The sequence below is a fragment of the Alexandromys fortis genome, unplaced genomic scaffold (genome assembly GCF_014885135.2).
Source record: "Alexandromys fortis isolate MF-2015 unplaced genomic scaffold, M_Fortis_MF-2015_v1.1 scaffold_93, whole genome shotgun sequence".
Taxonomy (NCBI): domain Eukaryota; kingdom Metazoa; phylum Chordata; class Mammalia; order Rodentia; family Cricetidae; genus Alexandromys; species Alexandromys fortis.
This window is the reverse complement of record NW_026067970.1, coordinates 1915757-1987439: the sequence shown is the minus strand read 5'-3', so window position 1 is coordinate 1987439 and position 71683 is coordinate 1915757. Positions and strand designations below refer to the sequence as shown.

The 71683-nt window shown below is 46.0% G+C and overlaps 2 long non-coding RNA genes across 4 annotated transcripts; one reads left to right on the top strand and one right to left on the bottom strand.

The window, feature by feature from the left end:
• Nucleotides 1-10062: 10062 nt before the first annotated feature.
• On the bottom strand, nucleotides 10063-20661 carry LOC126509543 (uncharacterized). Of its 3 annotated transcripts, XR_007594181.1 has the most exons (4): nucleotides 20373-20661; nucleotides 19287-20217; nucleotides 18389-18504; nucleotides 10063-10566 (listed from the first exon to the last, which is right to left on the bottom strand). It is a non-coding gene; the product is annotated as an uncharacterized lncRNA (long non-coding RNA). The 3 variants fall into 3 exon arrangements; XR_007594180.1 differs by having other exon boundaries at nucleotides 18389-20217; XR_007594182.1 differs by lacking the exon at nucleotides 18389-18504.
• An 18935-nt stretch (nucleotides 20662-39596) lies between these two features.
• On the top strand, nucleotides 39597-54143 carry LOC126509545 (uncharacterized). The gene is made up of 3 exons (XR_007594184.1): nucleotides 39597-39679; nucleotides 53406-53465; nucleotides 53613-54143. It is a non-coding gene; the product is annotated as an uncharacterized lncRNA (long non-coding RNA).
• The last annotated feature ends 17540 nt before the right edge of the window (nucleotides 54144-71683 follow it).

Sequence of the window (71683 nt, the reverse complement as noted above, 5' to 3'; positions counted from 1 at the left end):
CTCTGGCCAGAGGCCACAAGTTTATTTTAAAAGTTTTCTTCTTTGTATTTCTTCCTAACATTTGGACACTTCCTTCTGTTTTCTAAAAGATTTTCCTGTCTTCATAACTGCATACTCTCTGGGTGGGATCTGTGTTTGTGGTCTTAGTGGTCAGGAGGCCTTTCCTGCTCCTCCGTTCTCTTTTCATTAAATTCTATTCTTTCACATTTCACTGAATATATTAATTATCACATTAAAACGCATTCTTTGGTTTTTGTTTGTTTATTTTGTGTGTGTGTATCCTCTGGGTCCCTTTGTTAGCCCAGTCTTTAGGGCCCCAGGGCTTGGGCTTCTCCTAGTGTTTGCTCATCCTCTCCTCTGCAAGGGTGAGAGGGTAGGAACCTGACTTGACATTCTGGAAACAGAACAATGTAGAATAACGAGGAGATAACCACCCTTGTTTTGGGACCCTGGATATCAGTACAACAGACTCTTCCCCCCCAGGACTGTTTAGCTCGGTAGCGTAGCACTTCCCTCCACCTGGCTTGGTAGTCTTATTCCTTGTTGCTGGTGTTCTGAGTCCAATCCAGAGTTCTGTGAGCTCTCATTTCATGATCCCGACTCACATGTGTCTGGCCTCACCCCTCCCCAGCTCTCTTAGAGCTCTGGTGTCCTCTGCCTTGAGTGTTCTCTATTCAACCTACCTCAGAATAAGGTTCTAATTTTTCTAGAAGTCTACACAGGGAAAGTCTATCATCTGGAAGTACAGGGTAGCCTGTACTTCCTGGGCTTCCTTGCCAGCCCGTTAACTCTCTCTTAACCCAATTGTGTGCATGTGTTTGTTTTTTTTAAAGATTTATTTATTATGTATACACACACATAAGAAGAGGAGACCAGATCTCATTACAGATGGTTGTGAACCACCATGTGGGTGCTGGGAGTTGAACCCAGGACCTCTTAAAGAGCAGCCAGTGCTCTTAACCTCTGAGCCATCTCTCCAGCCCCATGTGTTTGTGTTTGTATGGGGGCAGGTATGGATGTTGAGAACAACCTTGGGTGCTATTCCTCATACACAGTCCACCTTGCCCTTGACACAGGGTCTCTCATTGGCCTTGATTTCACTGAGTGGGCTAAGCTAGCTGGCCAACGAGCCCCAGGAAGCTCCCTGACTCTAGCTCCTCCGTACTGGGATTACAAGTGTGTGCTACTGCACCTGGCTTTTTCGCGTGGACTCTGGAGATCCAAACTCAGGTCCTCCGGTTTGTGTGACAAATGCTTAGCCAGTGTGCCATCTCCCGAGCCTTATGTCATTAGTTTTACGGAAGTTTAGGGGAACAGAGAATGAGTGTCCTCAGTTTCCATGCATCGTTCCTCCCGTTTCCCTGAAAACCATTTATGTTGTGTGCACAGGTGTGTGCCCGAGTGCATCAGGGATGGGAAGGAAACTGGAGGTCAGAGGTCTCGGATTCCCTAGAACTGGAGTTACAGATAGTCGTGAGCCTCCATGGAGATGCTTGCCACTGCACCTAGGTCCTCTGCAAAAGCAGCCAGTACCCTTACAGGCTGGGCCATCTCTTCAGTCCCCCTCCCCATACTTCCCTTTCCCTCTTATGAACTGAATTGTATCCCCTCAAACTCCATACACTAACATCATAACCTGCAGTACCTCAAAGTGACCTTCTTTGAATATGCAATGTTGATCTTAATGATGAGATTATACTGGAGTCAGGTGAGCGCCAACCAACATGGCTACCATCCTCCTTCAGGGAAAATTTGGACACAGGATTGCGCAGGAGGAATGTACACCAAGGTGGGTGTTAAAGAGTCACAGATCACACAAGAGGCAGGAAAAGAACCCTCCCCAGATCCCTCAAAAAACTTGGACCCTGACCAAATCTGTGTCTTGGCTCCCTGCCTCCAGAGCCATGACAACAATCATGTCTGCAGGGCACCCATATCTGTCATGGCAGCTCCAGCACACTGCGCTGTTTATGAACTGTATTTTATAAAAGTCACTTCAGTTCTTAAGAAAAAAAGTAGAGAGTAGATATAGATGAATGAAAATGCCACAGCTAACCAAGGTCTCCTAAGTGTGGCTTGTGAATTGCCCCTGGGTGCACCAGAGAAGCAAAGCTAAACCTTGTAACTTGAAGTCTCTAGAACTTACTTCCAACTGGACATGTTTTTAGTAGCACTTGCTGAAACTGTTGCCATTGTTGCTTTAGCTAAGTATAAGCTGCACTTGAAGATACTTCAGTATCTGAGTCAGAGAACCGCCACAGTTTTCTAATGGGATCATTTCATTCGACAGACTCTGAATGTGTGCATCCGGCAGCCCTGAGCTAGATTCTTGCCAATAGGAAAGGAAACTTGAGATAACTGTGAGTGAGGTGCTCCCCCTCCCCCTCCCTTCTCCCCTCTCTTCCCCTCTCCTCCCTCTTCCTCCTTCCTCCTCCCCTCCCTCCTTCTCTCCTCCCTTCTCCTCCTCTCTATCATCCTCCCTTTCTCCTCTCCCTTTTTCTCCTCCTCCCTCTTCCTTCCCTCTATTCTCCTCCCTCCCTCCTCCTCTCTTTCCTCATTCTCCTCTTCCTTTTCCCTCATCCTCTCCTCCCTCCTTCTTCCCTCTACCCTCCTTCCCTCCCTCCTCCCCCCTACTCCTTCTCCTGTCCCTTCCTCCTCCTCCCTCCACCATCCTTCCTCCTCCTCTTCTCAGAATGCTAATAAGCAGCTTTGTCTTCTTGCTGGCCTTTTAAAGGACTCATCTTTGTCTTGGCCCGGGTTAGAGGTTTGAAGACGCTAACACTGTAGGTGGTTGTTTTCCCTGCTAACACAACCCCATGAAGGAGGGTTTGTGTGCTTAAAGGCTGAGGGTCCTGCAAAATATTTCCTGAATTAATGATGTCGTGCTCACATCTTTTTTTCATTGGTGTGAAAAAAAAATACCCAGCAGTGGCAACTGAAGGGCGGTTTGCAGTTGGCCTTTGGCTCATAGGCTAAGGGAGGATACAGTCCATTATGATGGGGAGGGAAGGCAGGGGGGTACCTGCAAGGCCGGTGGTGGTGGTTACATTATGTTTGCAGGCAGGTAATAGAGGGATGAATGCTGGCGTTCAGCTGGCTGTCCTGATTTTCCCTTTCTATTTGCAGACCCCGGGCCCATCGGGAAGTGCCACCCACATTCAGGGTGGGTCTTCCCTCCTCAGCTAAGCCTTGCCAGACACACCTTCACAAACACGTGTGAGTGAACCTTGTAGGTGACTTCAAATTCAGTTAAACTGGCGGTGAAGATTAAGTATCACAGATGTCCCACACGACCTGATAATTTTACCCAGGGGTCGTTTCTGAATGAACTCATCCCATAAGTTAGGACACTGCCACTAGGCAAGTGACATTTGAAGCATAGAGCTTCCTTACACAGAACCTGGCCAGATGAAAAGCCAACCTGTGCAGTGGCTCTCCTGACTGGGGAAGCCTGGCTGGTTGCCAGGCCGGTGATCGCCCCGGCAAGAGAAGAGCCGAGCGGGCCGGAAAGCGTTCTGAGCAGAGTCCACATTCCAGCCCTTTGCAGACCTATGCAGCTGCGGTAATTTGCATAGATTGAAGCTATTTATGACTCTGCACATTTGCCCTGAAAGAAGCATCTCATTTTGGGGTGGCAGCTGCCCACACTGTTCTGGCTGCTGCTGGGGTTTTCCAGAGGGCCACCACGCTGCCACATCACCTCGGAGTATCTTCCCTTGGTTGTCCCTCCAGTGTGCTGAGGTTTCACTTCGGCTGGTCCAGTCATTTAGCAACCATGCGTGAAGCAACTCTGTGGGCCAGACCTTGTTGAAGGTTCTCGCAGTGTGAGGACATGTGTGTTATAAGTTCTGAGGGTTTACAGACCCTGGCCGAAGGGCACCGTGCTTCAGATTCTCGGCCTCTGCTGTGTCTCCTGTCTCATTGCTCGGTTTTCAAATCAGGCTTTTGCCGCCTTGCGGGCTTGGGTTTTGTCTTCCCGTTCGCTGGTGAGTTTCACAGCATTACATCACGCAGTCAGGAAACACCCTGTGGTCTGACTTCTGACCCAGAGGAGAGCCCTCCAAGGTCACCAGTCACTTACCACCTGTTCCGCTCCCCCACACAAGGGGTGTCCTTACCTCAGGCTTCCTTTATGTTTTAATTGTGATGATGATGGTGGTTGTGGTGGTGGTGGTGGTGGCGGTAGGTGTCTCTCAAATACCTTCATGTGTCTGAAGGTGGTACCTGGTCTGGCTTTCCCAAGGTCTTCAGTATGCCCTGTTCTGCTTTCTTCTAAGATGTTTCTAATATGGCTTCTCTCTCCAGCTCTCCCTTCTTCCTTTAGGTTCAGGAAACCCCAATTAATCCTTACTCTCCCTCTTCCTAGTTCCCAACCCAACAGATTCCAGGCCAGTGCGCTCTCTCCCACCTCCGGACCCGTGGCTTGGCAGTGGGTGATTTACTTTGTGCTGTTGACCAGGAGTGAGGTTTTGTAAGGTCGCTTGGTTTTTCATGGAAACCTCAGTGGTTAGGCCCTGTGCTCAGAGGCAGTAGGCAGCCCCTTTCTGTTGTGGCCGGGAACTTGGCCCTCTATTTCTTGTCCTCTCTAGCCCTCCACTGTATTGAGGAAGCTGAGTCCCGAGGATGGAGCTCCCTATGAGCCTGGGTCAGTTGGTCTGGGGACAGGTCTGGCTAGTGGAGAAGCTAAATGGGGGCTGTAGAGAGAAGAGAGAGCCTTGACCTTCTTGTCTTCCCAGCACCTATGGCAGCCCCCACAGCTCTAGAGCCCAGGGCAAAGGCCTCTCTTGTCCAGTTTTCACAGCCTCTGGCTGCACCCTCAAGTCCCCCGCCCTTCACATCTGGATAGAACCTTCCCACTCCCACTAATTTCTGGGTGACCATCGACACCCTGTAGTAGCAGCTATCTTTGTTGAGTCCTGAAAATTGAAACAGTGTCTTTGTTTCTTGATGGGACCAAGGCTGCTAGGACCCAGGACTGAACCATATAGCTGCCTTTACAGCCTGCCCTTGGATGAAGCAGTATCCGGCCACATCTCAGGTATTCTGTAGGTTAGAAGTGAGATAATTGTATGTCCAGTTCATGCTCAAAAAGAAAAATGGCCCAGGATGTGAACATCAGCAGGTGCTGATCATGGGAGGCCACCTCAGAAATCACCATCTTCCTTTCCTTTCCCTCCCTCCCTTCTTCCTTCCCTTTTTGCCTTCTTTCCTTTGTTCCATTTTTCTGGATTGATTGATAGGAAATTGTTTTGATTTTAGATAGATTTCCTAGGGTGAATTACTTCTCTATGGGCCTTACGTCCGTTGTCTCTCTTGGTACCATCAACAAGCTACGCATCTGGGTATCTGAGTTTGTCTGGGAACTAAGCGCGGGCAACTCTATATATATGGATGGCAAACTTGATATTCTATATTCTATACATGCAAGTGAATGTTGAACCTAATCCGTTAGTAAAGGCTTACTGAAGTAGCCACAGTCACAGTCATGACATGGACTATTAAAATCAGCAAGGCTCATGTTCCTCCCTGTGGCTTTCATTGGGAGGTTGATACTAAAGAACGTGTTTTGCTCATATTTCTGTCCCAGGTTCTTTAGCGTGTCAATCTAGCGGGGATAAACTGGATCATGAAGGCAGAGACAGTAGAAGGCAGTATGATTTCCCCAAAGATCACCACCCCTTTTGGAAATAACTCACATGTCCTCCTCGTCCACTCCCACCTCACCCCCCGTTTTTCAATGTCACTTGAATAGCTTGATGTCAGCAGGAGATGCAACTGTGAGCCACTCCCCACCATGGTGGCAATCTTCCTCCAAAATGCCACACTAAGCTGTGGGGCACTGTGTCCCTTTACCTAAAGAGAAGAGACAGAACGAAGCAGAGATTGCTTAGAACATCTTTCTCCCAGGATGTGAGAGCTGCTGTTTTTTTTTTCTTCTGAGGAATGAATATTTTCTATTTCATAGCAATTTCTACACCATTTTTGGGGGGGGGAGAACAAGAGAGCAAGAGGAAATGAGACGTCACGATTGCTTATTTCTTTATAGGTAGGTACAGGGGCCAAAGCACACTCTATCTGCCAGAAATATACACACTACGGCTACCTGTCCATTACAAGAGTCACCCATGTATCTGCCAAAATAAACACAGTTTAGCCCTGTGTTGTATCTTTAGACAACATGAAAAGATGCCAGTTTTTAAAACTGAATTTTAAATGTTCTAATCACACTCTGACCAGTCCTTCCTGTCTCCTCAGCGAGGACTTCTTCACAGGTAGCCATCCTTGAGCAGGACGGGATTGGATGTGCCTTCACTGTCTTCTGAGGTAGATCAAGGGAGGGAGAGGGGTTCTGGAAGGGACTGTGGAGCTTAGCAAGTGAGCCCGGCACCCCAGAGCGATTCACAGTGATCAGAGCGGGAATTTCCATGGTAATTTTGCATATATGGCTTTCATGCCTAATTTTCAGTGCGTCTGCACATGTGCTCCATATGTTCACCCAGAGCGTGTTAAGCTTCCAGCTGCACCACGCTCAGAAACGACCTGTGACATTTTCACATTTGCAAACGGCAAGTACCAGCGTCTATGCCGGTGTGTCCGCAGAAGCCGCGCCTCTACTTCGCTGTCACTTTCTGCCCTGTTGCCATTTCACAGGGTAGGTTGAAAGGGGCCCTAAGGTGATCCCGATGGGTCCCAGTGAGTGAAGAGAGCCAATGTAAAGACAGAGGCCAATTGTTGTAAAAGGTCAAGGCTGCTCCCATCAGCTGACATAGGGACCGGTGCAAAGGTGTCAGAGCAGCGAAAACAAAATGGCACAAAGAAGCCAGAGCAGGCACACTGCCTCCCCCGCTCCACATCCTGGGCAGGTTTGCAGCCAATCTTGACACTGGAGAGGTAGGACTGGGGGCTGGAGGGTGTGTTTGCTTTGGCTGAGGGAGATATTTTAAAAACAGGCTAAAAATAGGGAGCGCAGGAAGGCACCCATACTTTATCGAAGGAAAGTATGCCAGTTGCTAACAGTGAGGGCCGCGTTCTCACGGGCTAACGCAGGTTAATGGAAACATTGCTCCTACAGGGTTGGTGAGATCACAGGCAGCTGCAGTGCCTGGTACCTGGAGTGGGGAACTGTCTAGAAGAATGGCTTAGAAATGGATGAGCTTTGCCGAGAATGTTCTGGACTCACCGTGGCTAGGTGACCTCCTACTTCCGAGGCAGAACTAGCTCAGCCCCTAAGGGTGTAGCTGAGACAGTTCTGAGAGGTCCCCTCTGGTCACAGAGGTGTGGCCCTCCTGTGAGCAACAGACACAGCCCATCATTTTTGGAAGAACCAGCTGTGCAGGTCTTGCGTCTTCCATCAGAGAAGTTAGGGAAGAGACATTTACACTGAGCCAGCATATTGGAGCCAAATTACAGGCATGATTGAAAACATTTGCAAAAGAAACAGACTTTCTCTACATATATTTATATAGACAGATCTCTTGACATGTCAGTTTGAAACCCAAAATGAGATGTACACAAGGATTGGGGGAAAGAGATCCTATTTAGTTTTACTTTGGGGTGACTCATTTTCCACCAATAAGAACTTGTATATTTCAATAATTAATGGTGTATACCTTTCAAAGTATCGGGACATTGCTTTCCAAGAAGACAGCTTGTTATTTATAATTAATATTAATAATTATTTTTGTCATTATTTATTAGACAATCTGGCTTCGTGTGCTCTATACTGGCTCAACACCTAGGCAGTAGCTGTGTGACCTTGTCCAGGTCACTAAAACCTTTCCTAACCTCAATTTCCTGGTCTGAACCCTAAGACAATTGTCATGGATGAGTGAGTATCGTACGGCCATCCTGGACTCATTAGAAAACACAAAAACAACTCTGGATTTCAGCCAACATCAAATAGAATAGGATAAAAAATGTTGGGGTGCATATCACGTCGTGTGAGCCGTTACTTCCGCAAGCTTTCATTCCAGATGTGCGAGTAGCCCTGTATACTGTCTACTGTAGACTGCCATGTGAAAATTTGCCTCAGCTCTGGAGTGAAGTTTTAAAGTTTGAAAACACCGCCAGAGATTACATCTGGGTCCCTTCAGGTTCAAAGTCTGGTTCCCTGAGGCCACACTCCTAGCCACACACATTAGTACCTATGAACAGAGTGCTCAGAGCAGCGAGGAAAAGGACATGAAGGAGTCTGTATACTATCAGGAGGAAGAGCTCAGCCACAGAAGGGGCTCCCTCCAGGGAGGGAGCACGAGCTCCATCGCCGATTCAGCCAAGGCCAGGGACGAAGGCCTCCGATCCCTCCAGACTGCATTTTCAGAGGACCGCTGAGACACCTGTAGCAAGCATCTCTCTTTCCTTTCTTCCTCTGTCCCCTCCACAGCAGGGACAGGTGGCAGGTGCTCTTCTCGGTGGCCTCACACACAAGGAGAGGGAAAGCATCAGGGCACTTTATTCTTGTTTCCCCTGAGAGTCAAAGATGAAGCATCGTCATCACCGTCAATCAACCAACCGACTTTAAAACGGAAGCGATCAATGAATAGCTGGCAACCTGTAGATCACGGACTTGGAGGACAAAGACCTGTTTCTCACACAGATTGTTGACCTGGCTCCTCTGCTTGGAAGAGATTTTGTCCTGAAGGAAAACATTTGCCACTGTTAACAAGATAGATCTTGCAACCAGACTAAGCCACAGGTTTTGTGAGCACCAAATTCACCTCTTGTCTTATGTTATAGGTATGGGCCTGCCAGGAGGGGAGATGAGGGTCCTTCTGGCCCTAATTTTCTTTCTAAATTGAATAAAAAGATGTCCTTAGCGTTATCTCATCTTTCCTGACTCACCCATATGAAATGGTATCTTTCTCTGATTGACACATGGGCCATATGAGCTAACAGTGGCCTTAGGGATAAATTATTGTCGGCAAAACCCTGTGGCTGCGCTGAAGGAAGACTTGTCTTCCTGAGGAAGGACAGCAGTGGGAAAGTCGGGATTCCAGGCAGGAGGACCAAAGCCTGAGTGTCAGGAATGTGCAGAGCTCTGCATCAGTTTGTCAGGGTTTTCATTTCATTCGGGAGTGAGGTGGAGTGTGGGGGGCGGGCGTGATGTCTCTGAACCTCACAATTAAATCCCATCCAGGAGCAGAAATAAGCCGAGGGGTCAGGATCGCCTCCACTAACGTTCCTCATATTTAACAGTTGAAACTGACCCCCGAAGGGGTTACCCCTGCTGACCAGGCTGAGCCCTGGCCCCCTGCTCTAAAGAGGGCGACAGCAGGCAAGTCAGCCACTCCTCTCTGAGCTTCACAGAGTGTAAGGAGATGCCACTAGGAAATGCGAAGTGTCGGGGCAGAGTAAATGGAGGTCAAGTTATGGTCCATTCCCTGGCCCCGTCCTTGTCCTGTTTGAGAAAAGCCAACTTTCATCTTATTTAGCTCCTCGGAAGTGCCATCAGATTCAGATACTCCATACTGAAAAGGTTACTGCCTCACAGAGGGAACACGTGCTTTGTGAAGGTGAGCCTTGTCCACAGGGTGATCAGGCTAAGAGGGAGCATCAAGTCACTGGTGTTTGAGACACGCCATCCAGAGAAACGAGAACCTGGAGTTTGATGGCCTAACTTAGCCTTAAATAAGACGGTTCTATATATAGAAATCTCCACAAAGAATGTCAGGCGGCAGTGTGTATTTAAAGACAAAAGTAGCTTTATTTTCTCCCCTCTTACTACACTGGTGGGCAGGATCAGTGTGTCTTCAACAGCTTTAAAGCTTCTTGGCGGAGTTCTCCAACCCCTTTAAAGATGTTTACAGTTTCACAAGAAAGGACCAGGAAGGGGATTTGTGGGAGTTTGCTCTTTATTCCTTCATTCTTCCTTTCAGCATGGCACAGCTGCCCAGCCAGCAGAAGTCTATAGGCCGCCTTCACAGTGTGCGTGGTGCTGTCTTGAAGATGAGTCCGAGAAGCAGTCCGTCTTCAGTGGCCTTATAGTCTGGGGGTGGCGGAGACTGCAAGACACTGAACGCACGCAGCAGATGTCAGCTGGTGAGCCCCGAGGCAAGGGCTGTGCTGAGTTCCGAGTGCTGGGCTGGGCTTGCCCTTTCACACACTTTCAGACGTGATGTCTATGTTGTTTGCAAGTTAAAGGCAAGGCCATCGAGAGGGCTCAGTGGTTAAGAGGACTCTCAGTTCTTACAGAGGACCCAGGTTCAGATCCTAGCACCCACATGAGGAGGCTTCGGGCCTACAAATGGTACAGGTGGATCTGGTACCCTCTTCTGCCTTCCACAAGCACTGTGCTCATGTGTAAAAGCTCACGCTCATACAAATAATTAAAAACGAAAGAAAAAATATTTAAATTAAAGAAGGAAAATAAGTGTATGTGTGGGGAGTGAGTGATGAGGGTCCAGAAAATGGATGTGGTCCAGACCTGAAGCACCAGAGGAGGCTAGAAAAGGAGCCAGACGGCAGGGGGGCTGCAAAACAGGGTGGCAGCGGGGGAGATGTGAGGCCTTACAAAGGCCTGGTCTCTGCGTTTCCATGGCAGTTTCCGACGTCCTCTGGAAGAGAAAACTGCAAGAGAAAGAGGGCTCCCTCAGTTAGGGGAGGAAGGACACAAGGGACACAGACTTTAGTGCCAGGCAGGACACTGTTTCATACAGTTGTCCTCAGTGACTACAAAGACCCAGCCGCTGGGGTCCCTCTTTCAAACAAATTTCCAGGGTCAGAACCAAACCTGAAAAAAAAAAAAGTGATTCTAGCAGAGATGTCCTGGATGGATGAAGGATGTCAAAGATGGTGAAGATATATATGAGCAGCCGCAGAAGGCAGGCGGCAACTCTCAGAACCTCAGTCGGCCTGGACGCTTCTAGCAGCGTTAGTGGCTGTTGCTTACATGGTTTGCACTGAAGGAGTCTCACAAGCACTGGTTATGAAGCTGTGTGGGGAAAGTGAAATCGCCTCAGCCTGTCAAGGAATTTCCACAGGGTTTGTAAATGCATGTGGTCAGCATGTTTTCTCATGGGACCAGCATTCCATGCCACACCTTGGGGAGCCTGTACCCTCTGTGTGCAGATCCGAAAGTCACGTTGATCCTCCCTTCTAGCTCTGATCATCAACTTCCTATAGCTGGACACAAAAGTCTTCACTGAACAAGTAGTGTAGAGCGCACTCTGTCCTGTATAGAACCTTCTGGAAAAATCTTTCCCAGCGGTAGGGCTGCTTCAGAAGAGTTGGCCAACAAGCAGGTCTAAGCTACTCCAGAAATAAACTTCCTTCTGCTCTGCTGCTCAATTACACTGAACAAACACACGAGATAAGACAAGCTCACTGTGTTCAGTTACTCCCCGTGGAACCCCACTGTCCCCTTCCTCTGTTTAAACTGCACAGGCAAGAGCCATCCTTTGCCGGGTAACTTTGACTCTTGGCCCTGTAGAGAACTAGGCCTTAGCTCAGTGAGAGACCTCAGCGGGGACTAGGGGTGGATGTAGACAATTCTCTTGCTTTAAGAAGGTGAACTGGCTGGTTCTGTGTGTCAACCTGACACAAGCTCGAGTCATCTGAGGAAGGAGCCTTGGTTGGAGAAACACCTCCACGAGATCCAGCTGTAAGGTATTTTCTTATTTAGTGTTCAGTGGGGGAGGGTCCAGCCCATAGTGAGTGGTGTCATCCCCAGGCAGGTGGTTCTGGGTTCTATAAAAAGGCAGGCTGAGCAAATCAGGGGAAGCGAGCCAGTAAGCAGCTCCCCTCTGTGGCCTCTACATCAGCTCCTGCCTCCAGGTTCCTGTCCTGTTTGAGTTTCTGTCCTGACTTCCTTCAGTGATGAACAGCAATGCTGAAGTGTAAACCAAATAAACCTTTCCTCCCCAGCTTGCTTTTTGGTCCTGGTGTTTCATCGCAGCAATAGAAACCCTATCTAAGACAGAAAGACACCTTGGTAAGCTTGTCTTCCCCCTTTGAGGACAGTATTGTCTCTAATGTAACCAACAATCAATTTTCACAGTTTCTTAACTTTTGGCTGAAGCCTAAACATGGCCTTTGCTCAACCATTGAAAAAGAATCCCCAGAAAGCTTTGTTCTCTTGAATAAGAATTTTCTCTGTGTCATGTTTCCCTATCTCCTGCATTCATATTGGATCTACTGTACTGAGTCTTATCTGACGCTTATAAATCCATTTCAAATAGAATCTGAGCTCGTGATGATCAGTTTGCATGGTTCTAATCATCGCAGGGAAAACCTACCAACAGGCTTCCATGCCTCTCTTCATACATGTGACTCTACATGTACATATGTATGTACTCACTCTAGTTTCAATCTGTCCGTTGTTTGTAAGCAAAGAATGGCTGCTTATAGTTTCCAGCTGCTGCTTTAACCCCTTTCCTTGTGCACACTTGAATTTCCCTACTAGTCTATCTCTGAAGCATGACTGTAACACAACTCCTAAAGCATAATAAGGCCAAAATGAATCGCTGTTTTGTAGGACAAAAGGGTCAAATATCAATGATTTGATATGGTTTTACGTAGTTTAATACCCACTTATTCAGCAAAGCCTCAAGTGCCTGAAGTGAGTATTAAGCCAATTTCCATGGGAGATTAAAAAATGAGAAGGATGTGACGTAGGTTCTCTTTGGCGTGTGGACTGTCTACCACAGTACGGGCACAGATAGAAAGAGATGAACCCTTCAGGAAGGGGAAGCAGCTGTCTGGGTGGAGGGTGGGACCCTGCTTTAAAATGGGAAATGCACATTACTGTAGTTTCCTACTGAAGTCCAGAAGCCCACTACAAAACCCTCCCACTAAGAAGCTTTGGGTTTTGACTGCCTGTTAAGGCAAGGTCAGTCTGTAGACTGGCCTTCACAGTCTAATGTCATCCGTCCTAGTTCCTTGCGCCTAGAATGCTTTCCCCTCTATTTCTTTCCTTCCCCCAGGAAAATTCCCCTGCAGAAAGAGTTGAATGTGATGGTTAAGCATGGCCACTGAAGCTGGGTGGTAGTGATGGCACACACCTTTAATCCCAGCATTCAGGAGGCAGAGGCAGGTGGATCTCTATGAGTTCAAGACCAGCCTGGTCTACAGAGCAAGTTCCAGGACAGGCTCCAAAGCTACCCCGTCTTGAAACACTAAAAAATAAAAACAAAAACAAAACAAACAAACAAACAAACAAAGAGAGGTCACCGAGTCCTGTTTTCTGGGTTCAAATCCAGTGTGTAGCTCCTGGCAAGTTGATAAATTACTGAGAGTGCCTCAATTTACCTGCCAGTGAAAGAGAAACGATATTTATGCACTGCCATGGAAATGTTGCTTTAGTCTGGATGTGAGTGACCCTCAAAAGTCTCTGTGTTGTTGGATTGTGCTCTAGAGTGGTAGTTCTGGGAGGTGGGTGGGACCTTCAGGAGGTGGGGCCTAGGGAGAGGACAGTAGGCTATTATAAGCACACACTCAAAAAGGATCTGGGGACCCTGGCTCCTTCCTATTTGTGCTTCTGCTTCATAACCATGATTTGAGTAATTTGTTCCATTACTCTCTGCCATCTGGTACTCCTAGCAGAGAGTCGACCCAGCCCTGGGCTAGAACTACAACCAGGTACCCAAATCTTTATTCTTTATGAGTCAAACTTCTTAGTTTATGACTAACACAAGTGTGTATGTTTATTTGTTACTCAATAAATGTTATATTTTACCACAACTTCTGTATGTTCAATCTTATTCATCTTCAAAGGATCCAAGCAAGGCTCCTGTGCTTCCTCCCGAGTAACCCAGATCCAGTACTCCTTCCTTTAGTTACTTTCCTAGTGCTGGGATATGACACTCGGACCAAGGCAATGCATAAAAGAAAGGACTTATTTGGGGCTTATGGTGTAGGGGGGTCAGAGTCCACTGTCATCATAGTGAAGAGGATGGTAACAGACAAGCAGACATGGTGCTGGAGAGGTAGAGAACTCACATCTTGAGACACAACTGTGAGGCAGGGAAAGCTAAGTGGGAATGAGGGAAGTCTTCTGTCTTCAACCCCAGCCCAGGGACTGGGCCTCCTTCATTTAGGGTGAGACCTCCCACTTTAGTTAACCAAATCTAGGCTTGTCCCGAGGTTCCTTTCCATGGCGATTCTAAATCTTTTATGTTGAAAATCAAGATTAATCCTCACAGCAGTTCGTTATAAAGACATGATTGGGTGAAACCCTGAGGACATGACTGAACTCAGTCTCCAGCTCCTCTTCCTTCTCTGGAGGTGGATTATATCACTATGCCCAAAGCCTCAATCTCCTTCCCCTAGTCAGATGGTTGGTCCTTCCATGGTGACCAGGCTCCTCCATTCTCAGCCACCTCATTAGCTACTCGGGTATGGTCAAGCAACCCACCATGGACAGCAACCAACTTCTTTATTATGGAACAGAGGTTAAAACTGCTCCATCACCGATTCTTCTCCAGAAATCAGTACAATGCTTTGTTTAAAACATACACTTAACATCTTACTTTGCTTCTCTGTTGCCATGCTAACACACTGGCCAAAAACAACTTGGGAAGGAAAGGCTTTATTTCAAACTTAGATGGTCCACCATCCAGGGAAGCAAAGGCAGGAACTCAAACAGGAACCTGGAGGCAGGAACTAAAGCAGAGGCCATGGAGTCACTGTTCACGGGCTGGCTCCCCATGGCTTGCTCAGCTTCTTTTCTAGTGGCACCCAGGACCATTTGCCCAGGGATGGTACCACCCACAGTGGGTTGGTTTCTCCCACATCAATCATTAACTAAGAAAATTCCCACAGGCATCTCTACAGGCCAATCAGATGGAAGTAATTCCTTGGCTGATATTCCTTTTTCCTAACTGCCTCTAGTGTGTATGACAAAAACTAATCCGTGCACTGGTGTTTATAGAAACAATGATGAAATTTAGGCTGTAGGAAGCTAACACCGCACAACGTACATTGGACAGACTGTAGAGACTAGTGAAGATAATGGCGGTAGGACTAATGATATTTCATTAACTCTCAATGTTCCATTGATGATGATCAGATTGAAGAAACAGAGACCTTAAAAAGTTCATGCCCCCTCCTCCCAGCCATTCAGTCCCATATCGGCTTCCCTTGTGTTGAACTTAAGGAAAGTGCCCTCAGAGAAGTTGAGGGAGCTTCAGGTATGAACGACTTAGGCATTCTCATGTATTTATTACAATAGCTTTTGATAGTGTCTTAGAGGTGCCCCTAGTGTTGCTGATAATGCTTGCCTGGGAGCACATCCTCACGGCATGATGTGGGGATTGGGGGGGTGCACATGAAACAGAAGTGGTCTGAGTTAATGACTGCCGGAACTGGTGGTCAGAGGTGGGTTTCTTTATACGCCTCTGCTGGACGGTTTTCATGTCAGCTTGACGCAAGCTAGAGTCATCTGAGAAAAGCGGACCTCAAATCAGGCAGGGCTACAGGCAGCCTTCAGGCATTTTCTCAATTAGTGACTAACGTGGAGGGGCCAGACCTGGGCTGGTGGTCCCAGGTTCTATAACAGGCTGGACAAGCCGTGGGAAGTAAGTAGGTTAGCAGCAGCATCTGCATCAACTCCTGCCTGCGGGTTTCTACCCAGCTTGAGTTCCTGCCCTGACTTCCCTCAGTGATGGACTGTGTTGTGGAGGTGTAAGCTGAAATAACCCCTTCCTCCCCAAATTGTGTATTGCCATTGTAAGCCCCTCCAGGCCCCACCCCTGGGGACTACCACCCTCCTGGCTCTGCTCACAGAACTCCAACAGACTCAGCCCCTCCGGACACAGGTGGCAGAGCTCCACTCGGCAAAGTAAAAAGTCCAAGCTCAGGACTTGAAAACCCACCAGTCCCCACCCTGGAAATCTCCACCCTACAGAGCTCCGCACTCAAGGCACCCTATATAAACCCTGTCTTCTGCTCAGTTCTTGGCTGCTTCTTGATAAAACAGAGGCAGCCACCCTCCTGGGTTTTTCCCTCCCAATAAAGCTTCTGTCACATTCCATCTCCACAGATAAATGCTAATAGCTAGGTGCCAGTTACTGCTGATATCCCTAAGACTACCCTCCTCCCTCCTCCCTTTTCCCCCCTCACTCCTCTCCCTTCCTCCCAGAAATGCACTTGTGAAGCCCAGTACAGAGAACACTTGGGCGCATAAGTGCACCGTCCAGCTTTTGAGTTAGAGCGGAACCAGTTGCATCAGCCTTCAGGCTCCCCCTTCATCCTTTTCTCCCTCCATCCTAACCACTTTCCTAGATGCTCTCATTACCCCGGCCCTGCTTCGCTTGCACTTTACAAATGCCTCAAATGCATGTTTAGCTTGGTTCGTGGTTGAGCACTATCTAGAGAGCAAAGAGTTTGTGGTCTCCGGGGACCTACTCTCTGCCCTCCCCCATCATGTTTCTCAGGTCCAATCATGATGGTGTGAGGAGCTGTCAATCATGTTTGCTGTTACTTAACGACCTGCTGTGTGAAGAAACAGCAACCGCCATTGTCACGCACCATCCATGTCTGTTTTGTTGTCAGACTCATACATTTTGGTCAACCTGATGAGAATAGAATATTTGATTCAAGTCCTTTTTTTTTTTTCTGAGACAGGATCTCACTATGCCAACAAAGGTAGACGGTAACCTGTGACCTCCTGTCTCAGCCTCCGAGTGTTGTGATTACATGTGTGAGCTATCATCGTGACCTCACTGAGGTTCTAACTTACATTTCGTTGTGACTAACAAGGGTTGATTAATGTCTTTATGCTTGTTTGCCTTTTTTTAAAATCTTTTTTTCTTTCAGTGTTTACTTATGTCTTTTGCCATTTTTTTTGTCTTTATAGGACTATTTTTTTCATAATATAGGATTTTTTGGAGCAATGCTTTGTTTTCCACTATTTATTTATTGATCTTTAAATTTTTAGAAATATTTAGAAAATATTTTAATGTTCAAGTCATGCATGTTCCTGGTAGAAAAAAAGGAAAAGAAAAACATTTGCAAAATAAGGAAAATTTAAACCAGTTTTAGTTCCATCTTTCAGATGGGGCTGGGAAAGTCTTTGTTTCCTTTCCAGGCAAAACTAGACAGTCACTGTGGGATGAATCTTTGCTCTGTGAGAATTACTATGTTGTGCTTACCACGCACGAAGTATTATGCTAAACATTTTATATATTTTATTTCATATGTTCTCCCAACTCTCTGGAAGGGCTTATCACCATTATCTTGAATTTGTCAGGCGATCCTAAAATATTTACATTCTTTCTTTCTTTCTTTCTTTCTTTCTTTCTTTCTTTCTTTCTCTTTTTTAGACGGGATCTCATTATATAGCCTTGGCTGGCCTCACACTCACAAAGATCCTCCTGCCTTGGCCGTCCCAGAACTCACTCTGTAAATGAGGCTGGCCTCAAACTCACCGAGATCCACCTGCCTCTCCCTCCTGAGTTTTCAATTAAAAGCATGTACCACCAGCACATGGCTTTTTTTTTTTTCTTTTTGAGTGCTGGGTTTAAGGGGAGCGCTACCACACCCAACAGTGTTTATATCCTTATCCCAGGAATATGTGATTATGTCATGTTACCTGACATAGGAACTATAAGACTGCAAATAGAAATAAGTTTGATATTTAGTTGACCTTGAAATAAGGAGATTATCCTCAATGTCCTATCTGGGCCCAACACATTCAGACGGGAAGAGGAAAGGAGGCAGGAGGATTGGTGTCTGAGGACTGAGATAGAAGACTCAACCCTGTTGCTGACCAAAAACCGAAGAAGAAACGTGATTAGACCCTAACTGACCAGGATTTCCCGCAAGAGTTCTCAGAAAGGAGTCTAACCCTGCAGAGCTCTCGGTTTTGGCGTCGTAAAGGCTGCAGAGCCCCAATGGTGGCTAATGTGGAGATATCTAGAGAAACTTAAGTTGGGGAGATGACTCTTGAACTGATCCCTCATAAGTCTCTTCCTGTGAGGAGGCAGGAGCATCAGGGGTAGGAGGAGAAATGACAAACACAGAGGTCTGCACTTCCCAGCCTTGTAGCCAGGGGGTCCAAGGGGCCTCCAGGGAAGGCAGAGGAGCAGGTTGTCCTTGAAGTCTCAGGAGGGAGGGAAGCCCCACCCTTTTTACGCAGTGACACTCACTTTGGACTTCTGAGCACCAGGGCTTGTAAGACACATCAGCACCACTTTGAGCCTGCGAGTTCATGCACTGCTTTCCACAGGCAACAGGAGACCAACAAATAAACGGGGAGGTGACACAAAGCCAGCTAGTGATGAAAATGGGATTTCAACCCAAGCCAGCGAGCTGCAGAGTCCATATCCTGGGCCGCTGGGACACTCCTGGACAGACTCAAATTCCAGCAGCACTGCACATCAATAACTGCAAACATCTCCTTAGCCGGCCCCACTATGAAGTAGCCGCACCCCACCGAATGCCACGCCATTACCGTGTATTATGTGATAGGTCCCACGTTGTTTCCAGTGTTTCAGTGACACACAAATGCAAGCGGTGAATTTCATTTAAATGATAGTGTTTCTTTAGGGAAACTTAGAACAAGAAGAGCTGGGTCAAAAAAAAGTGTATTTTAGAAAATGGCCAAATTACCCTCTAAAAAGATGGCAATGCAATGGAATTTAAATCACAGCCAGCTAGAGTTGGAACAAGGCACCTTCTGCCTCAAAAATGTCCTTGGTATTAATCCATTTTCTTATCTAAGAGCCACACTTAACATAATTATACTTTTGTCTTTGGCTATACCATCTTTTCTTCTGTAGAGCTGTAGTAGCTAGAAGGATATTCAGAAGTCGCAGAATCTAACCCTTTAAGTTACCGGTAAAAACAGGGGGTTCATCTAGTGGGAGAGCCCAGAGGACCCACATACCTCACTCAGGTCTAGCCTCCTGTCCTCATCAGCTGCTGAGGTCATGAAGATAGCCAGCCCCCAGGCACCAACACTTACTGATCTGTTTTCCCCTTTGAAGCCAGTGAGAAATCTGTTGTCTTTTTAGGCAGAGGCTCGTTATGGGACAGAAGGCTAATACGCTTCCAGATAGCCAGTTACTAAAAGACCAACTCAGGGCTTGTCCTGGAGCAAGTCTGTTTTCTTTTGTTCCTAGTAAAATTTGGTAAACTGATGGCTGGGAATAACTCCACATTGCCTAATGTTTTATGCAAGAGTTCTCACATAAATGGATAATAGAACATTCGCAGCCATCAGCTTTGCCCCCCCCCCCTTTCTATGCTACCCAGGAGCTTGGCCTCTGATGGACACAAGCGTAGGCCGACCCCCTCCCCTGTCCGTGAAGCAAACAATGGAAGAGGGACGGACACTGCCTTTGTCTGACCTCAGTCGCTGAAGGTGGACCCCGCACATTACATCAGCAGGCCGGCTCCATTACACTGCCCCGCGCTGTGTGCTTGAGCTACTGAAATATTGATTTTTTTTTTTTTTACAGAGCCGCGCGCACACACTGAAAAATCAATATTCCAGTGCACACAACAGAACCTGCGGCAGAGCCTGGACCAACTCCGAGGCCCAGCGAGCACTGCTAGCAGGTCTTAGCCAAGCAGGGGGTGGGGGGTTGGAAGCATTGCCTGGGGAGAGCCCCCTAACCTCCGCAAATGCAAACCCGGAAGGGTCAGATAAATACGCAAGTGTGGAAGTGGAAAGATCCCCGAGGATAAACAGTTGGATGGAGCAAGGATTTATCTTTCCAAAGGGGGAAAGGGGGAGAAGGGACCAGTAAATTAAGAAGACAGGAAGGGAAGAATTTTCCAGGTAAGAATCTTCCCATGAAAATGTATCTTTCATTTTCTATATCATTCAGCCAGACTTAAGATGGGAAAAAAAGATGATATAGGCGCTAATCACAAAGAGAAACCAGGCCTGTTCTGAGGAATACCTAATTTTACAAGCTGCAGCTCCGTTTCCTTTGGTGGCCAGAGGCCGTGGGTTTCACAATAACCTGCGCTCTACCTCTGCCTTGATATGGCTGTCTTCTTCTTGGGGAGCGGTGGGGGGGGGGCGGGGAGGGACGGACGGAAGAAATCTAGTCATGTGGTCTCTCTTTCAATCCCCTTTCTTCAACAAAAACCTTCCTCCATGCGTGCTTGGGGAACCACGTACAGATTGCTTCCTTTTACCCTTTTGGACGTGAGCAGTTCGGAGCTCCTTGATTTAGGTCCTCCTTCCGGATGCAGGAGGAGACCTTGACTCCAGGTGGCTGAAGTCCAGCAGGGGTCAGAGTGCAGACAGACCGACCTTTGGGTTAGACCCTGTAGACGTTAAAAAACAAACTGGTATTTTTGACACTTTTAGGTAGTTCCTGGCTTCCTTTTACTTAGAGATGGGCAGTGGGCAGCTAATTAAAAGGGATGGCTTCTTAACTTTGATGAATACTTGATAAAGCTTTGTCCTAGAATTCTCTTACCGAGAATCTTGCTGTCAGTTCTTAACACTCAGCCCCGGAGGAGTCAACGTGTCCTATTCGAGGTTTCCATTTCCCACTCTGCCTAGGAGGCGGCCTCGTCTTCCCCTACCCAGCAGAGACCCAGGCCCAATCTGGGCTCTGGCCCGGCCTGGATGAAGCTGCGGGCAAAGCTGCGTTCAGCGTCTTCTCGTACTCAGGCGGGAAGGAGACCCCGTCTAAGCCAGATCACCCTAGGCGCTGAACCCAGAGGCCGGGCGGGGCCGGACTTGGAGCCAGGTGGCCACCTGGAGCGCCGCGCCCCGCCCGGCTCTGGGCCCGCCCCCGCCCCGCCCCTCTGGCTGCAGGCCCCGCCCCCTCCCTCCTGAAGCCCTGGTCGCAGCTCTATTTGCATAAGGAGGCGGCTCCCCGCCCCGCCCAGCGCGCACGTGACCCCGGGGAGGCGGAGGGAACCTGCTGACTTGACACGAGCCGTTTTGCGGCTCCCCTTGGCGCGGAATAGCAAGAGCAGCCGTGACCTCCGACCCCGCCCGCCGGCAGCCAATAAGAGCGCAGGTCGTCTCCAAACCCAAAATTTCCACGTCGGCAAAAGTCAAGATGGAAGGGAGCGGAGCGGAGCGGCCACTGGGAGCTAGCCGCAACGGCCGGGGACGCGGAGGGCCGGGCTGCGGCGCCCGGGGGGCCCCTTTGGGAGGGCGGCCAGGCCAGACAGGCCGAGGCAACCCCCGGCCGCAGCTCCGGAGCTCTGGACCCCTGCTCTGTCGGCTGCACTCACCGGCCCGGCAGGATGGGGACTGCGCTCTGCGGACCTGTTGCACGCGCGCAACAGCTGCTTGCGCGCAGTGCGTGGGGAGGTGTGCGGGACTCCGCATGGTGGTCCCGGGTGGGCGAGCTAGGGGCACCGGGCCTGTGTCGTGGGCTGAGTGCAGATCCGCTGCGGAGGCGCTGCCCAAGAGGGCAGAGGGAATCCGGGAAACTGGGTGGGTGGCACCGAGGGGCCAGGGCTGCGTGGACGCGGGTTCCCGGGACTGTGCGCGGGCAGCTGGATAACCGGAGTAGCGTGGTGAGAATGGCTTGGGGAAAGGGGAGGCCTCGAAGAGCCTGGCTTTTTCGGGACGTCCCATCTGTGGAGCACTGCTCCGGCTCGTGTTCTCCGACTTTGACTCCCAACTCCAGGAATTCGTTCGTCCTCATGCAGTCCTCCCCGCCCCCACTAACTTTCCAGATGGGAAGGTAAAAAGTTACGACAACTTAGATGGAGTGAGTTAGCTTCTTGCCAAAGTTTAGTAACAGGCCGGGAGGAGGTGGCGGCTGGACAGTGTATAGGTTCTGGTGTGGGGTGGGAAGGAAGGAGGAGGCATTGTGTGCTTCCTGCGGTCCGTTGGTCGTGACATTGCCACCAGAGTCTGTTAGGACACCGTTTCTACTGGGCTTTTACGCCTGCTGACTGCGGCAGTAATTTTCCATAATTAATGATCCGTTCCACTATTGGTCTCATCCTGAGCTAAATTGCCTCTAATGAGTTATTCTTCTTTGCCTACGCTGGGGGTGGGGTGGTGGGTGGCGGGGAACACACCTGCAGGACGAAACTTCTAGAGGAAGACAGCCGGTTTGGTCTTTTGAGGCAAAGTTCTGAGACACTTCGACTCTGAGTATGATAGAAGTCAGTGCACTACAGAACTTTGTCTCTAGAGGCTGTGGTCGCCGCCTCCCCGCAAGGGCCCTGGACGCCAAGCTGGTGGCCCTGTTGGCCACGTCGTTGCACCTTTTCTTTGGGGGAGGGGCAGGCCATAGGGGGCCCAAGTGCTCCTTGAAGAACTTGACAGACCGCTTTGAAGCCAGTGGGTTAGATCACACGAAGGGAACAACTACCTTCCCCCCACCCCCATTTTCTTCTTACCCTGGTGGACTCTGATTGCATCCCCCACCCCCGGAGTTATTTTAAAAATACTGAAACGGTCTGGCTTCACTTATTGGGCAAGGAGAGGAGGACCACAAGTTTATTGATGGGTGTGTTGGTGTGTCCAAACTGTACCCTTAAAGAAGGAAATGCGTTTGTGCCAAAGCCACAGATAATGCTCCTTTTACTCAAATGTCCTGGTAGATAAATGAGCCTGCAAGGACCCGGTTTGGGGATTTAGTTTCAGTTCTGAGTCTGATTTAGGTAGGCTCAGTTCACTTTTCTTTCTTTTCCTTTTTTTTTTTTTTTAAAGTGGGTTTTGTTAATGGAAAGGAAGTACCTTTTCTAAGAAAGCGTTTGACAGTCATTTATGAGGTTAGTGTTTATACTTTGGGGCTGTGAGATACTTTACATGGAGAAACCGCTCTCCTGGACCCTAATGGAATGTGGGTTGTGGTTGGCATGTTGCAGTCAGTGGTCTGCACTGTGCAGTGGGCAGTGACTGGCATTGAACTGTATCTTGTTCCATGGTCATTGCCCTATTTTGATTTTATGAGCATTTGGCTGGAGAGCCGATGGGGTCAAGGAATTACAAAACCTTTATTAACAAAGGCACTTATCTGACACGTTAGGTGCCAGGCTGTGACATCTGGGGATGAGCAAAAAAGTCTCAAGCCTCCTGTTGTACTCATAGGCTAGGGAATCCTGAAAGGACCTCCTGGGACAGTTTGCAGGATGCCTCAGAAGCCCTGGGGCCATGGGTTTTGCGTCTCTGGGAAGTCTTGATTTAAAACACAAGAACCCACCACCTTTATTCCAGTGTTTATTCCAGTTTAGAGCTTAGATAATGGAGGGAGAGTCAGTGGGGAAGGTACTGGATCCTGACTGAAGGTCTCTCCAGTTGGTTTTCACTTGTGTCTGGACCCCAGAGCCCAGGTACTCTTCTGAGACCGTTGCCCAGTCTCCTTTCCCAGCAGTTGACTGTTGAGTTTCATCTCTTCGCCTTTCTACCCAACAGGTAGCTGATTACATTTTTGCAGTTAAATAAAGTGATCCAAACCCTTTTTTTTTTTTTTTTTTTTTTTGAGATATAAGGTATGCTTCCTGGTAAGGAGGATTTTCTCTCCTGGTTTTTGTGAATGAAAGTGTCCACAAGATACTATGTAACCAACTTTGTAAGAGAGTGCAGGTGGCCTTTGGAGGGTATAGGGTGAAGCGGTTAGCTGGGAGAGCTGTCATCCATGCAAAGGGTTAGGTTAGGACTTCACCTTCAAGTAAGAGCAAGGATTGAATCCCTCACATGGCTCCATCTGGCTTGACTTCATTATAAAAATGATTTGGTTAAGGGACTTACTTTGTCTCCTGCCTGTGGCCATGAGTGAATTAAAAGACCAGACAGACGGGAAGGCTTGTGGCTTATGCTGGTGCCGCGCATGCCAGGAGGAGGAGGAGGAAACCCAGCAGGCTGGATGTGCTGTCAGGCTGGCATTCGCTCACCAACCTTAGTCACTGAGTGACCAGAGCCTGTTACCAGCTGAGCATCAGGTGCTGGGTGCAGCTCAAACCCCCATTCTGGAGTTCCTTCTTAGGTTAGAGGTGGACAATGCCACCAGCACCCAGAAGGTTGGTAAGCATGGCAAGGAAGGGTCCACAGGCAGTGCTGGAAGGACATTGTTATTTTAACCCCACTTGCTGAACCAAAGGGCACTGCCACCAGCAATCCAATTTACATAGACCAGGCTGCCGGTTTCCAGAAAATGAACCGAAGGAAAGGTAGAGCTGGATTGTGTCACTGAACACCAGTGGTCTCTCTATGTAAAAAACATTTTTGTCCTTAAATGCAAAGGTTGAGAACCGGGCACGGTTCTAGAAGATACCTAGTGAGGACCTAGGGCACTATGGCCCTGGGCACTGATTCTTGGTTGATTAATTCTAGGATTTTTCTTGAATTTCAGAATAAAATAAAACAAGCTCCTCTTGTCTCAGCTACTCCTTAGGGACTTTTAAACTTATTTTAATCACATGTCTTTGGGTATATGCACATGGTTCTCAGTGCTCTGAAAGGCCATAGTCTCAGGCATGCCCTCCCCTGAAGCTGGGGTTACAAGCAGCTCTGAACTGGCCAGCATGGTCGTGGGGACTGAACTTGGGGCCTCTGCAAATACAGCATATGCTTTAGCTTTGAACCATCTCTCCAGGCCCTCAGGAAATCTTCGAATCCCCAGGAGCAGGGTGGACACTCTGGGACTTTCCAGGAGCCACAGGTGTGCTGCTATCAAGTCCATGGGTGAAGTTCAGGAAGCTTCTGCTTAGCTGCTCGTTCAGCGACTTACGGTGTCCTTAAGGACAGTAGGTAGAGCACATACAGGGGCTTCCTTGAGGTAATCACTACAGACACAGGTTGAAGTCTTAAAAATGCAAAGGCTGTACATTGGGCATGCTGCTGTAGGTGACATGTAAGGACAAAAAAGCCATATGGTAGCTTGATGCAGGGAAGACGGTGTCCCTTCAGCAGATCCCTGGTAAGACTAGGGCAGGATTATGAGCCACAAGTTCATTAACTGGATGCTAGGGAAATTAGCAGAACCTTTGCCCGAGGAAGAAACCAATGCCAAGATGGCCTCTTTATCGCCTCCTTAGCTATTCTCTTCTTGTTCATAGGAAACCAAACCATTGTAGTGACTATAATCAGCACTTGATCTGAGCCCAGTGTAGTTGTACAGAACTTAATTTGTGATGAGCACCGTTAGAAGCATTCATATGTTAAATCCTTGTAGTTGTTCCTTCCCATGCGACAGGTGGGGAAACTAAGGCACAAGCAGATTAAATCATTTGATTTGGGCTCCAAGCTAGTCTGGCTGTTTAGGTACAAACCCTCCGACACCAATCAGTAATCATTAAAACACTTCCCCACCCCCGCCATGCTGCCAGACCAATCTGATGGAGGCAGTTCCTGAGGTGAGGGTCCTTCCCAGGTATGTCAAATTGACCACCAAGATCAGCCGTCACACCCAGCATCCAAGGTCCTAGTCTGTTCTGAATAGCTGTGCCTCAGTGTTGTGGTCCTCAACCTGGGGATGGAAAGACCCCTTCACAGGGGTGGCATACCAGATATTTATTTTTCATAACAGCAAAATTACAGTCCTGAAGTACCAATGAAAATAATTTTATGGTTGGGGGGGTCACCACAACATGAGGAAGTGTATTAAAGGATCACAGCATTAGAAAGGTTGAGAGCCGCTGTGTGTAGTGGGTACCATTTCCACGTCTAACTATAGTGCTGTAGAGCCTGGCAATCCAGATTCAAAGTTAACATTGCTCAGTCCCAAGTACTTGCTCCATACAAATGTTAGTCCATCTTTGGTGTGAGAGCTCCTTTTCCAAGTGATGCACTGCTTTGGAGATTGCTCTACTATTTCGGGTGTACTGCCCACATTGCCACTGGGCAGAACTGAATGCTGAGAAAAAGAATAACAGTTTCTCCAACAGGTGTCCTGGTTAAACAATATGAAAAAGAAATGGGAATAGGAAAAAAAACCACATTACTGTGTTCATTCAATAGCCCTTGAGCTCTTAACAGGCACCAAAAACCCTGAGTGTGAGTCATTTCAGGGGAGGTCCATACACAGAACGCTGCTCCATCTATTCAAAATGTCCAGAGAGGCTTCCCAAAGGAGATGATCATGGAGCTGAATACTAAATACCCGGGAAGAGGAGAAGAAGGACGTTCTAGTTACTGGAAAAGCAAGTGCAGACGCATGGAGTTGTGCACCAGTGTGCTGTGCTCAGGAATTAGCAAGCCCTTGCATGCGGCAGGCATACGGGGCATGTATGAGCAACAGGAAGCAAAGCTCAGGAGATTGGTAGGGGGAAACCATGAATGCCTTGTGTGTCACATTTAAAAGTGCGAACTGGTCCTAAAAGCCATGGAGAGCAATGAAAGATCTTAAACACAGAAAGTATCCCCTCGGTCCTGCTTTTGTAGGAAACATTCTGGCGTCAAGAGAGAGAGAGCAATGTTAGGAAGCAGAATCCCAGTTATGAAGCTGTTAGAGAAGCTTAGGGCAGACACGGGGGCAGCCAGAGGTGTGCACAAGAGGGGTATGAGTGCGCTTAGGAGGCGAGCAGGAAGACCTACCTGACATAGCCACATAGACAAACGCCCAAGGCAACTTGCTTGTGTGCCTTCCATACGTGTGCCTGGCAGTACTGGCCCAAAAGAGACACCGGCACTCCAGCACACCATGATAAGATGTGCGAACACTAAACTGTTTGGCTGTAATTGTCAGTTAATTCTGGAAGTGTGATATTAGAAATATTTCTTTACCTCTTGGTGGCATATTGGTCATAGTACTCTATTATGGGATGTTTTACTCTTTTATCTTTTTTAAAATAATTTATTTACTTTTATTTCATTTGTGTTTGTATTTTGCCTCCATGTGTGTCTGTGTGAGGGTGTCAGATCTTGGCATTAGAGATGGTTGTGAGCTGCCATGTGGGTGCTGGGAATTGAACCCAAGTCCTCTGGAAGAGCAGAGGACTAAGCCATCTCTTTTGTCTTTTTAGGGGGCCCACCACCCAGCTTCATTAGGTCACACACAGAGGCTTATTCTTAGTTATGAATGCCCGGCCTATAGCATGGCTTGTTTCTTGCCAGCTCTTCTTAAATTATTCCACCTACCTTTTCTCTCTGGGCTTTTATCTTTCTTACTTCTGTATATCTTACTTCCCTTCTTACTCCGTGGCTAACTGGGTGGCTGGGTGGCTGGCCCCTGATGTCCTCCTCTCCTTGTTCTGTTGTTGCTCTTCTTTCCTCTCTCCTCCCAGATTTCTCCTTCTATTTGTTTATTCTCTCTGCCTGCTAGCCCCGCCTATCCTTGCTCCTGCCTTGCTATTGGCTCTTTATTAGACTATCAAGTGCTTGAGACAGGCCAAGAATCACAACTTCACGGAGTTAAACAAAAGCAGCATAAACAAAAGTCACACACCTTAAAATAGTATTCTACAACATTACTTAGTTGATGAAATCGAAAGAATTGCCTATGGCCAAAGCATACTGAAGATACAAGTGTAGTGATTGGAGCAGCAGGGCTGCGTCCTGGCACCCGGCCGCCCACATGGCTAGGTTATGCCCCGAAATAATTACACGGAAACTGTATTCTTTTAAACACTGCCTGGCCCGTTATCTGTAGCCTCTTATTGGCTAGCTCTTACATATCCATCTAACCCATTTCTAATAATCTGTGTAGCCCACGAGCTGGCTTACCAGAGAAGATCTTAACCTGCGTCTGTCTGGAGTGGGAGAATCATGGCTACTCCTTGACTCAGCTTCTTTCTCCCAGCATCCTGTTCTGTTTTCTCCGCCTACCTAAGGGTTTGCCTATCAAATGGGCCTAGGCAGTTTCTTTATTAGTAAGAAATCACTCCCACATCATACAAGAGTGGCAGGTAGAGGCTGGGGTAGGTGGAGGCTGGGGCAGGTGGACGCTGGGGTAGGTGGACGCTGCGGCAAGTGGAGGCTGGGGCAGGTGGACGCTGGGGTAGGTGGATGCTGGGGCATGTGGAGGCTGGGGCAGGTGGAGGCTGGGGCAGGTGGAGGCTGGGGTAGGTAGACGCTGGGGCAGGTGGATGCTGGGGAGGGTTTTTGTAAGGAATCATCTAAAGCTGTGGTTCTCAACCTTCCTAATGCTGTGACCCTTTAGTTTAGTTCCTTATGTTGTGGTGGCCCCCAACCATAAAATTATTTTTGTTGCTATGTAATAGCTGTAATGTTGCTACTGTTATGAATTATAATGTATATAGCTGTGTTTTCAGATGGTCTTAGGTGACCCATGTGAAAAGGTCACTGGACCCCCATGTTGAGAGCTGCCTCACAGACCAGGGTAAGGCTTAGTCAAGGAGGAAGCATGGGCAGTTGTTACCTCTCAGCTCTTCAGTGGGGAGAGGAGGTCCTATGGGCATGGAGGATTTAGGAGATAGCCATCTACCTCCTACAGGTCAAGTGATGGCCTTTGATGAGAATACAGTCACAGCTAGGTGACAGGGAAGGAAGGAGGGAGGGAGCTGGGGAGTGCTTATCTGTGTTTCCCCAGGCTCCTCCCACTGCCTCCTTCAGCGCAGCTGGAGACTAGGGGCATTTAGCACACCTGAACAGCCTATGGTGGCCAGTGTGAACAGTGATCTGAGGGCTGGAGGGGGAATTGCCAGGCCAGTTTTATTGTCTTGATGTTCTACCTATCAAGTGAAACATAGAGAATTACAAGATGAATCAACTATTCAGAGTATTGTTAAAAGATCAAGTGTTGGCAAAGGCTGCTGAGACTCGAACTAATCACACAGAAACTCTATTATTTAAATCACTGCCTGGCCAATCACTTAAGCATATTGCTAGCTAGCTCTTATATCTTTGGTTAACCCATTTCTATTAATCTGTGTATCGTCATGTGGTTGTGGCTTACTGGCAAAGTTCCAGTGTGTCTGTCTCTGATGGAAGCTACATGGCTTCTCACTGACTCTGCCTACTCTCGCTCTATGTATCTCTTCCAGCCTGGCTATATTCTGTTAAGCCATTGGCTGAAAGCAGCTTCTTTATTAACCAATAAAATCAACGCATATACAGAAGGACTTCCCACACCATTTCCCCTTTTTTTGTTTAAATAAAAAGGAAGATTTTTAACTTTAACATAGTAAAATTACATATAACAAAATAGGTATCAAGCAAGAATTACGGTTACAATATTTATATCTATCTTTTATCATAACCAAGGAAAACTATAACTATTCTTCAATTCCATCAAAGACTCCAGAAGGATATAATATTACCTAAGCAAACAGGAAGTGCATTGTAAGCAACTTCCAAGACTCTAGAATTGACAAGAGACATCTCACTACCTAGACAGTTACCCAAAGTTTTTCTCTAATGTTGTGGGCACCCATATTCAGCCTCCTGGTCCATAGTATCTGGAAGATTTTTCCAAGAAGCAGGAAATTTCAAAGACGGTTCTGCTGTGTTAAACTCTGTTTTGTGTGTGTGTGTGTGTGTGTGTGTGTGTGTGTCTAGAATTCCTTTTCAAGTTGTTTCTAAGTAGACTTAGGTGACCATGTTTGTGCAATTTAGTTGGTGTTGATGGTGGAGGCTGCTCAGACTCAAAATAATCACACAGAAACTATATTATTTAAATCACTGCTTGACCAATTACTTAAGTATATTGCTAGCTAGTTCTTATATCTTTGGTTAACTCATTTCTGTTAATCTGTGTATTGCCACGTGACTGTGGCCTACTGGCAAAGTTCCGTCACATCTGTCTCTAGTGGCTACATGGTTTCTTAATGACTCTGCCTACTCTCTCTCTCTCTGTCTCTCTCTCTCTCTCTGTCTCTCTGTCTCTCTCTGTCTCTCTCTCTCTCTCTCTCTCTCTCTCTCTCTATATATANCTGACTCCACCTACTCTCTCTCTGTAGATAGATAGATAGATAGATAGATAGATAGATAGATAGATAGATAGATAGATAGATAGATCGATCATCCCAGCCTGGCTATATTCTGTTAAGCCATTGGCTGAAAGCAGTTTCTTTATTAACCAATAACACCAATACATATACAGAAGGGTTTCCCACACCACTCAGGGATTTGTATCTAGTTTTGTTTTGTTTTGTTTTGTCACATAGCTTCATCATCATGTCTGTCATCAGAGACATAGATTACAGGTGCAGTATTTGAAGATTTTTAGATTTATGTGTATTGATCTTTTGTGTACATGTATGTATGTGTACCACATACATGCCTGGTGCTTTTGAAATTCAGAAGATGGTTCAATTCCCCTATAACTGGAGTTACTGATGTTTGTGAGCCATAATAGGAGTACTGGGAATGAAATCTCAGTCCTTTGCAAGAGCAGCAAGTGCTCTTAGCTGCTGAGCCATCTCTCCAGCCCCAGGTGCAGTCCACTCTTGTCTCTGTGGTCAAGTCATTGACACCTGCACAGGTTTGAGGCTAAGATGTTTTTCTCCCTTTTCTTATGGTAAATTTACACTACACAAAACATTCCAATTTCTGGGAAGGGTTCAGTTGCATGAGTACCTTTACGTGGTTGACTGAGCAATTAGCACTATCACCCACCTCCAGGAACATATTATTACATCAAACTTCAGGTCTGCCCGTGTTTAACAATAACCCCCAAAGACAATGAGGTCTCCTTGCCCTCGCCAGGAGGGGCCAACAGAGTGAATTCTTGTGAGGGTAAGAAGTGGTAGCGACATCACGGATGACACCACTTATCAGATGGTTGTTGGAGGCATCTGAGTTTCAGAGATGTTAGAATGGGAACCATTTCAAAGAAGCACTGAAAACCAGTGGTCCATGAATGAGTTTCTGATGGGTAACAAACTCGCTGTCTTCCATTCTCAGGGAGACCACACAGAACCTAAGGCAACTGGAATCCTCAGGCTGAAAGTGACTGACTCTGAGTAACACTGCCCTCTTTCCCATGCACCCTAAAATGTGATCACTTCCTGCCTGCAGTATGATATGAGAAAGGCTAAGCAGCACTCTGAAAGATCTCTGTCTTTCGCATGGTTGGACTTCTGGGCTTATGTTTAATTTGGTATCATCTGTGTGCAGCAGTAGGCAGGGGTACCTAACTGATGGAGAGCTGCACCAATAAACCTCACCTTCCTTGTCAGGAAAGCTCCCATTCCAGAGCATGGAAAGCAGAAGCAGGACTTTGAAACTCCTCTGCATCGTACTAGAAGAAGAAACAGAAGTTAGTTTGAGGTTCCTTGCCCAAGAAAGTCTGTATGCTGCCTTTGAACCCGCAATTCAGCCTGTGTTTGTTAGGGTGCTCTTGGCCTGATTTACCTCAATTACTTGAAAGAAAGCCACTTCTAAGAGGTTCAGAGGTAGCAAGGCTCCGGGATTCATTACAGAAGCAGCTTGGTAGTGCTGCAGTTCTGAGTTGTCTGTCATCCCCTCTCTGTCGCACTCTTTTACTAGGTTCCCTGGTGGCTGAATCACCACCCTGTGTGATGATGGCCTTGCAGGATGTCCCTGTTTTTTTTTTTTTTTTCTAAGACCATCAGCCACTTTCTGTTATTTCCCAAGGAGCAGAATTGCACTGAATGCCCAGACATTAACCAGCCAATCATCTCAGAGGGAATGTTATCATATGGTTGACTTAAACCAATCAAGACTCGAGTCTGAGGCCTAGGGCTTTGGGTGAACAAAAACTGAGTTTGCATTGTTAGTACTGGTAAATAAGAGTTGGAGAGATGTTTCTTGGGAGGTTAAGAGCAGACTCTGCTGAATTTCCACTAAGGGAGCAGGCTCACAAAAGTGCAGCTCCGTGGTGACTGACACTCTTGGCTATGCCATCTTTAAAGATGTACATCGATCACCAGGCGATGGTGGCGCACGCCTTTATTCCTAGCACTTGGGAGGCAAAAGCAGGCGGAGCTGAGTGAGTTTGAGGCCATCATGGTCTACAAAACAAGTTACAGGACAGCCAGGACTGTTACACAAAAAAATCCTGTCTCAAAAAAACAAAACAAAACAAACAAACAAATAAAAAGATGTACATAGATAGGGAAAGAGTTAAATCTGACTCAGCCACTCAGTGACATTTAAAAGGGATACACGTACAATCAGCATGGAGGCTGAAGGAAGTGTTGTTTCCAACACCAGAGAATGCTACAGAAGAATATCAGGTCTGATCCGTTTGCATCGCCGGATGCAGTCAGGTACATGGGTGCTTACAACAGACACAGACTTTCTAGCTGAGGGGGATTAAAGTCGGGGGTCATAGAATAGCTTTGATAATTTGATGGCTTGATCCCCAGTTGGTGGAACTGTTTGGGAAGGGTTGGGACATGTGGCCTTGTTGCAGGAGGTGTGTTAGATTTCAAAAGATTTAGAACATTCCTAGTGTCTGTCTCTCCTCCCGCTCCACGGATTTCAACCCTCTGAAGCCAGCAGCCAAATTAAACACTTTCTTTTATACATTGCCTGGTTATGCTGTGTTTATCACACGGATAGAAAAGTAAACAAGACAGCTTAAAGTGTTGTATGTTTTTTTAATTGAGCTTTAAAAACTGATACATTACTCTTGGGGACTGGAGAGATGGTTGTGTGGTTAAGAGGGCTTCTTATTCTTTCAGAGGACCCTAGAGCAGCTCAACCTCCTGCAACTCCAGCTCTAGAGAGCTGATGCCTTCTTCTGCCTCCACAGCATTGGCACATGTCACACACGCACACACACACAGACACACACACACGCACACACACAATTGTTTTTACTCTTAAAAAAACTTAAAATACTTAAAAATACTTTTTAAAAAATCACTCTTTTGATTAGAAAATAAAGGTTGCCACAAGGGTAACTGTCAAATAGAAAATAACACAGTGACCTTATACCAGCAATAGCTCACTGGCTCACATCTCCTGTGTTATGTGTATAAAGAAGCTTATCCCAACTTTATTATCGTTACCCACATCAGGCACGTCTTTAGTGTTAGTAGTTTGGCCTCTTGAGCTGAGCTCCCTGAAGTGATATGTTGTATTTAAACTTAAGTTTATTAAAAATTAAATATGATTTAAAAGTGAGTTCCTTAGTCACATTGTAGTACTGATGCAGTGTCAAACACCTGTAATTCCAGCTCCTCCAGAGGCTGAGGCAGGAGGATCACTTGAGTGACAGAGTTTGAAGTCATCCAGGTTACATAGAAAGATCTCCTTTAAAAAACAAACAAACAAACAAAAATAACAACCAGCTTGCGGCAGGTCACTGTCTTGTGTCCAAGCATAGCTTGGTCTTTTCATAGCTCTTTGACCTGGGCAGGTATTTGACCTGTTTGTACTTCGCTTTCCAGTCATTACAGCAGTTAGAACGGTCATGTGTAGCTCACAGAGTTGTCCCACAGACTGATTTGCACTTGGTGAATTACCACTGAAGTTACTTATTACTACCTTGCTTTTGCGTATCCTGGCATTGCCACTAGGAACTGCTGTGGTCTGCATACGGTTTCTCCTTCAAAGGCTTGTGAACTGGAAGCCTGACCTCTGATGGTGGCAGGAATGTAAGAGACAGGCGCTAAAGAAGATGATTGGGTCACGTGGCACTACCTCAGAGTGGGTGAATGTCTTTGTCAAGACCCTGAGTTAGTTTCCTCCAAAGTGAAGTCCATTTGGAGGGAGGGAAGCAGGCTGACCCCTGTCTTCTCTTGCACACACACTCCTGCGACAGGCCTGTGTCCTCATTCTACCATGTTGTCTTGTCACCAGAGGCTGAGCAGGTGCTGGTGCCATGTTCTTGAACTTTCTTCTTTTATCTGTGACTTATCCAGTCTTTCGTGTTTTGCTATAGTAATGGGGAGAAGTGGGCTAACGCAGAAACTTTTTTATTTGATTGATCCAGCACTTGCTAAATGCAGGATGCAGACCTTAGGCCATCATTCTGTGGTTGCAGCAGAAGGACAGGAGAGTTTCCCTGTCACAGGAGAAGAGCAGAGAGTCACGGCCAGGTCTGCTTCCAGGGCTTCTGGTTCCTTGGTGTCTAGTCTGTTGGTGACTTTCCTTGGTACCCTGGCTGGTCCTTCTCTGCTTTTAAACAGAGCTATTGCTTCACAAAGGCCTGCAAGCTTTCAAATTCATGTTCTCATCCATTCCCACAGTCTCTTCTTTCCTGCACCCTCCTCTTTGCTCACACCTCTTTTCGTGGCAAGGGACCTGAAGAGAAGACAACAGTGGAATTTACTAACAGCCATGGACCACATTTTCTGTGGTGTTTGCATCCTCCTGGTTTCTACTTGTGGACTTTCTCGAATAGTACTTCTGCAGGAAGCCACTTGTGACCCAGTTAAGGAAGGGAGCTAGGGAGCCAGAGGACCAAACAGGAAGAGGTGGTTATATTGAGAAGCTTCTAATCAAAGTTGAAGGTCTCCCTGGAAGGCTGGGTTACACAGGCTGGGTGCTTGGGTATGGGAGGCCTCATAAGAAAGTCTGAGGGACCTGGGGACATGGAGAGCTCAGGAGAAGAGGTGAGGGGTTGTTTACTCTCAGGTTGGGAGGCGCTGGTGTGTGTCATAGACTTCCAAGGGGACCTGGTTTTCAGCTGTGGAGATGGCCCTATTTAGGAGGTCTGCAGACTCCTTCCCTGACTGTGTCACAGGCTATCAGGCAGATGTGCTCAGTCCTCCAGGCAAGGGGTGACTCCCACAGCAGCAGGGAAAGGCCTACATCTGCTGGAGGCCTTGCTTTATGCATCTCTCTGAACCCCACTTCCAGATGGCTGCTGCAAGTTAGCCTCTGTACCATTTTCAGGAGCTGAGATGCTGTGGAAAAGATGGAGCTCTTTCCAGTCTACCCAAGTCGGTCTTCCCCCTCCCTCCCCTCTCCCTTCCTCTGGGTCTCTGGGGGGGTGGGGTGGGAAGGAAGGACAACTGATATGGCCTTTCAAAGGCCACTGAGAACTGGTTTGTTAGGATGCTGTACTGCTGTGGTCAGGATCAGAGAGAAGCTAGCCCCACGCTCTGCCTTAAGCCTCCTCAGGTGAACAGCTGATAAGGATTTATGTGGACGGCTGGAAACTGGACGCTGAGTTCAGTCAGGTATGATCATCGGAGGCACCAGACTATACAATAGATTCTGGAGAACTTACCTCAGAGAGGAGTATTTGATGAGAAGTTTGGAGCACAGTAGGAGGCTTCTTGCTGCCATGTTTCTTTTTCCCCAAGCGTAGTGATGAAATTTTCTTTCTTTCCTAAAATAGGATATATTGGAAGGAAAGGGCTGAAGATAGTAATTGGCTCTCAGTCTCTGTCTCTCTGTCTCTGTCTCTGTCTCTTTCTCTCTCTGTGTGTAAGGGACACAGAGCCCCTGTGTAAGGGCCGCCTCCCACCGCTCAGCTAGCTTTACCCCAAATAATTACACGGAAACTGTATTCTTTTAAATACTGCTTGGCCCATTAGCTCCAGCCCCTTACTGGCTAGCTCTCACATCTAGATTAACCCATTTCTAATAATCTGTGTAACACCACGAGCTGGTGGCTTACCAGGGAGATTCTTAACCTGTGTCTGCCTCAGAGAGGAGAATCATGGCCACTGCCTGACTGGGCTTCTTTCTCCTAGCATTCTGATCTGTCTACTCCGCCTACCTAATTTTCTGTCCTATCAGGGCCAAGGCAGTTTCTTTATTGCTTAACCAATGAAACAACAGATAGAAAGATGACCCTTCTCCATCACACAATGCCTAGAACATTTGCCACACAACTTCCATGTAAGCCTCCCCCTTGGCAGATCTATTTTGTATGATCTGATGACATACTCCACCACACCCAGCACTGCCCCAGGCACAGGGTGGTCATTCCACGACCACAGATATTTGAATGTCTTGAGTGAGTTCATGGGTCCTTCTGTCTCTTTGTCAGTTTCTCTCTGTATCTTGACCTTGAGAGTTAATGTCATTTCAACCATCGCCACTACTGTTGGCTTGAAGTTCGGATAACCACGCCCTTCGATGCGTCTGCTTCCCAGCTCTTCTGTGGAGTGAGTTAAGCCTGCGTGTCTCGCCCAGCATTTCTTTTTAGGTTGATTCTGGTTTGGGAAGTATCCAACCCGAAATGATGACACTGAAAGAATCTCCTCTTCCTGAAGCCAACAGCTTCTCCCCAGAACAACTGCCGTCTCTGCAGACTCCGCTCTAAAGCTGAGTCTTGAGCAAGGAGGTCTTTCTAAAGAGTCGGCTGTTTCTCCTCAGCTTTGCTGCAGACAAACTCCAGTAACAGATAAGATCAGAATCTTCTGAACTTGTTTTTTTGTTGTTGTTTGTTTTTAAATGATTTATTTTTATTTTTATGCATTGATGTTTTGTCTGTTTGTATGTCTGATCGCCGGAAGTGGAGTTACAGACAGTTGTGAGCTGCCACGTGGGTGCTGGGAGTTGAACCCAGGTCCTCTTGAAGAGCAATCAGTGCTCTTAACCGCTGAGCCATTGGGTTTTCAATTGTCTTCTTTGTACCCTTTACACATTCCTCTTCTTTGCCTTACAGAGGAGTCTAAAATGCTTTGTCTTAGAGTTTTCTAAACTGCTTTTTCCCAGGGATGAAATCCTTGAGGACGTCATAAGGACAAGGGACAATTCATCTGACCACACACACTGAATGGCTATGTGTGCCAGGCGCAGTTCTAGGTGATAGGACATTCAGTCTTGGGCTTCCATCCACTCAGGCAAAAAAGTATTAGACAAGATCCTTCTTTTAATTAAGACCCTCTAATTTGCCTGATGATGGTGGTACACACCTTTAATCCCTGCACTTGGGAGGAGAGACAAAAACACTATTATTTTTCCATTTATGTCATTTGGAATCTCTCTCTCTCTCTTTCTTTCTGCTTTCCTCCCTTCCTTCTTCCTTCCCTCCCTCCCTTCCTTCCATTCTTTCTTTCTTTTTTGTTTTTGTTTTTTGAGACAGGGTTTCTATGTGGTTTTGGAGCCTTCCTTCCTTTCTTGATAGGTTCTTATCGTTTAGCCCAGGCTAGCTTCAAGCTTTCATTCCTCCTGCCTCAGCTTTCAGAGTGTTGAGAATATAGGCATGCATTACAATGTCTGGCTAATTTTTTCCTTCTCTATATATTTTAAATTTGGACCATGGCAGGGTTCATTTGGGGATCATGATGAGTCTTGGCATAGCTGTTGGTCCTCCCTGTCTGATGCTATTGAACATTTGCTGAGCTATTCCAATTGGCTTGTGTAGATCCAAGTGTTTCCACAGGAGCTCAGTGGCTTGGCCTTGTAGAGGACCATGTCTCAACCCAAGCATTACATCAAGCTGAAAGGGCTGGAGTAATGATCTGGGCCATCTGCTCAGGTTGGCACCAGGGATTTTTGACCCAGGACTCTATGAGTTCTTTGTATGGATACAATGGAAAGAGGAGGGGGCTGGAGAGATGGCTCAGAGGTTAAGAGCATTACCTGTTCTTCCAAAGGTCCTGAGTTCAATTCCCAGCAACCACATAGTGGCTCACAACCATCTGTAATGGGGGTCTGGTGCCCTCTGCTGGCCTGCAGGCATACAGACAGAATATTGTATACATAATAAATAAATAAATATTAAAAAAAAAACAAAGGAAAGAAGAGAGGAATACAAATAGTTTTCTTGCATGTTGTAATAATTATTGAAAAAATATGTATTACCAAAACTTATATTTGGATCTGTCTGTTTAACTGCTTACTTATAAAAATTTAATAAGGACTAAATCTAGAGAAAAATGCTTAATACTTAGTGAACCACGATAATGGGAATGAAAACAAATTTCAGTCACAATTCAGTTGCATTTTGACTGCAGAAAAGGCTAATAGGACAATTAAAAAGGCCTCAGTATAAATGTTACACCATCAAATAATTTCAAGAAAAAAGAAAATTATAGATTCTAACGATTAAATAAAAACTTGTTTATATATATTTAAATGGCTAATTGTTGGTATTCAATCACTACGATATTTAAATTTTGTTTGGCACAGATTTTAATGAATGTCACTATTTTAAAATTTAGGTATTTTCAGTTACCAGAAATTACTGCCTTTGCATCTAAGGAAAAATCTTGCATATCACCTTAAATGTGTGCTGGGGAAATAATTTCTCAAGGTTTTTGTGAAGGGGGCAGCTGTGCAAATATTTAACAGGATGGTAGCAGGTGAAGTGGCAGATAAATCCGTGACAGTGTTGTCGCATTAGAACCAGCATTTGTCTGGGAACTCCCAGAGATCCTTCTGAATAGTTAGGAAAAGACTGTGTTCTGTGATCAGGCAGTCCACTGCTGGGGGTGTGGTCACTGCCCATAACCCGTGTACTCCAGTCAAAGGAACCATTAGAAGAGTACCACTCCAGAAGATGAGAAGAAAATGTTCAGCATGCCGTAGACCTAATTTCATTTGCTCTCACAATAATCTACTATTACTTTTATTTTATAAGGCAGGTAACTGAAACACCGTGAACTTAAACAGCTTTTGCAGTGGCACATAGCTGTTGTGGGGTAGCTGAGCAAACTGTGTAAAGATATATCGCTGTTTTACCCTGCCTGCTTAAGGCACCTGATTGGTTTCATAAAGAGATGAATGGCCAATAGCTAGGCAGGAGAGGTTAGGTGGGACTTCTGGGCAGAGAGAGGAACTTGGGATGAGTCTAAGTGCATGAGGGAGATGCCAGCACGACACGGAAGGAGATGGACATACAGAATGGAGGACAGGTACAAAGCCATGTGGCAAATGTAGATTAACTGAAGCAGGTTAATTACATTGTAAGAGCTAGTTGGAAAGAAGCCTAAGCTAAGGCCAAGCTTTCATGATTAATACTAAGTCTCCAGGTCATTATTTGGGGGCTGGTGATCCTCAAGAGAAAGTCCTACTATGCATAACTATCAAACAATAAAGACAGGAGTCAATCCCAGACAGACAGACAGACAGACACACACACACACACACACACACACACACACACACACACGAGACAAGGTCTTACTGTCTAACTGGCTGGTCTGAAGCTTCCAAGCACTCACTTACCTCTGCCTCCCGGGTGAAATTTGTGTGTGCCACCATACCTGTCTTGACTCCTGTCCTAGGGTCTTTATTGCTGTGACTGAATACTGAGACCAAAGACAACTCGAGGAGGAAAGGGTTTATTTCAGCTCGCACTTCTACATCATAGCCCATCACTAAGGGAAGTCCAAACACAGGACAGGAACTTGGAGGCAGGAGCCGATGCAGAGGCCATGGAGAGGTACTGCTTACTGGCTTACTCAGCCTTCTTGCTTATAGAATTCAGGACCACCAGCCCAGGGACAGTACCACTCACAATAGGCTAGGCCCTCTGGTATCTATTACTAGTCAAGAAAATGAAGGTTTGCTCAGAGGCTGTCCTATGGAGGCATCTTCTCAACTGTGGTTTCTTCTTCTCAGATAACTCTGGCTGTATCACCTTCCCATCAGGGAATCGCACCCCAATCTCCTGAGTGACATTATCCTGTACTAAGGAGGGTAATGGCTCTATTCTTAATTATAATACAATTGGTCAAGTTTGTAGAACACTTAATCAGCATCAGGTTTCATGTTAGACCCTTTACCTGGATCATCTCAGTTAATTTTCATAATGAAGTCACGCTAGGATCACCCTCAATTTTCAAAGAAAATAAAACAGTTAGGTAATGTTCCCAGTATTTCAGAGCTGGCAAATGGCAAAGCCAGGTTCCCATCTAGTTCCCAGAAAAGCTGCTTGCAACACTTAGCAGAAGGCCAGAGAGCCCGTGCTCAGGGGAGCAGCTGAACCGGATCATCTTACCGCCATCAGCAGCAGGATCCATTTTTGGGGCCTTCTGGGCCACCCCTGTCACGGCATTGCCATCAGAAGCTGCAACAGCATCCTAACAGGTGAGTAACTTCAAACCACCTTTACCAGAAGGCATCTGGGCTGGTGGTAGAGTATGTGCTTAGCACACATGAGGTACTGGGTTCAGTGCCTAGTACCAAAAGTAAGTAAAGAAAACCCACAGTGCTGTTATCATTGGATAGCCCAAAACATCACTGCAGCTGTTTTAAGGATTGGGGTGAGGGCGGCATAAAGAATTTACATAGAACTTGAGTTATTTATTTATTTGTTTGCCTTTATTAACTTTATTTGCATCTTGTCCTAAAGCCAAAGGATGAAAGGAAGGTGCTGTATACATCAGCGATGCTGCTGGACCCTTAGGTCACATCGCTGTGCGGTTGGGATACTTTTAGGATTCATGTTGCCATCTTAGAAGTCTCTGTGGACAATCGCCTTGTAGCAACATTTTATTTATAGTTGTATATATAATGCTTTGTATTTTCCCTCTCCTTCTCCCCTCCCCCTTTTCTTCTCTCCTCTCCTTCCCATCCTCTCCCCTTTCTTTCTATGCTAAAGATGGAAGCTAGGTCCCATGCAAGCCAGGCAAACCCTCTACCGCTGAGTAGAGTTATTTTTATGTTTGAAATAATATAGAAAGTTATTAACTTAAGACATCTATGTCCATATCTGTTTAAAAATCTTTTTGTTTTATCCTTATTTGATGATGTAACAAGAGGGCATACCAACTGACGTGATGATTTCATCATCACGGTGTGTTTAAGGTAGGGCCACCAGTTAACCACACCATAAACTAAGACCCGGTCTCTCGTCTATTTGGGCCATCACTTGACTTTGAAGCATTTGCTGTGAAACGGTGGCTTTTGGCCTGGTTGCTTTAGGTATCAGCACTCACAGGTACGTGTTTGTCTCTCCTGACAGTCATCTCTGGTGCCAAAACTGGGGCCAAGTAGTGCATATCCCAGTCTCCAGCTGAGATTCTAGCCAGAACTACCTGCCAACTGCAATTCGAGGGCAGAGAGACAGCAAGTGCAGGCTCGCCTATGTGTTTCAGGGTAAAAAGGTTCATCAGAGGGCACCTCCTCCCAGCCAGAGCTTTCTTTGCTGTGTGGATGGTTACTGAGGGCTTGTTACTTGGCAGATACATTTAGTGTTAATTCTTCAAAGATGAGTAAGACATGGTTCCTGTCCTGCAGCAACTCAGACCCTTGGAGGATGGATCAATGTGTAAATGAATCATTGCAGCATATGGGAGCATGGCTGGGGTGGCGCCGAGGAAGCCGTGCCCATCTTGTGTCAGAAGAGAAAAGCATTGCAGACATGGGTCTTGAATAATGACAGAAATCCTCAAATGCTCCCTAGAGTCAGAGACGAGCATTCTGGCTAACTGAGTGTGCACAGATGCATGGAGTCACCGAGTTCTGTGGCAGATTTGAGATCTTATATAGTTTTGGTTATATGGACTTGTATATATGAGGACAGGGTCAAGGGGGATAACGGGAGAGGGACAGTCGGGGACCACACAGCATGGAGGGCCTGCTGCATTGTGTTTGTCCCTTGGGCTTTATGTTGAAAGGGTTCTAGGCAGCAAAAGACATAGGCAGATAAACACTCAGGAAAAGGCTCCTGTTTCAGCAAAGACATGATCTGAAAGGGCATGTGGGGGATTAGATGGAGGGAGAGGCACCAAGTTAGGAGAACGATAGACCAGATGGCAGAACCCCTGTCTGAAATTGCTCAAGAGAGATTAGTGTAGTAGAACAAACCAGACTTAAGTCTTGGCCCAACATCGGAGAATAAGAGAAGTAAAGGTTTTAGAATGACAGATTTCAGACTTGGAAAGTATCTGGCCTACTTTTGGAATTGGTGGTATAGAGGGAATGTAGAAGGATGACAGAAGCTCAAAGCACAGTGTCTGATGGGGACCATAAATTATCTCCAAAATCTAATCCTAAGAGCCTTTTATTTTAACTCAGTAACAACGACTTTTTTTTTTCATGATTGTCCAGTGTGTCTGAGTTCTGGCCAGTTAGGTAAGACATTGTCTCTGAAAGGCAGCTACCTGTACATCTACTTCTTTTTATTGTTTGCTCTTCCTCAACACTGGCATTGGGAAACACGAGGAACAAAAGAAAGTTCTAGGATTCTTCAGCCGGCACTCAAAGGATCACGGATGCCCCGAGGTGTAGCCTGTTCTCAACTGCCTACTTCTAGACTTTATGCCAAAAAGGGCAAAGATTTATGTTGACAAGCTATTGTTTGCAGACATGTAGCTGAACTTCGTGCTTATTAATTGACAACTTTGCTTTGGGGTTGGTACATAATTTATTTAGGGAACTTCTCAGCCTTATCGCTCAAATGAATGGTTCTAAATTATTCCTTGAAAACATTAGTAAATTCCCCGATGTCAGTTCTTATCAACAAGTTCTTGGGAAGACTTCTCCTGAGAAGACTCTTGGACAGGTGGAGTGAGGGCTGTGGAGAAGCGACATCCTGTATAATTCGAGAGACTTACAGTTGGCGTGTTGATTAATTGTGCCTTTTAATCCTGCTGCTTTGACATTGTGGGTTCTTGTTGACTGCAGTTTCTCTTCTTCCCCTGTGACAGACCATGTGACAGAGATTAAACATGGAGAGGTTTCCTTTGGTTCACATTTCAGGGGGTTCACTTCCTTACCCTGGGGAAAGCATGCTGTTTGGAGTGGCTCAGTTCGTGACAGCTGGAGTTTACAGGGTTCTTACTCACATCATGGTGGCTCAGGAAGCAGAGTGCTAGCCCATCAGAGATGGGTATAACCTTCAAAGCCCTACCCCTAGTGGCTTTTATTTGTACTAGGTTCCATTCTCAAAGTCTCCACATGTCCCAGAACAGCTCCAACAGCTGGCAGAGCAGGTGGCCATGCACATGAGCCAGTGGGGGACATTTAAGACTCAAGTCATAATGCTAACCAGACTCTCTTTCCAAGAACTGACGGATTTCTACACACGACAAACAACTGTCACGGTGTGGGTATGTGGAAAGTGTTTAGTTGGAAGTGTCACCCCAGCTCCCGGCATTCATTTTGGAACATTGGTGGAAAGTTCCATTTCAAGCCCCCTCCCCTGGGAGTTATCACAGTCTAGACTCTATGTCTGAGAAAGCCCGCCAAATGGTGACTCCTCCCCAGAGAGGATCAAGACCACTCCCACAGAGTGCCCTCCAGTTCTCCCTCTCCCTGGTTTCCTGGGGGATTTGGGAGGGGGAGGTGGGAGGGGAGTCTGAAGTGCCACCCCGGGGGAGCGCTGGCATCCATTAAACCTGGGCTTTTTCTAATTCGGTTTGATTTGGTTTGATTTGGATTATTGCATTGGCGGAGAGGTTTGTTGGGCCCAAAACAAAACAAAACAAAACAAAACTTTACAGAAAGAAAACCTCAGAAGCACCTCAAGAGTGAATTTAGCCTTTCTTGGATGCACGATGAATCCAGCCTCTAAGGACTGTACTGCTATCCTTTTGCCCAGTATTACACAAATAATAAAAACCCAGAGACAGATATTGGGGTTCAAGTTGAAGATCAGAAAAGCAAAGCAGTCAACCACTAGAGACACCTTTTATCTCTACCAAATCTTCATTCAGACTGAAGGGGCAAGATCCTGTCTCCAGGAACCCTCAAACGTCACACTCCACTGAGTTCCTGTCTCTTCCCCGTTATAGTCCTCTCTCTGCCCAGCCATATTGTTCCTGTCTCCACCTCCCTAGTGTTGGGATTAAATGTGTGTGATTCCAAGTCCTGGGATCACCTTTGTGTGAGCTCTGTTACTCTTTTACACAGATTCAATCTTGTAGCCTATGGTGTCCTTGAACTCACAGAGGTCCGACCGCCTCTAGTCCTGGGATTAAAGGTGTGTACTACCACTCCCTGGCCTGTACAGCTGGCTAGTAAGCCTGATTTGCCCTTCTGATTCTCAGGCAAGCTATATTTATTAAATATACCACTATAGCACAGGGTTTCTTGTATTGTTCTCCAATTTACACCTTAGCCAGTTGATTTCCATATGCTCCAAACAACCTGCCTAAGCTTCCAAAAAGACAATGCCAAGTGCAAATTCAAAATAAAAGCGAGGATTTGGATTTCCCCCCACCAAGTTTTGCACAGGCTTTGTGTCCTTGGGAAGCCCTCAGGTAAGATTCACATAGGGTGACAAGAGAAATAAAGGGTATCTGCTAAACAAAAGATGGATTGGGGCTAGGTGATAGCTCCAGAGCCAGACCAGGTGTAGCCCAGTGGGGATGCTCGCACAAACCACTCCTCCCGAGTGCACCTTTTTAGGCAACCAACCAATCAGGAGCCTCAGCTCCAAACACCTCCTCTATTGACCTCTGGCACTGTGGCCCTCAGTTCCCTGTCCTAATCAATCACCACCTAAATACCAGACAGCTGGGGACAGCTCTAGCCCCCCAGAACTCATCGAGATTACTCCATCGGATCAATCTTGAACCATTCTGTTCTGCCCTCTTCTTCCTATGAAAAACACAACAAAGTCTCATGGTTTTCCTTTGCTCCTGCGGGTTCCTAACCAACCCTTGGGTTTTCCAAGCAGCCCTGTAGGGTATGCCATGCCTCCTATTTCTAAAGATACGTAAGATACTTTATTTTTTTTTTTAAAGACTTCTATTATGACAGTCAGATCCACGGTTATTATTGTGTTTGACCGAAGCAAGTCCCACGTGATTTTAGGCCAGTGTCTGCCTCTATTTTCCTAGCTGAAAGGCCATTGTATAACTCTTTAGAAGGAATCATCATAATCAGACATTGTGGCCTATACCTGTAATCCCAGAACTCAGGGCATGAGGCAAGAAGGTTGTCAATTTGAAGATATCGTGGACAGTACAGCTAGAGCCTATTGAAGAGAAGGAAGAAGAAGAGGAAATTTGGCATGGAGAAAGATGCAGAAGGGAGAAGATCCAATAGAGTGGTTATTCATTCATATTCATAGCATTTAATCTACCGAAGAGATGACTCAGTACTTCTGAGCGTTAACTGTATGGAATCAACACACAACTGGCTGTTAATAAAGGTATGTTTTAAAATTCTTGGAATAGAAACAGAATTTAAGTTCTCTGTGCTCATTGGTTTTGTCAACTTGACACAACTTAAAGCTGTCAGGGAGGCAGGAATCCTAATTGAGAAAACGTCTCCCTCAGATTGAGCTGTAGACAAATGTACTGGTTAGTTTTATGTCAACTTGACAAAGCTAGAGTCATTAGAAAGGAAGAAACCTCAAATGAGAAAATGCCTTCAGAAGACAAGCAAGCTGGCAGAGCACTTTCTTAATTAGTGATTGATGGGGAAGGTCGCAGCCCATGGTAGACTGTGCCAACTCTGGGCTCTATAAGAAAGGTTGAGCAAGCCATGGGGAACAAGCCAGTTAGCACACTGCTCCATGGCCTCTGCTTTAGCTCCTGCCTCCAGGTTCCTTCTCTGCTGAGTTCCTATCCTGCTCGCGTTCCTGTGGTGACTGACTTCCTTGTGACTGCGTCCTTTGATGATGAGCAATGATGTGGAAGCATAAGCCACATAAACCCTTTCCTCCCCAGTTTGCATTTGGTCATGCTGTTTCATCTCAGCAATGGTAACCCTAAGACAACAAATGGTACATATTCACTTACGTGTGGATGTTAGCTGTGAAGTCACTGATAAGCAAGCTATAACCCACATAACCATAGAGGTTAGTTAGAGAGGAAGGGACTAGGGGATGGAACAATGCTCCTTAGGAAGGGGAAATAGACTGGATAGTTATGGGTGGACTCTAATGAGAGGATCAAACAGGGAGGGAGAGGAAAAAGGGAAGGGAATGGAGGGACCAGAGGGAGGAACAGCTAAAGCTAAGAACCATTTGAGAGGTCATATGGAAATCGAATACAGTAGAAGCTTCCTAAAATAAATACATAGATGAAGACAATCTGAATGAGATCATTAAAATTTCAGGGGAGACAGAATCCCAACTGGACATCTGTCATCACCAAATGATGCATTCAATACCAGGAATGGGTTACATTTGAGTTATTGACCGAAGGAGTCCCATTAGAAACCCCAGACAACCCAGGCTATAGTCATGGCTATTGGTGGCTCTCCACAAACTGACAGTAAGACCCTATTGCTGAAGATAACATCTACACAACTCATTGAGCACCTAGAAGCTGAGCTGGTGCCTACTTGGTGCCTTCATCCTATGTCCTAGTATCATGGTTCTGGAAGCTACTCTGCACACTACCAAAAGAGGACGATAACCAACCCAGCTTTGATCTGCAATGGTGCCTGCCCACAAGATATGCCGGTGCCATAGTGGCACAAAGCTTCTAGGAGTAACCAACCAACATCTGATTCGAATTAAGCCCCACTCAATGAGATGGAACCATCTCCAACACTGCTCAGGTGGCCAAGAACCTAAGAGTAGATAGGCCAGAGACCTAGGGGAAAGCCAAATACTGTTCTTCTGCTAAAGGAATGTAGCAATGAAACAAGTTCTAATGGCATTCTACTGTACTCATAGATCAGTTCCGTGGTCAGCCATCATCAGAAAAGTCTCTTCCTGCAGCAGATGGGAACGAATACAGAGACCACAGCCAGACAGTGTGCAGAGAGTGAGAGCCCTAAATGGAATGCACCCATCAAATCCTTCCCATTGGGGCTTAGGGAACTCTGGAAGAGGAGACAGAAAGAGTGTAAGACTTAGAGGGGATATTGGACTCCAGAGAATCAAGGCCCTCTCAACACAACAGGACTGGCACACACAGTCTCACAGAGACTATGGCACAGCCCCTTAGGGGTAGGTCCTATGCCAAGCAGTAGACGGCCAACACAACATGCACCCCTCAGTGCATCCTTGTGGCCAACACAGCATGCATCCCTCAGTGCATCCTTGGAGGTTATTCATCTCATAGTGTTGTCAGAGTGCGCCCTTTAAAAAAGCCTTACCGGTCCTGTGGGCTATGCTGTGACTTCCGGTTCTGTGGGCGTATGCTATGACTTCCGGTCCTGTGGGCGTATGCTATGACTTCCGGTCCTGTGGGCATATGCTATGACTTCCGGTCCTGTGGGCGTATGCTGTGACTTCCAGTTCTGTGTTTGTATGGGATTCCCCTCCATGCAAACATATGTGTCTCTGCATCTATATGAGTTTCTTGTGTTTTTTTTCTTTGGCTCCTTTTTATGTTTGGTTATTTTGTCCTATTCCAATTTGTTTTTGCTTTATCTTATTGTATGTTATTTTATTATTATTCTTTAGATGCCTGCTTGTTTTCTAATGAGACAGGAAGGCTGTAGATCCAGATGGGACCGGAGGCTGAGAGAAACTGGGAGGGGAACTGTAATCAGAATATAGTGTCTGAAACAAAAAAAAAAAAAAATCAATACCAGAAAAAAAGGTTAGTCTATAGACAAGCCTGTGGGTACAGCCTTGACTGATGTGAGTGGGTGGGGAGTCCTAAGATATATAAAAATCAGGCTGAGACGGGCTGGAGAGATGGCTCAGTGGTTAAGAGCACCGCCTGCTCTTCCAAAGGTCCTGAGTTCAATTCCCAGCAACCACATGATGGCTCACAACCATCTATAATGAGATCTGGTGACCTCTTCTGGTCTGCAGGCAGAGTACTGAGAATACTGTATATATACATAATAAATAAATAAATTTAAAAAAAAATCAGGCTGAGAGTCAGGAAAAGCAAGCCAGTAAACAGTGTTCCTTCTTTGCCTCCCTTCCCACCTCCAGGTTCCTGCCTTGAGTTCCTGACTCCCCCAATAATGGAGTGTTATATCAGAGCCATAGGAAGAAACAGACCCTGTCCTCCCTAGGTCGCTTTTGGTCATGGTGTTTATCACAGTGGAATCTAAGGCACGTGTGTCGCTTCCTTTCTCTGAAAATTTGGTCTAGCAGTTCATGTTTGTGTAGCATTTATAATGCACACGTCGTACTTTTACACAGGTAAATAATATGCTTAATAAGAGATAAAATTTCTGCCCCTATACACTTGCAGTTAAGAAAACTGTTCGAATTTATACAGTACCTGGGCGGCTAGAACCAAGAGCCTTTTACTTGAAGGAGACAGCATCTTCATGAGTGTTTGAGCCCTGAAGCCCCTCCTCCTGTGTGCCCATCCCACCCAAGGCGTAGGACCTGATCCCTGATCCCCTGCCTTCCTTGTTACCAGCTGCTGCTGGAGAAGCAGTTGTCTATTGAGAACCACAGTGCGCTAATTGAAGGGGAGAGAGAAATGACTCCTGGGGCCTACTCAGCTCAAGTGTGTCTAGAGTTCAGGTAGACAAAGGGGACGGAGGTCTGCATTGCACAAAAGGTAAGGATGTGGGTTCATTTCCAGGACTGACAATGGTATGCCCCTTTAAAGTGACCTACCCTATGTGGTGGCTTGAATGAGAAATAACCCCCACGGGCTCATGTGTTTGAACTCTTGGTCCCCAGCTGGTGGTGCTTCTTGGGGGGTTAGAGAACTTTTAGGGTGTGGATCCTTGCCGGAGGAAGCATCACTGACAGCCCCACACTCATTCTCTCAGCTTCCTTCTCTGGCCACCTGCTGCCCTTTGTCCCCATCATTCTGGGCTCTCCCTTCAGAATTGTGAGCCAAAACAAACTCTTCTGTAAGTAGCTCTGGTTGTGGAGGCTTAGCACAGCAACAAAAGTGAATTAGCACACATTCTGTGTATTTAAAACATGGTTTGGGGGTGGTGAGATTGTTCAACGCCCTGCAGCCTGACTTCCTGGACCTGAGTTCAAGCCCTAGAATCCATGGCGGAAGGAGATAACTGAGTCCTGAGAGTTGCCCTCTGTCCTACACGCATTCTGTGGTATGCATTTGCATACGCACACACACTCTCTCTCACACACAAATAAATAAATAAAATATGGTTTGAGTTTTAAAATACACACTTCATGGCAGCTTGGGGAGAAGGTAGGACCCGAATCCATGGAATGTGGAGGTTTGGTTTGCAGCTTAGTTGTGACTTCACTTCCATAGTCTCTCAGCCACTAAGTTGAGACAGTTTTTAGAATGCTGTGGTGGATAGAAAGGGTGATCTGACGGCAAGCTATTAGAGGATTAACTGAGTGGGCAAAGTTCTAGCATTCCTTGATGCAGAATAAATGCTTGCAGCCTCTGCAAAACTAGCTCTGCCTTTGACAGGGTGGTGCATTGTTTCCTGGGCATGTAGTATGCAACATCTCATCCTCTCTTCAAAGCAATCCAGTGAAATGGGAGGCAAGGAGGCTGTCATCTCAGTTTTACTGCTCAGAATCCAAAGGCACACAGACCTGAAGAAGTTGAGCTGGGCCCAGAACTGTGCCTTCTTTTTTTTTCTTTTAAATACTGCCTGGCCCATTAGTTCCCGCCTCTTATTGGCTAGCTCTTACATATTAATCTAACCCATTTCTAATAATCTGTGTAGCCCACGAGGTGGCTTACCAGGAAAGATCTTAACCTGCGTCTGTCTGGAGTGGGAGAATAATGGCAACTGCCTGACTCGGCTTCTTTCTCCCAGCATCCTGTTCTGTCCACTCCACCTACCTAATTTTCTGTTCTATCAAAAGCCAACCAGTTTTCTTTATTAGTTAACCAATGAAAGCAACAGATAGACACAAGACCCACCTCCATCATTTCCCCTTTTTCTGTTTAAACAAAAAAAAGAAAGGCTTTAACTTTAACATAGTAAAATTACATATAACAAAAGTTATCAAGTAAGAATTAGTTACAATATTTATATCAATTTTATCTTTTATCATAACTAAGAGAAACCATAACTATCCACTCTTCAACTCCATCAAAGACTCCAGAAGGATATAATATTACCTAAGTAAACAACTTCCAAAACTCTAGAAATGACAGAGACATCTCGCTGTCTGGACAGTCACCCAAAGTTCTTTTGTACTGTTGGGTCATCAATCTTCAGCCTACAGGCCCATAGTATCCAGCAGACATTTCCATGAAGCAGGAAATTCCAAAAACAAGAACTGTGCCTTCTTGTATCGGTCTCTTGTACCTTCTATGACCCTGAGATAACCCACACAGTTGGGTTCAGCATGAATCTGCAAACTCCCATTTAGCATTTTGGCTCGTATGTTTTGTATAACATTCACATCTCTGCAACAAAATCAGTTTTTCTTCCTTTGTTGGTGTGCTGTGATCAGCTTTGAAATGAGGATTCATTGATCCCTGGGTTTCCTTTGTAACTGCAGATATTGGTAGTGGGAAATATTCAATCTTGAAGCCCTAAGGGAAAAATAATATGAAGTGTGTTGCAGTCTTGCCAAATCTGCATTAACTCATTTATAACAAATAGGAAAGATGTTGTGGTGTTAAACACTTAAGTAGAAGGGGAATTTTAAAACCCTTTGGAAACAACTTCAAGTTTTATATAAATCAAGTACTCTTTAGTAGGACAAGGCAAATGTTTTGAGAATTATAAATAGGAGCTAGAGAGATAGCTTTGTCATCTTGGGAGAATGTTTAAAAAAACTGGGCATGGTGGCACACCCTTAGTCTGAAATTGAAGGTAGAGACAGGTGGATCCTTGTAGCATGCTGTCCAGCTAGTGCGGTATACTTTGCATAGTTCCAGGAAGGCAAGCTATAACTGATTCTGTCTCAAACAGAAAGGTCAAAGGCACCTGAGGGCATTTGAGGTTGTCCTCTGACCTCCATAGCCACATGCACTTTCATGCTTGTACACATGCATACACACATGTATAGCCCCAACTCCAAACACACATACACAGGCATGTACACATGCATGTACACACAGAGGCACAAAGAATCATAAAATAATCTGACTATAATAAAACATGTCTTATAAAGAAAGATTAAAAGAAGACAGGTCTAAGCCAGGTGGTGGTGGTGCACACCTTTAATCCCAGCACTTGGGAGGCAGAAGCATGTGGATCTCTGTGTGTTCAAGGCTAGACTGGTCTACAGAGTGAGTTCCAGGATAGCCAAGGTTACACTGAGAAACCCTGTCACAAGAAGAAGAAGAAGAGGAAGAGGAGGAGGAGGAGGAGGAGGAGGAGGGGGAGAAGGAGAAGAAGAAGAAGAAGAAGAAGAAGAAGAAGAAGAAGAAGAAGAAGAAGAAGACAGGTGTCTTAGTTACTGTTCTGCTGCTATGAAAAGATACCCACAGCCAAGGCAACTCTTACAAAGATATCATTTGATGGAGGACTTGCTTATAGTTTCAGAGAGCTAATCCACTATTATGGCAGGGGAGCATGGTGGCAAGTGGGCAGGTGCTGGAGCAGTAGCTGAGAGCTACATCTTGATCCATACATAGGGAATCTGGGCCTTGCATGGGCTTTTGAAACCTCAAAGCCTGGTGCGGGAGAATTGTCTGTATTCTGTCAATCATGTTTTAAATAAACGCTGATTGGCCTGGAAGGAAGTATAGGTGTGTCAACCAGACAGGAAGTAGAGGCAGGACGATGAGAACAGGAGAATGCTAGGAAGGAAGAAGCCCATTCCTCACATTCCTGCCCAGACCACCAAGAAGCAAGATGTAACCTACCTGGCTGAGAAAGGTACCAAGCCATGTGGCTAACATAGCTAAGAACAATGGGTTAATATAAGCTACAAGAGCTAATAAGTAGCCTAAGCTAATGGGCCAATCAGTTTTATAACTTATGGAGATCTCTGTGATTTTCTTTGGGGAATGCTGGCTGTGGGATACTGGGTGGGTCAGAAACCCCAACAAGCAGGCCCTTCATGTTACAAAAGCCTACCTCCAATGCACACTTCCTCCAACAAGGCCACACCTCCCAATCCTTCTAATCCTTTTAAAGAGTCCCACTCTCTGGTGATGAAGCATTCACATTTATGACTTTATGGGGTCATTCTCCTTCAAACTACCACAGCAGGCATGGTTATTTCCTAACAAACCCACTTCAGGGTGGCCACTTCTCTAGAATAAAACAATGTTCTTCACCCAGAGGGGAATTCACCCCTGAGGAATGGACTGAACCAAAGACAATTTTATTCAAGAATAGGTGAAAACAATCAGCCATGGCTATGGAGAGCCTTCTTTCTTTCTTTCTTTCTTTCTTTCTTTCTTTCTTTCTTCCTTCCTTCCTTCCTTCCTTCCTTCCTTTCTTTCTTTCTTTCTTTCTTTCTTCCTTTCTTAAAGATTTCTGCCTCCTCCCCACCACCGCCTCCCATTTCCCTCCCCCTTCCCCAATCAACTCCCCTTCCCTCATCAGCCCGAAGAGCAGTCAGGGTTCCCTGCCCTATGGGAAGTCCAAGGACCTCCCACCTCCTTCCAGGTCTAGTAAGGTGAGCATCCAAACAGCCTAGGCTCCCACAAAGCCAGTACGTGCAGTAGGATCAAAACCCAGTGTATGGAGAGCCTTCTGTGGCTTTTCTTTGGTGGCCAGAAGGGATACCCTACTGTCAAGTGCCTGACACTAAAAAGAGTGCTGTGTCCTACTGACTAGGTCCCCAGGAAAGAAATACAGACATTAATGGTGAGCACTGGATTCTTAGAACCAGATGGAACCCCATCAGATGCCTTCTGAATCCTCTGTGACTTGTCTCCCGAGGCCTTCCTACTGAGTGAACTTAGTGCAGAGTTTCTGCACCTAATAACTTCAGAATCTGTGCCTATCTCCCTTCAGCCTCTACTGTTTAAAGGAATTATGAATATACTTAGGTTTTGGGAGCAATTTATTGGCTCCTCAAGCATCTCTAGTCTAAGTGCAAGATGAGTACTAAAAATGATGTCTTATCGTGTGCCGGCTGGTGTGTGCTACAGCGATGTGATGTGGTGGGGAGGTCATGCTGAGTTCTCCCCACTTCCTCTCACCTTGTGATCTTAGGTTAATTGCTTGGATATTTGAGGCCCATTCTCCCATCTTAAACAGGAATAAACATGCCTGCTGTGCAGGTTGTTGAATAGTTCATGAGGTAAAATATGTGTGTGTGGACTGGGTTCTTGGCACACAGAAGGCACTGCCGGTGCAAGCGTTAGAAATTTCTACATGAGCCGTTCATCCTTGACTTAAATACGTGTTCTTGTCTTAGAGCTGACAAGTGGTGGAACGGCCGTATTTGTCGCATATTTACTGTGATTTGGCCAGAACTTGCAAATTTCTGTTTCATGTGGTAGCAGTGTAGGCTGGCTAGATTTATGTCAATTTGACACAAACTACAGTGTTCTTAGAGGAGGAAACCTTGATTGAGGAAACGCCTCTAGCAGTTGACCTGTACGCAATTGTGCGGGGGTATTTCTTGATCAATGATTGATTAGGAGGGCACAGCCCACTGTAAGTGGGATGCCTCTGGGCAGGGGAACCTGGGTTGTATAAGAACGCAGGCTGAGCAAGCCATGCGGAACAAGCCAGTAAGTGCCAGCCTTCATAGTCTCTGCAGCGTCTCTTGCCTCCAGCTTCTTGCCCTTCATGAGTTCCTGTCCTGGCTCCCTTCAGTGATGGACTATGATGTGGAGGTGTGAGCCAGATAAGCTTTCCTCACCAACTTGCTTTTGGTCATAGTGTTTTGCCGCAGCAGTTGTAACTCTAACTAGGACATGTTGTTAAAGAGTTTAGCTCCTGTGCTCTCTTCATTTGCTGGTCCACCTGCCTCAGAGTTGGTGAGGCTACAAGACTACAGTTAGTCTTCAGGGTTAAGCATGCAAGCATCCATTAGTCATGCCTGCTGTGGAACTGGGCTATGTTAGTGCTGGTAAGTGTGCAAGCATTTTCCTTACCTGGCTTAAGATGCTTCTCTTTGTCTCTTTAACAGCAGAGAGACTTGAAGATGCTGGATTCTTCTACCATGGAACTGCATGCAACTTCTCCAGAGGTATTGTCATTTGGAAAGGCCACATGCTTAAGTGAGAATAAAGAAGGGCAGAGAACTGGAAACCTGTTCTTCCTGGCTTCCTGCCTCTGCCATTTCACGCCATTCACTTAGCTCTCTACCCTCACTGAGATATCCCTTGTTTCCTAGGACAGACCTTGCCCTTTCACCAGCACAGACCTTGGCAGATGCTGTGTTTACTTCTGTGAATTCTAGTTCTCGTCTTTCTCACTTGGCAGAAGCTACTCGGCCTTCAAGGACTAGGTCAAGTGTATGTTCTTAATATAAAGAGGCCCCAAGCCAAAGTTCTTGGATGCAATTGAGAGAAACTGTTAAGACGCAGCTTGTAAATTTTCCTAAGAAAACAATCTTAGTTCAAGAACTCCATTCCTCACCTCTCGTGTTGGTAAAATCATCATGTCTGAGCTCCTTGTTTCAAACGGACGCATCACCATCCTGAAAACAAAATAAAAATCAAACGGACGCATCCCCAATTAAGTGTGAAAACAAGAAGATTTTAAGATTTGAAGTGAATATCTTGAATTATGATGACTGAGTGTGGAACTGTGTTTTGTACTTCAAAACATTGTGGCAAAATTAGCATTTTATCACTAAGTGTGTAACTTAGTGGCATTAAGTACATTCAAGTGCTGTGCATGTCTCAGCTGACCTCTGGAACTCAAATTCAGTAAGACAATCAACTCCAGTTGACTCCATTTTGCCCATGGCAACTCCATTCTATTTTCTGCCTGTGAACTTGCGTCCTCAGGATACCTCATCATAGGGGACTCCGTTGTGTTTGTTTTTCTGTGTGACTTGCTGAATTCATCCAAGTGGAAGCAAGTCAGAAAGGCTTTTTTTTTTTTTTTTTTTTTTTTTTGGTTTTTCGAGACAGGGTTTTCCTGTGTTGCTTTGGACCCAGTTCTGGAACTCGCTCTTGTAGACCAGGCTGGCCTCGAACTCACAGAGATCCACCTACCTCTGCCTCCTGAGTGCTGGGATTAGAAGCATGTGTCACCACCACCTGGTTGTGGCCTTTCTTTTTAAGACTGAAATCTGTTATGTTCTTTTTTTTTTTTTTTTTTTACCATATTTGGCTTATCTGTTGATGGACACGAGTTGCTTCCACCCTGTGAGGCCAATCTTCACTGTCAACTGGATTAGATTTTAGAATCACCTGAGAGACACACCTCTGGATGTCTCCAGGGCATGTCTCCAGGGGGAGTCTCCAGGACGCATCTCCAGGGCATATCTCCAAGGAGATTTCACTAAGAGGGTATACCTGGGCTGTGTGCCCAAATCAAGAAGCAGGGGAAGTGAGCGGGAAAGCTGGTGGATTGTAGCACTGTCCCTGTTCAGAACTGTAAACACAATGTGGCAGTTGCCCCACACCCCTGCCACCACACCCAGAGCCACTCCCACTGCCATGCCCTCCCCACCTGCAGACTGAGAGTCAACACAAACCCTCTTCTCTTTAAACTCCTTTTGTCAGGTTCTGGTGCAGCAACAGGAAAAGCAAATAACACACAACCCTCGGCTTCTTTTAATCACGTGGTGTTAATGTGAGTCTGTAAATATCTCCTTGATAATTGCTTTTCATTCTTTTCTAAGTGTATCCTCAGAAATGGAATCATGACTTGCATAATAATTCTACTGTATTTTTGACGAACCTCTAAGTATTGCATAGTGGCTGCATAATTGTATGCCCCAGCAATAGGGCACAAAGGTTCCAGTTTCTCGTGTCCTTGTCAAGCCTTGTTACTTTCTGTTTGTTTTTAAAAGTAGCCACCTTCAGGTGTGTGAGTTGATGTCTTAATATATTTTGGGTTTACATTGCCCTATATGTTTAATTTTAATCCATTAGGGCTACTATAACATAAACTGGTAGTTTAAGAGAATCACAAGTTTTTTCTCAGTTACGGGGGTTGGGAACCCCGATAGCAAGGGACCTGCGTGCTCATCAGAGAGGACTTTCTCACAGTTGGCAGCCTCATACGCACCTGTGGGACCGGTTCATAAGGTCACGGTCTTTTCCCACTCTAATGAAAGCAACTTAAGGGAGGAAGGTGTTGCTTCAGCTCACAGTTCAAGATACAGTCCGTCGTGGCAGGGAAGTCAAGGCAGAGGGACCTTGGAGCAGCTGGCCACGTCTGTTGTACAGGGCTGTCCTCCCAGCTGAACTGCCACCATCTTCAGGCTGGGCCTGCTCACCAAAGATTGTCACAGCTGCCCTTGTTGACTGTTGACTCCTGGAAAGTGGGGCCGAGGGACGTCATGGGACCCTCCTCTGGGTAGCCAGCCACCCCTCCACAGTTGTATTCAAGTGTGCCCTGATTGGTCTTTGGGGAAGGCTAGAGGATACAGGTGGGGAAGGATTGGGGGGGGGACTACATCCACACAGTGGGGGAGGGGCCAGCATCCATGCTGACCGCAGACCTTCTAGTGTGGCTGCAGAAAGGTCACCCATTGTTCTGTAAGAAAAATCTAAGAAATTCATTGGTTTCTCAGAGCGAACTTTGGTGGAATCACACCTTAGTTTGTCTTTAAGTCCATAGGAGGGGTGAGATGTTATTTATGTTATAATGTTATATAGACTGTTTGGGATAGTATCAAACTCTTAACTATAGTAAGTATATTAACGCATTAGTGCATTAATATTTTAGTCCATAAATATGGAAGGCTTTCCATTTGTTTTCTTTATTCTCTTTCAGCAGTGTTTGTTTTTCTTGTGTTGTATGTGTTTGTATGTGTGTAGTGTATGTGTGATATGTGTGTGTGTTTGCACCTGTGCATAGACATAGGGAGGCCAGAGGAGGACTTCATGCGTCTGCTGTCATTGTCTACTTTATTCTTTTGAGACAGGGCCTCTCCCTGGAGCTAGGTTGAACTAGCAAACCCTTTAAGCCCTGTCTCTGCATTCCCCAGCGCTGCAGGTATACACACAACCATGTCTGCCTTTTTAGTGGGTGCTGGAGGTTTGAATTCTGGTCCTAAGCTTGCCTCCTGAACCATCGCCTTAGCTTCTCAATGGTGTTCTATAGCTTTCAGCGTGGAAGTCTTTTGTCTCCTTGACTAAGCTTATCCTAAGCATTTTATTCTTTTTTAGTCTTATTTTTAAAAAAATTTGAGATAGGGTTTTCTCTGTGTAGCCCAGGTTGTCCTGGAAGTCTCTCTGTAGACCAGGCTAGCCTCAAATATCTGTCTGTCTTTGCCTCCCAGGTGCTGGGATGAAAGGTCTACCCCACCACCACCCAGATCTTTTGGATTCTTTGTCATTTTCAGACTTTGTTGCTAGTGTACAGAAAGACAACTGATTTTGTGGTTGATTTTGTATACATAAAGTTAGCTGAATTTGTTCATCCATGCTAACAGGTTGAGTTATTTTAGCAGGGGTATCTTTAGAGTTTCTGTGGGTCAAGCTATATTATCTGTGATCCAAGATACTTTGCCCCTCTTTTCCAAATCTGAGTTCTTTTATTTAATTTACTCAACTCACCTTCCTGGCAAACACTTCTAACAATGTGTTCAGTAGATGTGGCAATGGAGGGAAGCCCTTTCTTTTTTCTTTCTTCTTTTTCTTTCTTTCTTTTTTGAAAAACTTCAGTCTTTCCCCATTGAGCATCGTCTTTGCTTTAAACATTTCATATGTTGTCTTCTATTTGTAGTTTTGTTGATAAGTTTTGCCATGAAAATGTGTTGAATTTTGTTAGATGCCTTTTCCATGTTAATTGAGACAAAATGAATTTTTCCTTAGTCTGTTTATATGATGTATTATTTGATTTTCGTACATTGAATCGTTTGCATATCAAAGGAATAAATTCTACTTAGTCATGTTAGCATGGTCTTTTTAGGCACTGTTAAAGTGGTCTCCAGCGTGCTATCAGGATTTACGTGTGGTATTCAAGGCTTTTGACCTGTAGACTTGTTTGTCTCTCTAGTCTTTGTTATCATTCATTACTTCTGCCACTTTCGCGGTTAGTTGGTTTTTACATGGATTTGTCTGGATCGTGCGCTGTGGTGCTCTGGGCTCATGGAATGGTATGGAAGTCATGTCTCTTACCCAAGTTTGGAAGTTTAGAAACTGCTGCCAGTTCTTTTCCTGATGCCTGAAAGAATTCACCAGTAAAGCTGTAAGGTTGTGGGCTTTTCTTTATTGGGAGGCTTTTTGATCATTCAGTTACTTGCCAGGGACTGTGCCACGTTGGGCTGCCACATGTCAGGGACCGGCTTCAACAAAAACACCTCTTACCAGGGTGGGGGCATGAGGATTTAGAAATATTAGTAAAGAAAACAAAGACTCTTGTGAAAATAACAGAAACCATAGAACAGTATGGGGAGGGCACTCCAGTGGCTACTGAAATCACCCAATTATTGTATACCCCAATACAAAGGGGGTGAAGAAGGCAACAAAAGACATCTTTAGCATGATACAAAGGACAGCTCCAACAGTTAATTGCTTTAACACTTGGAGGCATCAAGTCATTAGCATTCTGTGGTTAGGCAGTATCTCGAAGGCAGCCACTCCCCAGGTAACCTCATATTACAGAAGAAGGAGCAGTGGTGTACTTGCTCGTCCTGACCATCTGTCAGGATGGAGTGGATCTACTTGTAAAGCCATCTTAAAGTCCTGAGTCAGAACATGTAGCTACACTTGTTAACAGTCAAGCCACTTCAAACTCTCTGATCATCAGACAAGGCGGAAGCAGGCTCATATTTTTGGGTCCTCCACAGCTCCTCTCCTTCATAGCTACAAGTCTGGTGAGGCCGTGTCTTCCCCGCTCAGCCTCGGTAGGTCGCATGGTCCTGCAGGGGCCATTGTTGCTGCACAGTGGTTCACCGCTCTCTCTGAGAACCCTTCCTATCTCTAGCAGATCCGTTATGCTATTCCTTCATGTATTTTCCAGTGTGTGAACAAATTTCATTTGTTTCCAAGTCAAGCTGAAACTTCATCAGTTTTGTTGATGCCATTTTAGTTCCACTGATTTTTATGGGCTTTCTAGTCATGATTTTGTCCCTTTTCTATAATCTTTATTGTTTTGTTCTTTCTGTGGCAACTTTAATTATTTTCCCCTTATTGTCTTATCCCTACAATGTACCAACATGTTCTTTACTATGTATTTTCCCAAACGTGCTGTAACTTCTCCATTATATGAAACCCACTGTGTGTTTCTCATCACCATGTGGTCTCTTGCATTTTTTTCAAAATGGCATCTAAACCACCTGTTTCAGAATCATTCCAGGAGTTTGTTTCAAAGCAGATTTCATGGCCTTTCATTAAAACTACTGAATCAGTATCTCTGGGGCAGACCTAGGGATTCGCATGTCTCTTGTGTATATGTGCATGTGTGTGCTGGGATACATGGACAGGCACACCTCACTTTTCCGAATGGGTTCTGGGGAATCACACTTGGGTCTTCACGCATTTGCAAGCACTTTGCCCACTGAACCATTTCCCAGTCCCTGAACCTGAACTAGCTCTGCAGATCAGGCTGGCCTTGGACTCCCAGAGATCTGCCTGCCTGCTGGGATTAAAGGTGTGTGCTACCCCTGCCAGGCTCTGAACCTGCTTTCTTACAAGTGTTTTAGTTGACTCTTCTTCTGGAAAAAGCTCAAGGACTCAGACTCTGCTCGAGAAGAAGAGGAAGATGGTGCAGGCAGATATGAAAGGCAGAGCTCCGTCTGTGTGGCTCCTGGTGAGGTTAAGTTCTAAGGGAGAAATGGAATATCTGTTTCTGCAAGTGAAGAGCCGCAGTGCTACCCACCGTGCCCAAAAGAAAGAGTTGTCTCTCTCCAGCTCACAGAAGCCCAAGTAAGGTGTGCACTGTTTCTCAGTGGCTCCAGGCTCCCACAGGACACTTGCCGGGGTTTTCTAGAAGTAGCCTTGGAGGCAGGAGTACACGAGAACCTCCAATGAGACAGGTAAGCCCAGCAGGGTGGCGACTCCAGGTGCGTGTTAACCTGTAATTGACTTACTATCATTACCAAGAAAATTTCAAACCAGTGGGAAAGTCTCACTAAGCCTTGTGCCAGCACGTCCAGGCCGGAGTCTGTGGGTCTGGAACCACTTCTGCCTGGTTGTCATAGGGACAGATGTCTTACCGTTTTTCTAGTTCTGTCTTTTCTGGGTGTCTCTAAATCACACACATTCTTTTCCCTTTAAGTGATGGATGGAGCTTTTTCAAGTTGGAAGAGTGGTTGGGAGTGCCCTGGCATTTGCTGCCACTTAGACAGTCCTGGGATGTGGGGTGGGTATCTGAGGCAACACCCGCCCCACAGTCAGCATACGCACCAACCTTCCATTTCTCTGTTGTGGCTTTATAAAATGGAAAGTAGGGGTGTGGGGGTGACCCGGAAGGATTGATGAGCCACTGGCCATAGTGTAAAATTTCCAGCACTTATGAAGAATTTAAGATTCAGGTATGTCCTTGGGGCAGAGGAGAAGAAAAGACTGGACTGACACCATCCTTTCGCTGTGTGGGAAGGGAGCACCACTCCAACGGGCTTCAGCCTCCAGCTGCAGTTGAAGAAGGCACTTAAATCAGCAGCTGTATGTCAAAACGTTAGGCATGTATCTAGACAGCAGGGGCTCCTGGGAGATCGAGTCCTCAGGGGTGTGTGTGTGTGTGTGTGTGTGTGTGTGTAGAAGATGGCTGTGTGGCTCTGGACCTCTGGATGACCCTGGACAGGATTTCAAGAGCATTCTTTTCTCCTCTGGACACTTACCTTCTGTGGATATACACATTTACTTCGGCTTTTGACAACATGAATTATTACATAAATTCCTTCCAATGTTTCTTAAATCTTATCAATTTTTTTTCTATTGCATTGAAATTCAGTTGGCAGAGAACACCTCTGTGTCTTCTGAACATGTATGCAGGAGCAGCGTCCGTTAGGGCATTGGGCAATGCTGGGGGCCCTGCTATATGCAGGCTGTGTCTGCTGGAAGATACAGAATTTATTCTGCAACTGAACTGTCTGAGGGTTGCTGTTTTCCCCACAGAGCGTATTTATTTCCTTCCGACAGCGTTTGAGGTTATGGACTCTATTTCTGTCTGACAAAGGGAAACAGTGTACCATAAAATCTGTGACATGATAGCGGGGGAGGGGGGGGAACCAAGTGCGTTCATTTTCTCGGAGATGAGGCCACCTATTTTGATAACTGAAGGAATGAGAAAGGTAGATGCTCTAAGGGCAAGCTAAGCTTAATTTAAGTAAAAGATGATCCCTAGTTCTTTCGTTGTCCCTTTAAAAATTAACTACATAATTAAATGACTCTGGATGCTTTTTTTGTGGGGAGAAAATGGCAGTCAGATTCTCAGCAAACGTGCCAACAGGGAGGGAGGTTTCCTCACCTTTTGGCAAAATACAAAATCAGTGCTTATAGGGGTGGGGACAGAAGGAGAAAGGCTCATAGGCGTCACAGATGATAAAATATTTAAAATGTGAATGAAATATCACAGGTCAACATTAAAGTAGATGATAGGTATCGTTCTCCACTGAGCTAAAGCATCTAATCAAAGATGCAAAACCAAACCTAAGCACAGGGAGATGGGAAAACTGCGAAGCCACTACCTCAATTTGTCCTTGGAAGAGTCTCCTTCCCCTGGAGATGTTTGCACCAGGAGCAGTGTTGGGAACCAGGTACTTCCACTTGCTTACAATAGCCAGAGCTATAAATATAACTCCAGCCTGCATTGTTTCCTAGAAGCATAGAAGGAATTTGGAATCTGAGAACAAAGAGACAAAAGGCTTGGTTTCAAACATGGAACGACGAATCTGTTGGTCTCATTCATAGGTGAGACCCTTTATAATACAGCCTGGAGAAATGGTGAAGATCTTTCATTGAGAGATGGAATTCTGGCCGGAAGGCTGTGGAAGCCATCTCTAATTGAAAGGGTTTTATGGATACAGGGGCGAATTGTTGTTAGGGGTTGATAATTATTGAGTTCTTGTTAAGTAGACTATCATCTTGGGGATTTCTATATTTTAAAGCCAAATTCTTATTTTAAAAAACTCAAGGAATAATAGTTTAGCATGGACTGTGTATTGGTTAATTTTGTGTAGCTCTGATTAAAATCTCAGACAGACCAGCTTCCAAGCAGGTAGTATTCATTTTGGCTCATGGCTTTAGAGGGTTCAGTCCTTCATGATGGACAGAGCTCAGAGTAGAAGAGCCAGTCTCCTCATGCAGAGAAAGCGGGTACTGGAACTGAGCTGGCTTTTCCTTGTTTGCCTTCTGTTCTTTCCGAGTCCTTACTTCCTGGAATGTCCTGACAGTTTTCAGGGCAGGCCTCCACTTCTCCAGAGGGAAAGAACTCTCTGAAACCATGAGACAAGATGAATCCTTTCTCCTTGAAAGCTGCTCTCTTGGGCATTTTGGTATAAAAAGTAACTAATACAGGCAGGATGCTAAAATATTGCTTGTCAGGCTTAGTGGCAAGAACCTCTACCCACTTCAGAGTTGGGTTTCTGTTGCTATGATAAACACCATGACCAAAAGCAGCTTGGTAAGGAAAAGTTTATCTCAATTTACTGTTTACTGGCTTGCTCCTCATGGCCTACTGAGCCTGAGCCTTCTTTCTTTCTTTCTTTCTTTCTTTCTTTCTTTCTTTCTTTCTTTCTTTCTTTCTTTCTTTCTTTCTTTCTTTTCTTGTGAAAACGACCTTAAAAAACCCAGTTTAATCACAAGCTAACAGCTCCAGGTGCAACGTCTGGGAACAGACTCTGGCTGCAATGCTGTGTGGCAACCACACACTCACTTGCGATGAGCCTGCCTTCTTCTAGGACCCAGGACCACCAGCCCAGGAATGGCACCACTCATGATGAACTGGTCCCTCCCCTGTGGATTACTCATTAAGAAAATGCTCTACAGGCCTACCTGCAGCCCCATCTTATGGAGGCATTGTCTCAGTTGAGGATCCCTTCTCTCAGGTTCCTCTCTCTTCCGCAAAGTTGACAAAAATCTAGCCAGCACGGTCACTGAGACTTATTGCCAGCCCACGTGAAACCTTTTATTTATATTGGTTTTTACACCTGTTTTTAAAAGCATCCCAATGAGGTAGAAGTTTTTTTTGAGATTACTATTATCCATTATGTATGTATTTAGGATATATATTTGCATTGGCCAACCTTAGGTCAATTTGACACACCTGGGAAAAGGGAACCTCGGTTGAAGAATTTCCTCTGTTAAATTGCCCTGTGGGCATGTCTGTGGGAGCATTTGCTTGGTTGTTAATTGATGTAGAAGGGGCAAAGTTCACTGTGGGTTTCACCATCCCTAGGCAGGTAGATCTGGCCCCTTTATAACATGAGCCTGGGAAGAAGGGTCCCTCTATGGTTTCTGTTTCAAGCTCCAGTCTTGAGTTCTTGCCTTGGCCTCTCTCAGTAATGGGCTGTAACCTGCAAGGTGAAATACACTCTTTCCTTCCAAAGTTGCATCTGGGCATGGTGTTTATCACAGCAGGAAAAAGCAAACTAGAAGGTATTGTATAGAATAGTCCATCATACTATACCCATCTTAAAGGTGTGCAAACTGAGGCTAAGAGGATTTGGCTAAGACCATTCAGCTCTACCACCTAGCTAGAGTGAAGGTAGGTATGGTGTGGGAGAATTGTCTGTATTCTGTCAATCATGTTTTAAATAAATGCTGATTGGCCAGGCAGGAAGTATAGGTGGGGCAATGAGAACAGGAGAATGCTGGGAAGGAGGAAACCTATTCCTCCCATTCCTGCCCAGACCACCAAAGAAGTAGGATGTGACCTGTCTCACTAAAAAAAGTACTGAGCCATGTGGCTAACATAGATAAGAATAATGGGTTATTGTTAGTGATAAGAGCTAATAAGAAGTCTGAGCTAATGGACCAATCAGTTTTATAACTTATGGAGACCTCTGTGTGATTTTCTTTGGGGTTTACCGGCTATGGGAACTTGGCAGACAGAAACCCCAACTAGCAGGCCCTCATGTCACACAGGTGGACTAGGCTCATATCTCTGCCAGCTCCACAGAGGTCAGTCCTCAGGCGGATCTGTGTTACTGTCCACAGCATCTCTCTTCACGATTCAGCTAGTGTCCCAGCCTGAGACTGCTAGTGTTTTTAGTGCCGGTAACCCCACTCATTTTCTTCCTCTGGGTTCTGCGTCACCTGTCCGTCTTCACTGTAGCACTGTTAACTTTTAGGATGTGCAACGTTTGCCTTCTCGGTGTTGAGTGAAACTTGTGTTGTTGCGATTGGTCGTTCTTGTTGTCCTTGTTGCTCTGGCTTTCCCAGTTCTTGGAATACAGGTGTGTACAGAGAAGACTTGCTCTTCCGTCCATGTGTGAGATCTAGAAAGGCAGTGGTGGCGTTTGATAATGCAGCATGGAGGTTGCAGATGCTGTACCCCCCCCCCCCCCCCACACACACACAGGGTTTCTCTGTGTGGCTCTGGCTGTCCTGGAACTCACTCTGTAGACCAGGCTGGCCTCAAACTCACAGAGATCCATCTGTCTCTGCCTCCCGAGTGCTGGGATTAAAAGTCTGAGCCGCCATTGCGCGGCTCCTCTGTTGTTTTTGAAAGGATGCTGCACATCTGTATCCTATGACATCTGGCTTGAGTTTTTACTGGAGCAGTCTGATATTTCTAGAAAGATCCAAATCCAGTATCTACCCCACTCCCTTTTTAAATGAGTATTCAGATGGTATGCTCAGCTGGGTTCCAACGTGGAACAGTCTAACTAAGAAACAAATGTCCCAGAGCTACACACAACTAACACAAAGACATCTGAAGGTCAGTGACAAGTGTTTGCCTGGGCTCAAGTCCCAGCCCTGCAACAGAAGGAAGGGAGGAGAGAAGGAAGGAATGAAGGGAGGGAAGGGAGGAGGGAGGGAGGACTTATTGTATAAGCTATTGTATTTGTTAGCAGTGAACTAGAAATGTTAAGGCTATGTCCTTTGTAGCATTTGTATATAAAAAATGTCAGAAATAGGTAAGGGTGCCAAAAATGACTGCTGCCATTTTAAAGTAATTTTATTTAATTTCTAATTTGTTTACAAAGTAGCAGGTTTATGCCGTACTTGTATGTGCTTAGTTTTGGTTGCTCTCCCTGTCCGTCCCTGCTGTACCACCCTTCTACCTCCAGTGTTCCCCTCTCTGCCCTCATGTTACATTGTTCTATTGACCTCTGCAGCTCTCCCCCTTAGAGCTCTCTTACCCTCTCTCTATGGCCTCTTCCTAATCTCCTGGTCTCTGCCCACACTTATTCTCTGCTTAAATGCATACAAATAGCAACATATATATTATATATATGTAATATGTTATTAATAGCATAATAGAGCATGTAAAGTTATTATATATAATAAAACATATTATATATAAATAAGATGTTTATATATGTATACATAAAACAAAGAAATAAACAAAACTGCCAATCAATAAACTGGCCAATAAATTTAACAAATAGTTCTCAAAAATAGAAATAAAATGGTCAATTAATACTTTTTGAAGTTGTAGGGAGTCAGTGATGCCCTGAGCAACTGCAGTCTTGAGTGAGTGGCATCTAAAGTGAATGTGTATTGCCGACACGGGCACAGCCGTGCCAAGGACCCCAACGCCTCAGCCATGGGAATGGCAAAGCCTTCTCCAGGTGAAGCCAGAGGGATGATGAAGCCTTTCTCATGTCAGTGCAAAAGATTGACCAGTGTGTGCAAAAGCAAGCAGTTGTCACTTCCGCCCCCTGGATGTTCACAACCTGAGACAGCTTGCCTAGGAACACCTACTCCCAAGACCAGTGCCGCCCCTCACTATATATAACAAATATGGTGAACTTCCAGGTTGCTGCCGTAGCTGGACTCCCACAGAGTCCCCACGGTCCACCCCACACCAGCTTCTCTGTGTGTGTGTATGTTCTTTTTCAATCTCTCATTACTGCTTGTCAGGGTTCTAGGACCCAAGCCAGGTAGATTCAAGGAAATGCAAATTAAAATTACTTTGAGAGCCCATCACACCTCTCTCAAGAAGACAACGGCTAATGAATGTGAGGATTCTGGGAAAGAAGAGCCATATTTACTATTGGGGGACTGTAACTGGTTCCGCTACTATGGAAATCAGTGGGAGGCTTTTCAAAAATTAGGAATAGTTCTGTGTTTAAAGACTTAGGAGACCCAGCCCTGGGGAGGCAGAAGGAGGTGAGTTTCTGAGTTTGAGGCCAACCTGGTCTGTAGAACAAGTTCCAGGAGTCGGGTGGTGGTGGCGCACGCCTTTAATCCCAGCACTCAGGAGGCAGAGACAGGTGGATCTCTGTGAGTTTGAGGCCAGCCTGGGCTACAAGAGCTAGTTCAGGACAGGCTCAAAGTTACACAGAAATTCTATCTCAAAAAACAAAACAAAAAGAACAAGTTCCAGGACAGCCAGGACTACACAGAGAAACTTTGTTTAAATAACCAAGTAAAAGATATTGGAGAGAAGCTGATGATTGATTATAAAAGTGTCAAAAGCAATTAATGTAATAGGAACTCTTCCCTAATCTGTGAATTATCATATATTCTTTTATTTCTAATTGCTCTCATTTTGTTTAACTGTAGGATAATTTTTATGTTGTGGACAAAGAACATATTCTGTATAATACCAGTTCTTTGAAATTTCCTAAAATTTCCTCTGTCTTTGGTACAGGCTCGAAGTTTCCTTGTGAGAGAAATATATGCTTTCTATTAATTTGGTACTGGATGCTATACAGGTAGGTATAAATACAACAGTGCTGAAATAAAACGTGCATGTGTGTACACATGTGTAAACATCTCTAAATTATCACTTCTAGTGGACTCGCATATTTGTGTGTATATAGTGTGTGTGGGGAGTGAAGGAAGTCCTGAGTGCGTGTGTTATTGGCTGGTCATGGCCTTGTCAAGGACCTCAGTGCCTCAGACCCATGGAAATTACCACTCCATCCCCAGAGCAGCCTCAGGAACTGGCAAAGCCTTCCTGTTCTTAAGTGTGAGTGTTTACAAAAGATTGACCAGTGTGTGGCAAGGCTAGCAACTGTCCTCCCTCCTCCGGATGACCACAGCCTGAGACTGCTCACCCACCAGTACTAGCCAGCCCCTCCTGAGCTGTACGTAATAAACGCTCTGATTCTATCCTCTGACTCATGTCTGGATTCGGGAATACACAAAACTTTCCAGGTTGTGTTGTTGGTTCTCCCCATCAGGGCAAGCAGGGTCCTTCCGATCCCAGCTTTTCTGTACCTGTGCCCGTCCTCTCTGCATTCCTTCTTTGCCTCCGGTCCTTGGATCTGAGTCATGATGCTTATTTAGGCCCTAGGATCTGATTCTTAGCATGTGGCAGCCTCATGTGGACCCATGTGAGGCGGCATCACACTTCAGCATCTGCTCCTGTAGGGCCATGTATGCGGCAAGACTCCAAACAGGGAAATTATGGGGATGTCTATATCCCTAGCGGAAGGGGAGCTAGCTTTTCAGTGCGGGCTGATTTCTGTTCATACTATAGCACAGATTTAACCCAAACATTTGATTGAGCTGAACTTTCTAGGCTTTCCAGGCCTCCCAATTCAAGAGGTGTGGTGTTAATTCTAGTACTAAACTCATATCTGGATCCAGGAATATACAAAACACATCTCTGCCAGCTCTAGTGTACAATCTACTATCATATCCTGTGAGATTAACTGTTTTCTTTTATAAGCTCACATTTTTAAAGCAAACGTCAATCAACGGATGGTCTGTTGGTTGGCCTCGACTATGCGGAGACCAGGTTTCTCAGTCTCACATAACCGGCACTTTGGGATGGACAAGGTTTTCCTTAAGTCAAGACACAGTTGGTTGTGCTATAGGGAGTCCAGCTGAATCCTTGGCCTCTGCCCATTGGATGCAAGCCAGGAGCACACACTTCCTTCCTGGATGGTGATAATTAAAAATGTCTCCAGAGTGTGCAAAATACATCTAGGGGATAGGTATGTGTGTCAGAGGGACCCCCTCCAGCTGCAAATCTGCACTTTAAGGAAATGACACGTTAGAGTTCTTGGGAGAACAGGTGCAAAGTGGCCAAGCCCCACCAAAACAAGTGTCACTTGGGACCGTTATTATTATCCAAAGTGCACTTGGACATACCGAACTGGCTCACCCGCCAACTTGACTGGTCTGCGCTGGCTTCATGATAGGCTGGTCCCATTCACACTTCTTTCTGAAGTGTGCTTATGAGAACAAGCCAGGCAACGTAAGAGTTAAAGAGGTCATGTGGAGCCAAGCAGTCTTGACTAATAAGGAGGTAAAGATGGTCCAGGGTCTCCCTGTCACACAGGAGCAGTGGCCTAGGCACCGGGGTTGGTCCACACATGCCACTTGTACTTCGCGAGCCCCTGGGTGCTAGTGCTGGAGGACTGAAGGGTTGCCAGGGTTTCCTTGAGTCTGGCTCATTATCAGGGCTCCATCAGGGCGGGCCTGCAGGAAGCCTGCTTTTGATTTAACAGGGCTCTGAGCAAGCCCTTCTATGGCTTTCCAAGAATTAGTTACAGGACTTCATGAAGGCACCTGCTTCCTATGGATGGCTGTGTGAGCAGTCGCAGCAGCCACGTGGATACCAGCAGCAGTAGAACTTCCTTGGGGGACTGTTAAAAAAGATGGGTCTGTAGGCACACGGGACTGCCACCGCCACTTCTACTTGTAAGAGAATTTGAAGGGAGGCAGCAATTGGTTCACCAGCATACAACATATGTGACTTCACACTTCACAGACCTCTGCATGTGTGTGTGTATGCATGTGTGTGTGTGTATATATGTGTGTGTGTGTGAGAGAGAGAGAGAGAGAGAGAGAGAGAGAGAGAGAGAGAGAGAGAGAATATCCTCCCCATGAAGAACAAAGGACCCCAGTACAAACAGGAGATGTCAGACTTTTAGTCACAAGGCCCACGGTGGTGACTGAAGCTTTAGGTCACCTCTCTGGTGAGCCTAGGGTATACAGCAAGTGTGTACAGTGTCTGGGCTGCTGACCAAAGGCAGTGACAGAGGGAGTTCCTTTATGAACACTTACTTTCTGAGGGCAAACCGAATACTGCTGAATTCTTCGCCAAAACCTTCCTAGTGGTTAGGGTTGCAGAGGGCAGAGGAAGGAGGCTCCACTGTGGAGCAAAGATATGGGAGTTTTCCAGAAGCTTCCAGCCTCCTCCCTCCTGCAGGACAGCTGCCTTCCTACTTAAATATGGACGGAGCCATCTTGACCTTCCACAGCTTAGTGGAAGAATGCAGCCCACTGACCCCGCTCACCGGCAGTGCAAACACCTTCATGGTTGTGAAGTGGGAGCAGTGGGAAGGCCTCAGGCTCCTGTTAGTGCAGGGCAGGGCTACAGCCTACAGCACCAAGGTCTGCTAGTGCCCCCAAGGCGCACAGGATTGACTAGGGCTCCCCTCACAAAATGTCTTCCTTTCCTTCTCTTATTGGGCAAGCTCCGAGGACCCGAAACCTGGCTTCCAGAGGACTCTGCCAGCCTTTCTGGCTTTTCCTTTTCTTCTTCTTTTTTTTCTTTTTTTAAATCTGGTTTTGGATTTTGGTTTGTTTTGAATGCCCACTCACACAAGAAACTCTGTGTTGCTGCTCACCTAGGCCTTTGTGAGTTCTCCTCACAGAGACCTGTGGCTCCTGAACAAAAGTTCATCTCATCGTTGTGAAAAGTAAAATTTAAACGTGTAATTTGATCCCCCGAGTTAAAAAAAAACAAACTTGTGAGGCCTTTAGAAAATAGTTACCCAACAGCACTTGTACTACTTTCAGCAATTTCACCTTCCTTAGCATCTTAGAGAAAATGAGATTCTCTGCATAAGTCTATTTTTCCCCAACTTTTGCCAGCCAGTGGAGCCCTAGAACGGTCTCTCCTAGTCTTGTGGCTTTCAGAGAAGGCAAACTCCCAATCCCCACCTCTGATCATGACCTTCCTTTGAACTCCAAACCCACATCTCTATTCGCCTGCTCGGTGCTTCCTCTTAGATGGCTCCTTGAACATCACACACATGCAGCCCCACAGATGTCAGAAGAAAAGCTTGGGCCCACTGCAACTAGAGCTACAAACATGGGTATTGGGACTTGAACCAGCATCCTCTGAGAGCAGCAAGAGCTCTGAGCTGTCTCTCCAGTCCCATTGACTGGCTGCGTTCATTAAGCCTGGCCACACCTGAACTCCTGACTTTCCTGTCTTGCGCCTATATTCCCCCTTTTCAGGAAACAATCCCATTCTGGCAGTTCCAGCTTAGAGCCTTATCATCGCCTGTTACTCCCTGCATTCCCCACCACCCTAATCCAGACAGATGTGGTGCCCATAACTCCAAACACACGCAACTGTTTCTCACGACCATCTCTGCTGCCGTGGAGTTCTGAGTTCCTGGTGCCTTATACCTGGATCGCTTTCCATGGAGACTTTAGCATTTCCTGGTTGGTCTTTGGCCTCCTCCCTAGACCTCCGAGGCATCTTCACAACCAAAAAGTTGGAATGATCCACTTAGAACCTAAATCCCTATTCTCCCTCTACCCACAACCATTTCAAGGCTCTCCGTTTCACTTGGAATGAAGTCAGAGCCCTTATCTCTGTCCAAGGTTGCCCAAGGCTCCATATCAAAGTCCTACATGATGTGAGCATCTCCTTCCACTGCCACCACTGACTCCTATTCTCCCTCCTGTTCCCTCTGCATCAGTGATGCTGGCCCTCTCAGTGTTCCTCCTGAAGGTCCTTGAGCAGGCCACACACTGTGCTGGGATCTTCTGACTTGTGTTTATCTTGGGCTAGCTCCTTCTCCTGCTACAGACTTAAACAGTCACAGTGAGGCTAGCTCTAGGTACCCTTTTAAAATGAGCATTCCTCCCTGATCCCCTCCAAACACTCAATCCTTTGTTGCCTTTGTTGTTTTTCTCTCACCCACATTAACTCCTAAAACAATATGTGATTTGTTTACCCACTGTGGTTATTATTTGTTTCTGTCTGTCCCAACTAGAATGTACTCTATGAGAGTAGCCACGGTTGTCTGTCTGCTTTAGGGATGCAGTCCACATGCACATGGATGGGGAATGATTCTGTTCGTAGTTGGTGTATGGATTCGATGAATGAATAAAACATCTTACACTGCATTTAAAAATGTTGACTGTTTCTATAGGAACAGATGAAGACTTTGCATAGAGAAGAGGTAGTGTGCTGGAATATTCTTTCACACTGTGTGAAGATTACTGTGGTTGGTTTGACTAAAAACTCAATGGCCAACAGCTAGTTCTGGACAGAGAGAACTCTGGGAGGAAGAAAAAGTGGAGTTGCCAGCTGAATGGAGAGAGAGAGAGAGAGAGAGAGAGAGAGAGAGAGAGAGAGAGAGAGAATATGCAGGAGGAGAGGTAAAAGCCAGGAGTCATGAGGCAGCACATAGATGAAGAAAAATGGGTTAACTTAATTTACAAGAGCTAGTGAAAGAAGCCTAAGCTATAGACTGAGCTTTGGTAATTAATAACAAGTCTCTGTGCTGTTTTTTTGTGAACTGATGGCCCAAATTAAAATCCATCTACAGGGTAGTAGTAGAAGAACCAATGTCTTTGATCAATTTCACTTTTTTCTTCTTCTTGACCCATACTGTGTAATAGAATAAAATCTGTGAGATTATTAGGTTCATCAGGCAGGAAACTACTTGGTGTTCACAGGACCAGTCAGACCAGTTTGTCACTGTCTCTGACCCCTGACACACAGTCTTGCAAATGCAAATATTCTGCACCCTTGCTGGAGTGCCCAGTGATACACTAAAGAGCCGGCCTTGCCTTCTGAATACACTGCCATTCTGGGTCACTGACACATTAAAATGATGTAGGTATTTTATTACCAAGAGCTACATTGGTGATTGTAGGCTATTTTTAAAGACTGGGAGTGGGGGAACTGAAGAGGTAGGTAGCTTAACACTTAAGAGTACTGGCTGTTCTTCCAGAGGTCCCAGGTTCCATTCCCAGGGTGACTTACAACCGTCTGCAACTATCGCCCTCTAGAGGCCGCCAGTGGCACTGCATGCACGGGATACATACAATGCATCCATCATACATATATACATACAGGTAAAATACTCATACACATGAAATAATAAAAATCAGCCGGATGCTGCTGGAGCCCACAAGAGTATACAGTGAATGCACAGCTGACAGACCAATAGGCAGAGCCATGGGAAGTGTATAGTCCATGTCCACATGGAATTACCCATTTTGCAAATCTGCAGGAACATTT